This window comes from Phodopus roborovskii, unplaced genomic scaffold, assembly GCF_943737965.1.
Source record: "Phodopus roborovskii unplaced genomic scaffold, PHOROB, whole genome shotgun sequence".
Taxonomy (NCBI): domain Eukaryota; kingdom Metazoa; phylum Chordata; class Mammalia; order Rodentia; family Cricetidae; genus Phodopus; species Phodopus roborovskii.
The window spans coordinates 16,611,567-16,683,655 of record NW_026126517.1 but is presented as its reverse complement, the minus strand read 5'-3'; the positions used below and the strand labels follow the sequence as shown (position 1 = coordinate 16,683,655).

Genomic DNA, 72,089 nt, shown 5'->3' with positions numbered 1-72,089 from the left:
CAAGCTTTAAAAAATCATAATTATCAGCCCAATATTAAGAAAGACATTTTTGCTTTTCCTTTATCTTTATGAAGTTCACAGTTTCTCTGGAAAGGAGAATGGTTCTGCAATTGATCAAGGAGTATAAAAGAAACCTGAACTTCAGTCTCTGATGTGGATTTTTCATTTTTGTTCATAGAGTATCACTGGGAATGCAAGTCAGATTGATGTCTTGCCTACTTTGTATACATTCTTTATTCTAGTATAAATGTCTTCCTAGACCATCTATATCCCATAAGAACTGTCAGATACATTACAGATTGCATACACACATTTTGTTTTATGTTTGTATTAGGAAACAACTCTATCAGTCTATGCAGGGTTGCTAACATTCAGTTAATGTGACTAACAGATACTGATGCTGGAAGAGGCCAATGATTTAATGATAATCCAGTAGATAAATTGTAAAGTTTACTATTAGTTCCCAATTTCAAGTTGTCTATTAGTACAAATATATATTCTTTATTCATGTTACCAATTTAAAAATGGAACTTTTGTCTTGTAGGTATAATTCTGAACTAAGATGAACAAATATAAATTAAACTGGAAAGCGTCTGTAAAGCAAAGGAAACATTCAGCTGGACAAAGTGCCAGCCTATGGAATGGGAAAATATTTTTATCAAGTTTCTATCCAATAGAGATCTAATATCCAAAATATATGAAGAATTAAAAAACAAAAAATAAATTTAAATATGGGGTATAAATCAAAACAAAGAATTCTCAACAGAGTTAAATCAAATGACTAAGAAACACTTTTTAAAATGTTCAATACCCTTAGTCATCAGGGAAATACACATAAAAACTACTTTGAGATTACTATCTTATATCTGTCAGAATGGCTAAGATTGAAAAAAAAAACAAAACCAAAAAAACAAAATAAAACAAAACAAAAAAAAAAACCAAAAAAACAAACAAACAAACAACAACAACAAAAAAAAAACAAGTAACAGTTCAAGCTGTAAAGGATGTGGAGCAAGGAGAACACTCCTCCTTTGCTAGTGGGAGTACAAATTTTATAGCTACTTTGGAAATTAATATGGTGTTTTATCAGAAAATTGAGAATTTATCTACCTCAAGTCTGATTGATATCAGTCTTGGGCATATACCCATAGGCCATTCTGTCTTACCACAAGGACACTTTCTCATCTACATTCACAGTAACTTTATTCATAATAGCCATTAGCTAGAAACAACCTGTATGTCTCTCAACCAAAGAATAGATAATGAAAATGTGGTACATTCCTCTTCCCTTTATTTAGAAAGACTTTCAGAGCTCAGCCTTGTGATTGGTTGTGTATCTCTGAATCTGCATGCATCAGTAACTAGATAGAATATCTCTGAAGACAATTAGGGTAGTAACCAATCTGATTACAGTAGATAGTAAGTTCAGGTACCCTCTCTAGTAGTGCTAGGAGTCTTATCTGGGGTTATCCTTGTAGACTCCTGGGGGTTTCTCTGGTACCAGGTTTTATCCTAACTCCAAGGGAAAAGGGGTAGATGGGAAGCAGAGGTGGGAAAGCGGGTCCTATTTGGAAGATAAGAGGGAGGGGAAAACTAAAATAAAATAAATTAAAGATTAATTATGGTAAACACAATACATAAAATGTGGTATATTTACATAGTGGAGTATCACTTAGAGATTAAAAAAGTGACATCATGAAATTTTCAAACAAAAAATGGATGAAAGTAGAAATAAAAACCAGCCTGACAGAAGAAAAAGTGGCATGTAGCCTTGAATACATTGGCACAGATGACCTTTTCCTAAATATAACACCAGTATCAAAGGCCCTGCGAGCAACGATCAATAAATGAAACTTCCTGAAACTGAGAAGCTGCTGTAGGGCAAAGGATGTGGTAAGTAAGACAAAACAGCAGCCTACAGAATGGAAAAAGCTCTTTACCAACCCCACATCTGACAGAGAGCTGATCTCCAAAATATACAAGAACTCAAGAAACTAGACACCAAAATACCAAATAATGCAATTAAAAATGGGTTACAGATCTAATAAGAGAATTCTCAACAGAAGAAACTTAAATGGCTAACACACACACACACACACACACACACACACATTTACTTATGAGCAGAAATTGGCTCTTAAATAAATGACAATTATGCTACAATCCACAGACTCAGACAGGTTCAGTAATGAGAAGGGTTATAAGTAGAAGCATGAAAGGAAAGTTAAAGGAAAATAAAATAGATTCTACAAGTGGACCAGAGTGGGTAGGGATGGGAGCAGGAGGAAGCAGGTGGAGGGGGAGACATAGATGGAATCTATGGACCTTTCAGGGATACTGTGTAAACCAGGTGAGGTACAGTATTCCTGGAATCCATGAGGATGACCATATTAAGAATACCTAGTAAGGAAGGATAAGGAGTCTAAATTGGCCATCTTTGTAGTCAGGTAGGCATTTGCTGTAGTGGCTTGATTACAGTCCTTTGAGTTTTTGGACAAGTAGGTCCATGAAATCCCTAAATAGCTTAAGCTGATGTTAGGACAGAATATCACTCTCTGAAAGCTGACAGGAATGCTCTGCTAATGAGGACAACACCCACACAGCTCATTTTACATAAAAAGGTCAAATTGGTCCCAGAATAACCAGGAACCAGAAACCCAGAGATTTGTGGCAGAACCAAAATGATTGAAAAAAAAAAACAATTAAATGATTCCTAATAGGATTCTGCTATACACATAGATCAGTGCCTTGTCAGTGGTCATCAGAGAGGCTTCCCCTGAAAGAAGATGAGGCAGAAACTCACAGCCAGGCATTCTCCAATTAGAGAGTCTAAATTAGAGGTATCCATTGGATTCCTAACCTTAGAGACCAGGACCCTGTGGTACAGGGGGAGGAAAGACTATAGAAGTCATAGGGGATGGAGGACACCAAGAAAATATATCCCATTGACAAAAACGAGTCAGTGCTCACATGGGCTTACAAAGAATGAGGCAGCAAGCTAGAGGCCTTCAGATTTCTTTACCTTTATATGTTATGCTTGATGTTTGTTTAGGACTCCTTGTAGTGGGAAACTATATCTCTAACTTCTTTGACTGCTCTTGAGACTCATTTCTTCCTTGCCTAGCCTTGATAAGAGGGCTTTTGCTTTGTTTTATTGTATGATGTTTTGTCCTGTCTGGCTTGTGCTTTTATGAAAAGGAATGGAAGGAGGGTAGTTATAAAGAGATGGAGATGTAGAGGGGATGGGGGAGTCAAGAAGATTTGAAGGAGGGGAAACTGTAGTCTAGATGCATTATATGAGAAGAGAATCTATTTCCAATGAAAATAAAAAGAATGTATTAGGCAAATATATTCCAAATTTTACAAAAATAAATATTTTAATTTGTAGGTAATTAAGTATAAATGTCAACAAGTACGTGGTACTTGCATGCTCATATACTAATAGTATATAATATGAAAAGGAAATTTTATACATACACACACCAATAAGTCCCAACAGAATAGAAAATTTTGTATAAAATGTCTACCAAATTTTGTTGAAAGAAATTGATAAAACACAAATATATAACATGAAAAGAAATTATATGGAAAGACACCCTCATCCTCATTCATAATTTGGAGAACAATATTTTTAAAACACCTATGTCCAAATTAACCCATACATGCTTTTCTGAGTTCAAGAAAAAGTTAAAAGAGATTCACAGAAGGATTTTATTTTTGACTTTAGTAACATTGAACTTATAATATGAATTCCAATGTCTTTGCTTCTCTTCAACTTATGGGAATAGTTTGAAAAATAATGAAATTAATTATTTGTGCATGTTTGAACGTAACACTCACACTTTTGTTTTATGACAGTTGGCTGTCAGGTGTTCAGAATATGACAAAGTCAGTGCTCTTAACCAACAGACACCAGAGACCAACCACACAGCTCTATCAAAATAAATTGTATCATGACATGTCCCATACTTCTTTCAAGCCTGGGGAGATGCTAGGGATAATATGGTTAGGACTTTTCATGTGTCATTCCTTTTGGGAGATAGGAGCTGTGATGATTACAAGTCCACACCCACATGAGTATTCCTACTGGAACTGAAAACCAGGCTACATCATTTCACTTTGTATCCAAACTTCACCACAGTCACTCTAGATAGTAACCAGACATCTGGTTAACCCCCCCCACCAGAAAAATTAGAGCTTTGGAAGTACCATGCACCTTTTTCTTCTGTAGGGAATAGGGAATACCCAGTGGAGAGTAGGATTTTCAACTCTTACCCCTACATTGACCTGAGAGTGTTAACTATGCAGACTGCCAGTCTCAGCCACCATCATTTGCTCACTGGCATTTAGGATCAGAATACGTATTATTTTGTCCTGAAAGACCCATGTAGAGGCTACATAGCAAATAACTTTACAGGTATTCCATGAGCAAATGTGGTATTGAATGTGTGTATGCACATGACATTTATTTCACAGGGGTTGGATTTTATCCTTATTCTCTTTTACTATGTCAAGAATAGTGTATGGTAAGAGTGTAGCTTGTTTGCCCTACCAGACACAATGTGGATGGTTTCATAGCAGGTCTAGATACAGGGACCTCAGGCCTAATTTTCAGATTCCTCACAGAGTGAATGAGTTCATAATTGTGGTTCAATTGCTGTGTTTATGAAGTAGATTTCTGTACTTCCTGCTCCAGCATCTTGATGAATTAGAAATAATTTATTTTTCATTAAACCTGTAGGATATCCAATTCCTAAAGGGAAGGAATATTTGAGTAAAACATCAAACCCCTAAGGAAATAATGACATTTAATGTCCAAGGTGCAATGTAAACCAATTATCTCCCTATTACACTGAGAAACTAATCCCTAGAGGAGTGTGAGTAATCACATACCCTGTTTATAACTGAAAATATGATAATATTAGTGACATATTAAAACTCTTACTTATCAGAGGCAAATGTGCTAAAAATTTCACTCTGGTGCTTGAGACAGCTTTGAGTTACATTAATAAATTATGATTTCTAGTTTGGTGATACTGGCTGAAGATACTAGAAATGTATCTGTGATGTAATCATTGTTCCAGGACCTTCTAAGTAGGTAATCAATGAGGAAACATCATATTTTTTAACTTAATAAATGAGAACTTTTGAATTCAGTTTAAATTATTGTCTTCTTTTGAAACTAAATTCCAGAGATATAAGTCACTACTTTTCATATTATTCACTATTGAGACTCAAGTGAAAATGGTATTAAGAATCTGTTCAGTGTGGGGTGGAGACATTAGGGATCTTCTTCAGAAGGCAGAAGCTTTAAGCAGTACTTTCTCCTAGGACAGAACCTCTATTCTCCATTTATAGCTAGTTTTTATGATAAGGTAATTAGCTATAACATTCTGAAGTAACTTCTAATTCTTTTAGAACCCTATGCTGATCTAAATTAGTGATAGTCTAATCTGTATTAGAAGTCAACATAATTTGTCAAGATACAAAGTTACAATATCATCATTGAGAGAAAGATTCAAGAAAAAGAAAAACCAGAAATGGGGGATGATGATTCTCTTGTGGTTAAGCTCTTTCTTTTCTTATCACTTGTTTTTCAGGAGTCATGTTTTCATAGAAAATTACTGACAGTCTATGTGAGATAGGCTTGATACTATACTTTGTTATTTGTTTGCTGATTATTGAGCAGAAAAAAAAATAAGAGTGAGGGCATGGATGAACATAAATGAAAAGTGTCTTCTGAACACAACATGAGAGTTACACATACAAGCTTAAAATAGTTGTGACAATATGCAGTAGACCTGTACAAAACCAATCCAGAGTAAATCCTAGCATAGAAGGGGGAGTATGCCAAGAAATCCCACCTTTGGCTAAGAGCAGTTTGTAAGTATAAGCTCCTGGGAGATGGAGTCAGTCTTTTCTAAGAAGGTAGTGTCCAGTGGAAGATCACACTTCCAAGAATGTGTGGGAAACAGATTTTAGCTTGATAAAGAATTTTAAACAGCACAAATTTGGGTAGGCAGAGAAGGGGGTATGATTAAAACTGGTATGAAATAATGTTGTCTGTGTGTGAGAGAGAAGAATTTATACAAGAGAATCATCAAAATTAAAGGAATAAATTCTTTTAGTAATAGTGTATGTTTATGAAAGACTGTTGTGGGAGTAACTGCATTTTCCTCTAACATGATTTCTCTTTGGCTTTGCTCACAGATTCCTTTAATGAATAATGGTCCCTGAAAATGGCTCTTTGGTGACTGAATTCATTCTGGTGGGATTAACAAAGGAGCCCAACCTCCAGTGTCCACTCTTCATCCTGTTTCTGGTGATGTATGTGGTCACTGTTTTGGGAAATCTGGGTTTGATCATCTTGATTGGATTGAATTCTCACCTTCACACCCCCATGTACTTTTTCCTCTTTAACTTGTCCTTTGTTGACCTCTGTTATTCTTCAGTGTTCTCACCCAAAATGTTGATGAGCTTTATATCAGAAGAAAACTTTATTTCCTATAGAGGATGCATGACCCAGCTTTTCTTTTTCAGCTTTTTTGGCATTTCTGAGTGTTACGTGCTAACTGCAATGGCCTATGATCGCTATGTGGCCATCTGTAACCCACTCCTGTATAATATTGTCATGTCTCCTAAATTATGTTTGACCCTTATGTTTGGTTCATACATGATGGCATTTTTTGGTGCCATGGCTCACACTCTATGTATGCTGAGACTGACCTTCTGCAATGCAAACATGATAAATCACTATTTCTGTGACATCCTCCCTTTGCTTCAGCTCTCCTGTACCAGCACCTATGTCAATGAAGTAGAAGTTTTTGTTGTTGTGGGCATCAATATCGTTGTGCCCAGCATAACCATCTTTGTTTCTTATGGTTTCATCCTTTCCAGTATTTTCCATATCAGTTCTACTGAAGGTAGGTCCAAGGCCTTCAACACATGCAGTTCCCACATAATTGCTCTTTCTCTATTCTTTGGATCGGGTGCATTTATGTACCTCAAACCATCAGCTGCCATGTCAATGGATGAAGGTAAAATCTCTTCAGTATTTTATACCAATACAGTTCCTCTGCTGAATCCCTTAATATATAGCTTGAGGAACAAAGATGTTAAAGTTGCCTTGATAAAGACAGTGAACAAGAGAAAGTGTTGATCTGAAAGAGTGTTCTTTGCCTGTAAAGGACTTGGAAAGTCAGTTTCATTAGTTCCATTTGTGTGTCCATTATCTTGCCCGTTTTTGTTGTTGTTAGTAAGGTGAAGAAAATTTGAGTCTCCTTTCAATAATTTATTTCTGCTTTTTACAGATAATGACTTTCATTTCTTAACATTGGCATGCTTAATTTATCTCTTTTCTTTTACATATATTAATAATTTCAGTGGCGAAATTTATGCATTTGAAAATACAATTTTTGCCTTTTCTTCCTTTGTAGAAAGATTGATGATCAATAATGACTACATTACACAGTATGTCGAGGAAGTGGGGGGCTCACATGGTAATGCCCTTCAGAAACATTCAGTTACAGTATGTTAATACCCTGGTCATTCCATACCCCCAATGAAGGAGACCCCATTTACAGATCACAAATGAAACAGGACACAGTAGAATTCAAGTTGCTTACTAATGTACATAAACACTATGAAGTAATCATTTTTCTGCAAAGATATTACATATTGCTAGGAAACACAGAATCATGTAGTGAGAATTCAGCTCATACTTCAGGGGTCAGTCCAACAGAGATTGCTCATCCCTTGAAGGACAAACTTTATTTAGCAAGGAAATAAGGATTATTGTCACCAGAGATGCATATCCCAACCTTATCTGCAAGACAATAAGGAATACTGCCTTCTGAATATGTCAACTCTCCCACTTGGAGATTCTTGTGTGAAGAACACTTTTCCTCACATTTTAGCTTGGGGATTCTTCCTGAGGCACTACAGTGTGTTGATTCTTTACTGGGCACATATTCTCTGAATGGTCTGGAAGAGAACTTTTCATTTAGAAGTATAGTTTAGATATATATAGAACATATACTGTGACACTTTTCATAACCAGATATATTTGTCCTAGAAGGACTGTGGACTTGTAACACCATGCCTTGTTATCTTGTTCAGACTACTGCATACAATTAGCTCACTTTCACCTCAGAGCAAGTTCAAACTAAAGCCTTCTGTAAAAAGAAAATTTTATAGCTTGCACAAGGTCAGAGTTACAAATGTCTACCAAAATTACTAAGAAAAGAATGGCAATTCTTCACTTGTCAATCTACTGAGAATACATCTGTGTCTTAAAGTTATCATTGGGTGCTGTGCCCTCTCCTGTCTGGCCATGGTTTTGTTTCTATGGCCTTGAACCCTTGTGTTGCCATGGTAAATGTCTCAGCTTATTACTTCCTCTAGGAATGTGCTTTTAACCAATGAGAAACTTCTTTATCACTTCAGGCTCCTGAAGGAGAAGAGATTTTAGTATAAAAGAAGCCAGAAGCAGAAACAGAGATGTCAGAGGCAGGAAAAGATTATTAAAGTAGAAAGAGGACAATAAAGAACACATGAAATAAAGAGTATGGCCTTCAAATTGTGTGCAAAGGATATATATATATATATATATATATATATATATATATATATATATATAATCTTTTATTCCCTCCCTTGCTCCTGAGAACCATTTCACCTCTGGAAACCTGGGTAAGCACTTGAACAGGTCTCTTAGCCCTTACATGTATTATTGACATTTTGAAATTTAGCATAAAAAAATCTACTCTTCTGTTTGTGTCTTGTCATTTTTAAATCCTTAAGTTAAGCTTCAGGAAAGCATCCAGTTATCCATCTGCAACCAATATTAATCTGCTTGATTTAATATTAACAATTTATTCATGCATATATTAGATATGGAATTTATATAAATATAGGATAATATTGTTTGGTGTTTTATCTTGTTTATAATTTTCATTAAAAAAACATTTTATGGGCATGTATGTGTACTTGTATGAGTTTAGGTACACTGTGGGTATTTATGAGCCCACAGAGACCAGAAGAAGGCACAAGAAGTACAGGGCTAGAGTTACTGAAGGTGACATGAACTTCCATGTGGGTTCACTGAACTGGACCCAGATCTGCAAGATCAGTAAATGTTTTTAACAACTCAACTATGTCTCCTGCCCATATATATATCATATATATATATACTCTTTTAATTCATATATATGTATTTTCTCTGTTATTTTTTAGTTTATACATTTTGTAATCTTTAGTCCACAAGTTTCCCTGTTTCTGACTGTATTATATCGTCCTTTCTTGCCCTATTACATATGAGTCCTATCTTCCTGGAAACACCGTTGTATTGCCTAAGATTTGGGGAGGGTTTCTTTATGGGTTTCCATTAAATTGGTTATTTTTCCTGTTATAACATGTGCCCAACTTATTATTAATTTATATGTGTGTTGTATGTGTGAATAAAGTACAACTGAAATCTAATTCTTTTGAAGAGAATTGAACTTTGCATATTTGTAGAGAGAAATCTTGAGGAAGTGTATTAAATAAAAGAAAATAGACAAAAGGAATGTTCCATTGCCACCCCTCCTCCCACATAAGATAATGAATAAGCAAATGGATAAAAAATTTTATAACTCATTTTAGGTAGGACAGACAATAATAATGGATAGTTAACTGAAAAATCTGATGAATCAACAGAACTATCTTTTTTTTTTTTTTCCCTACATGACCTTGTTGGGATCCCACTATTGCTAGGTCCACAAAGTGAAGGTATTTTCTTAGTCTTCCCTAAAGGATTTTATACTTTGATATTTGAGGGGAAAGTCAATATTGATTTGAAGGAATCTTGTTGGAGTCTAGAGACTTTTAGAAACTGTCATGTTTATTTTATTACATATCTATAGTGTGTCTATCATAATTACCCTCTATCATCAAAGTTTTATTTTTAATAATTAAAAGGAATAGCTTCAATGGTACCAAAAGGATCCATGCAAGGAAGGAAACACACAACAGTCCTATCCCACTATGATACCAGTAAACTACAACAATGACCAGAAGAACATGATAACTTGAATGGTGCAGTAGTGGCGTGAATACTATGGCAATATCCAACAAATCTAATTAGACTCATTACTCACTCAAGAAGATGAAAATCATTCCCAGTGCTAGGAACTTTTCCAACAACTGAGAGCTTGTGAAGTCATAGAGGAGAATTTACAATTGTCATTTTAATGAACCACTATGAATTCTAACTAGATTGTAAATATTTCTCCTTTTGCACATAGATAAGTGCATTTCTTATGTCTAATTAAGGAAACCTCTCTGTGAAACAAAGGGCAACCCTTATAGAAAACTACAAAAAATCAAAATGCAAAGTTAATTCAAGTCCCAACTGATACATCTACAACACACTCCTGAAGGATAAGGGATCATTGCAGTAAAGCAGGTGAAAAAATTTGTAAGAGTCAGAGGAACAGGAAGTTTGTTGTGAGATTGTGTATTCTAGAAATGTCAGAAGCTACACCGATGAAGTTTCACCAACATGGTGTCTAACCATGTTCTTAATGAGAACAATATAAATAGATATGCTAACATAGATTGAGGAAAACCCAGTGAGACTCGAACCCTAGACAACGTATTAAAGGCAACTAAGGAATAATGAGAATAGAGAGGGAGAAATGGTCTTCCCAGAGAAGAGCACAGCAATTGGTATCTACTGTGATAAGATCATTCAGGATAACATGAATATAAGTACCATTATACAGACAGAACAGGTTGTATTTTTATACTTAGCACATATATTCACATACATTTACACATATCTGTGTATCAACAAGTAAAGGAATAGAGATAATCAATTTGAAAAAAGGCAAAAGACAATACATTGGAAGAGGTATAAGAGGGAGGAAATAGAGAGGGAAATGATGTAATTATAACTTTAAAACACTGTATTTAAATAAAAATCAACTTGGTGAGGGAAGGTTTTACTTTATCTTATACTTCCAGATAATAATCTGTTACTGAGAGAAATGAAGGAAGGATCCTGGGGTCAGGATCTGACATAGTAGCCATAGAAGATCACAACTTATGGGCTTTCTCTTCATGTCTACTTCAGATGTATTCTTATATTACCCAGGACCAGCTGCCAAGGTGTGTCACTGCCCAAGATGAACAAAGCCTTCCTACATTAATCATCAGGCCAAAAAATTCCCAACAGACTTGTCCACAGGCCAGTCTAGTGAAGACAATTTTACAGTTGAGGTTTCCTCTTCCCAATGATTTTAGCTTGTGTCAAGTTGGCATAAAACTAGCCACCACAGCAAGTGTGGAATAATGACTTCCATTTACTCAACAGAATGTAGAATTTTATATCTGTTAAAAACAATAGGTCATACCCAGTTAAATCTAGATTGCCTGGTATGTTTTCTCAGTGTGTCATAACCTAGATGAAACATTTATACTTGGAAAACAATCCAAAATATTGAAGTGTTATTTTGTGTCTTTGATTAGGGGTTAATATATGGTTTACTTGATAAAGAGCACTGACCAAGTTGGTATCTTATTAGAGTGTTAAAAATCACTGTTAATAAAACATAAATATAAATAATGTATACTTCCATCTGTGAAAGGCAGTTATCTTAAAGGCACCATGCATCTCCATACCAGCACCTCAAAGCTGTTTCTCTTCTCTGTGAATGTGACTTTACTAACTTCTCCTACCCTTCTCCTGTCTCCTTTCTGATTCTGTTGAAAGCAGTCTCTGCATTGATTTTATAGATTCATTATATAAATGGGACCTTGCCAATTTCCTTTTGACCCACATATACAAAAAGAAAGAAGGAAGACCACAAATGGTCATGGGATAGTCTCTTAATGTTTGGAAATATTGCAGACAATGCCAATGTGAACAGCTGCCATCTGTGCATAAATAGTCTGATCCTATTGCTGCAATACAACTGCCATAGAGTTCAATCAGATATTGCATGCAAAAGTCCACTGCTCAAATGAAGACTAGTATAGATATCAAAATCAATCAGCATGACACTCTCTTTACTCTTTACATTTATTGTGTAGATCAGCTGAACTTATGAATGCATTCAAGCATTTTTGTTAATAATAAACTGATAAAATAGAAAAATTAGAGGATAATTCCTTGACTTTTTAATTTTTTTATTTTACATATTGATCCCAGTTCCCTCTCCCTCCCTCCCTTCCTCTCTTTCTTTTTCCCTCTCCCCCACCCTCACATGCATCCCAACCACCCTCCCCTCCCACCCACCCCCAGTCCACATATAGGTTGATGCCTTCCAGGAGGGGTCATCTAAATCTGTCAAGTCATTTGGAGTAGATAATAGGACGTCTCTCTTGTCTCTAGGTTAAGGGAGTATCTCTCCATGGGGGATATGCCCATGAAGTCCTTTTGTGCACCAGGAATACATTCTGGTTCCACTGTATGAGGATCTTTAGATTGCTCAGACCTTCTAGCTGAGACCCATATTCAGGGGGTCTGAGTCAGTCCCATGCTGGATTCCCAGCTATCAGTCTGGGGCCCCATTAGCTCCTCCTTGTTCAAGTCAGCTCTTTATGTGTTTCTACAACCTGGTCTTGTCCTCCCTCTCTGCATCTGGACTCTAATTTGGCTCAGTGTTTAGTTGTGGGTCTTTGCTTCTGTTTCCATCAGGCACTAGATGAGGGCTCCATGTTGGTGGATAAATTATCTTCTTATCAGGGAATGGCATTTATGGTAGCCTTTCCACTGTTGCTCAAATTGTTAGTTGGGGTCAGTCCTGTAGGTCTCTGGACATTTCTTTAGGTTCAGTTTTCTCTTCAATCCTATAATGGCTCCCTCTTTTATATTCTCTCTCTCTCTCTCTCTCTCTCTCTCTCTCTCTCTCTCTCTCTCTCTCTCTCTCTCTCTCCTATTCCTCCCCCCAGATTCAATCTTCCTAGTCCCACATGCTTTCCTCTCCTCCCCTTCTCTTTCTCCTAGTTCCCTCCCCACTCACTGCCCTCCCACTCCCCATGTGCTCTGGGGGACTTGTCCCTTCCCGCTTCTGTGAGGGACTTTATGTGAATCTCTTAGAATACACCTTGTATCGTAATTACTCTGGTGGTGTGAATTATAGGCTGGAATCCTATATAAGCAAGTACATAGCATGTTCCTCTTTTTGTGACCAAGTTCCTTGACATTTTATCTTAGGATTTTTGCCACTAAATGTTATTGTCAGTACCATTGTTTCCACAAATTATTCTCCATCTTACAATATTTTTAACTTTTTGATTTTATATTTTCTTATTTTATATATCAATCCCAGATCCCTCTCCCTCCCATCCTCCCATGCCTCCCACAATCCCCCATTCCATCCCCCATTCACCTCCAGAGAGGGTAAGGCCTTCCATGAGGGATCATCAGAATCTGTCAAGTCATTTGGGGTAGGACGTAGGCCCTCCTCCGTGTCTTTAAGCTAATGGATTATCCCTCCGTGGCAAATGGGCTCTTGAAAATCTTTCCTGCACTAGGGATTCATCCTGGTTCTATTGTCATGGGTACCGTACACTTTCCAGGCCTCCTAACTGAGACCCATATTCAGGGGTTCTGTGTCAGTCTTATCCTGGTTTCCCAGCTATCAGTCTGGGATCCATGACCTCACCCTTGTTAAGGTCAGCTGTTTCTGTGTGTTTCTCTGGCTGGGTCTTGACTCCTTTGCTCCACTTCTCCCTCACTGCAACTGGATTCCAGAAGTTCAGCTCAGTGTTTAGCTGTGGTTGTCTGCCTCTGCTTCCATCAGCTGCTAGATGAGGGCTCTATGATAGCATATAAGGTAGTCACCAATCTCATTATCAGGGAAGATCATTTAAGGTAGTCTCACCACTATTGTTTATCCTCTCCATTATTGCTCAGATTGTTATTTGGGGTCATCCTTGTAGGCCTCTGGATATTTTCCTAGTGTGATATTTCTTCTTAAACCTATAATGGCTCCATCTATTATGATATGACTTTTCTTGTTCTTCTCTATTCTTCCTCGACTCAGTCTTCCTGCTCCCTCATGTTCTCTTATACATTCCTCTTCTCAGCTTCTCTTTCCCCTAACTCCTCCCCTTCACATGCTTCCAATTTTCTGAGGAGATCTTGTCCCTTTCTCCTTTTATGAGGGACCATGTATATCTCTTTTAGGGTCCTTCTTCTTTCCTAACTTCTCTCGCAGTCTTGATTGATGGCTGGTGATCCTTTGCTCTATGTCTAAAATCCATATATGAGTAAGTACATACCATGTTCCTCTTTCTGTGACTGCGTTACCTTACTCAGGATATTTTTTTTCCCTAGTTCCATGAGTTTGCCTGTGAATTTCAAGATTACATTGTTTTTATTTTTCTGCTGAGTACTACTCCATTGTGTAAATGTACCACATTTTCTTTATTCATTCTTCAATTGAGGGGCATCTAAGTTGCTTCCAAGTTCTGGCTATTACAAATAATGCTGCTCTTGCAGGAATTTTTAATAGTGTGTAAATTCTGTACAGTCCATTCTCTGCCAAGACCATTCTTTCTCAGTTAAAAGCCCTCCAAAAGCATTTCATAACATTTTTATATGAGAACTCAGATTCTTACTTAAGTCAATCACCCACTAACACCATGGACATCTGTTACGAGCATGTTTTCCCGCCTGCCTGGTCCCACAGCAACATCAGCAAAAAATAACACACAGAGACACTGTATTAGATATAATTCTTTTGGCCTGTTACTAGCATTTCTTACTAGCTCTGTCTTAAATATTAACCCATTTCTATTAATCTAAGTATTTCCATGTGGTCTCATCTTACCAGAGAGAGGGCCTGGACATCTGTTCTTTCAAGTCTCTACATGTTGACTCCTCCCTACTACTTCCTCGAATCCTCCTTGTCTCCTAGTACACCTATCTTGCTTTCTTATTGGCCAACAGTGCTTTATTTATTAACCAATAAGAGAAACATATTTACAGAATGACATGTCCCATCATCTCCTCTTTTCTGCCTAAATAAAAAAAAGCATTTTAATCTTAACTTAGTAAAGTATATAACAAAACTGTTATCTAATAAGAACCACAGTTAATAACATTTAGTCCATTAACATTTAGCAAGATTTGATGAAAATATTGCATCATCTATCTTATCTTTGAGAGTCTAAAGTCTTATATGTAACTTATCTTTAATCCTAACTAAGAAAAACTACAACCATAACTGTCTGTCTTCAATTCCATCAAAGACCACAGAAGGATTATATATAAACACTAGAAATGACAGAGACAATTCACTACATGGTCAGTCACCCGAAGTTTTCTGTAATCTTCCATCTTCAGCCTATAAGCCATAGTGCATCTGGCAGACTCCTCAGCAAAGCAGGAAACTTTAAACTGTCTACCTGTATTGACAGTTTGTCAGTCACTTTTCTCTGTGTCCTGTAGACTGTTTGGCAGACACTTCGATGAAGCAGGAATCCTGTAGCAATGTCCATCTTGTATCAGCCGTCACTTTCCTGTGGGCCCTGCATGTCTAGTTTATACAGCATGAAGTCAAACAGTCCAGACAAGAGCAGTATCTTGCCCAAATGGCTAGTCTTTCCATATTGAAAGCAAACTCCATAACACATTTCTTCGATGTCCATCTTCCTTTCTGTTGCAGGTAGTGTTGCCAGGGGCAGTTGTGCCTCACTGTTAAGAAAAACACTAAACTATTTTAAATGCCATATTCTGTTGGACTTTGAAAGGTTTGAAGAATGCCTATTTATCTCAAATACATCTCTGTATATTTAGAAAACCTAACTAACTTAACTATAAGTTTTGACTATTGTAGATAAAAACCTAACTAAAGTTTTGACTATTATAGGTAACAATATGTGCTAAATTATACATTACATTTCTAAATGAGCTATATAAACATGATACCTAAACATAGGAGAAATACACATATCACAAAATTGACCTTAAATTTGTATCAATAAATGAAAACCCATTCCAAAAGAAAGTATTCATTTCTATACCATAATCCCCTTTTTACCTTTAAAGAGATTGGTTGTGATCATTAACCATTTATAACCAACCCCATTTAAATTAAGGCAAACTTTTATAGACAATAATTGTGAATTTGGGTGTCCAAACTGCTTCCTGCTAGTAGGGGGCACTCTCATGGGGATCCTAAGAAGATGTATAAATCAGGCTTTAATGGTTTGCAAGGCAGCCTTGCCCCATGCTTGATCAAACCATGTTAGTCTTGAGGGAATCCCCAGCTTTTCATTTTCTGTGGAAACAAAACTAGAAATCCTTTTCCCCAGTAACCTATCCTTGGACTTAAATTTTGGAGTCAAAATATTTTTAAAATATATAAATAGAATTAATTTAGCAGTATTTCTTTTAGCAGTTGTTATTTTTCTCAGCAGTCAAACAATTTAAAGACAATACAATAGCATACAGTATCCAGACTCTCTTTGTGCTTTCCATCTTTATGTGGCTTTTTATTACTCTAATTCTAATTCTTTTTGCATTTTTTGAGACAGGATTTCTCTGTGAAACTTTTATCTGTCCTGAAATTAACCCTGTATACCAAATTTACTTTGAAATCACAGAGATTGCTTGCCTCTGTCTCCCAAGTGCCTGAATTAAAGGCCTGTGCCCCCACACCCAGCTACTCTCTTTTTATTATTCTTTTTTAAACTAAGTTATCCTGTTTCTTTTTCTCTCCCAAGCCTAAGTATAGTTTAAAACACATTGTAACCCTTTAGAGGTTTTTCTTAATCTGAATCTGTCTTTACTGTAAATCTTTATCTTTTTGTGGCCATGAGTCTTTTATCTGGTAAACAACAACATTGCTAAAATGAAAGCCACAGCTGTATGAGCCATGGTCTATCCAAGATGGCGGGGGTAAATTTACCAACAGAACTGAGAGCTGTGCTCACTGCCTTGGTCTATGCTGCCATCCAGCAGCATGCTGCCAGCTTGGAGATGTGGTCACTGCCATTGTCAGCTCTTATAACACCATTAAGTTGCTAGCAGAGCTCTTTAAAAGCCTTGCGGTTTGTTGCTGCTTATGCTGAGTCAGGAAACCTCCCTTAAGGGAGCTGAGTGAATCTCTATTTGTCTCCAGCAAAACAGAGTCCAGCAGAGAAAAAATGCTATTACCAAGAAGCCTTGATTATATCTGTTCTTTTGTTTCTAAAACCCTCTTAAACTTTTGTTAAATTTTAAGTGGAAGTTCTTATTAGCCATGTTGAAAGTGCCATTTTGTTAAGAGCATGTCCCACAGACATCTTCTTTTCCCACAAAAGGAATATTGTGTCATAAGGAATAATGATGTAACAAAAGCACAATAAATGTAGAGATTCCAAAACAACACACAACAGACGAATCCCAAGGAAGACATGTTGTCTCATATTTCATTTTAGTGAAATAAAACTAAAAATATAGGGGGAAGGGATAGCCATGAAATCAATGACCTCAAGATGTAAACTCTGATTAAGAATCCTTGCATGACTTTGTAAATTGTTAATTTACCTGATCTTCAGTAGTCCATTCACATGATAAAAGTCTTTTTTAAATTGTAAATATGTGGGTTTGTATTTATAAGTTAATGTCACACAGCTCATAGGTGAATGTGTAATACATATTATTTACATACATAATGCAGGTGATTTAAATGTCAGTGTGGAAATACACATACACACACTCACACACATGCATACATATTCAACATAGATATCTAAAAAGCACATTTTGTCACCCAATGTACAAACAAAAACAAGATTCCTCAGTGTAATATTGAGTGACTGTTTTGAGTAGCAAATATGATCGACTGGTTTTGCAAAAATATGATGACAATGAAGCATACAAACCAGATCATTATTTGTTGAATATTCATAATTATGATTAACAAATAAAAATATATGTAATATTGTTCTTAAAGAGATATAAAGAGGATAAATGAACATATTAAAAGAAATAGTCTATTATAAAAATTACAAAGAAGTCAATATCCAATTCCTATCTCTTTATTAATAAATCACAATGAAATAAAGGTGCCACCAAAAATATACATAGACAATCTGTCTGTATTGTATCTATAAGGAGATTAGATTATGACTAGAACATTCTGCTTTCTGCTCAGGGTTCTTTTAAAAGCAACTTTGACATCTTTATTCCTCAAGCTGTAGATTAAAGGGTTCATCATGGGAACCACAATGCTGTAAAATATGGAAGAGAACTTTGCCTCATCCATAGATACAGCTGACGATGGTTTGAGATACATAAATGCACTTGATCCAAAGAACATAGAAACAGCAATTATATGGGAACTGCAGGTGCTGAAAGATTTAGACCTGCCTGCAGTGGACCTTATTTTGAGGATGCTGGAGAGAATGAAGCCATAAGAGGTAAAGATGATGACTGTGGGCACAACGATGTCTTTTCCTGTTACTATAAACAGCTCTATCTCATTGATATATGTGCTTGTACAGGAGAGCTGCAGTAAAGGGAGGAGGTCACAGAAGTAGTGGTTGATGGTGTTTCCATCACAGAAGGACAGTCTTAGGACACAACCTGTGTGGATCATGGCACCAGAAAGTCCCATAAAATATGAACCAAGCATAAGATAGGAACAAGTCTTTGGAGACATGACAACACTATACAAGAGTGGATTACAGATAGCCACATAGCGATCATAGGCCATTGCTGTCAACACATAACATTCAGAAATTGCAAAAAAACCAAAGAAGTAGAACTGGGTCATGCACCCTGTGTAAGAGATAATGTTCTTCTCTAGTATGAAGTTCATCAACATTTTGGGTGTGACCAAAGAAGAGTAACAGAGGTCTATGAAGGACAAGTTAAAGAGAAAAAAGTACATGGGGGTGTGAAGATGAGGATTTAACACAATTAAAATAATCAAGGCCAAATTTCCAAATGCAGTTATCATATATGTTATTAGAAAAATTATGAACAGGGGCATTTGGAGGTCAGACTGGTCTGTTAAGCCCAAGAGAATAAATTCAGTTACTAAAGAACCATTTGTCAGAGCCATTCTTCTTTCAAGAATCTGTAGAAAAACAGAAGAACCACATAGATCTTCCAATAATATCTTCTCTCATAATGCTGAGATACAAGCAGGGGTGTCTGGAAAGAACAAACTGATATCAGGGAAAACATCTCCCATTATCATGAAATGAAATGACAATTGCTTCCCTGTGTAAGAATCCCAGTTACACATAAATGAAAATATTTATAACTATGCAAATTGCTGAATTTGGGGGTCTTTTGTGTTAATGTGATTAATTAACCCCAGAGAAAGGTGAAACAGAATGAACCAGGGTGGAACTACTTATACCCTCTTCTCTTCAGGCTACTCAAAATATTGACAAATATTATAAAAATAAGGTGCTGACCACAGTTGAACTGTGTCAACGTAATATCAAGAACTCTGTTTCAATAAAGAATTGAAAGAAGAAGAGCCTAGGAATGCTTAAGTTACTGTCAGTGTCTCAAAAACCTCGTGAATATAAAGGAATATGAGATCTGTCCATGGAGAAGCAGTTCAGTAAGTAAGACACCACAAATGGAGTGTCTACTGTCTTCTAATGTATTAATTATCTTTCCAGGATTTGTACTTGTATCTTAAAATTGAACAAAAGGGTGAGAGAAGGGTACACCGAGGATCCTCAGATTTGTCTTAAGCTGAAGCCATATTTAATCCTAAAATTTAGCAGACTTGATGAAAAATATCTTCCATATATGTACAATCTAGAAAGGCTGTATACACAGAAACCAAGTAGGACTATGGTGGCTGGTCCCTATGGACTAAGGGTCTGATACATAGGCTAAACGGAAAGGAGATTTGTGCATTATAAACAGTTTCTGGGCATCTAAATTAACCAAAATTAAAGCAATAAAGGATGTTATAGTCTATATTTGTGTTTGCTACAGGATACAACTTAAATGTAAAGTAATGAGTACTTACTTATCATATATGCCAATTTTACTCATTAATAATAACCAATAAAATAGTAAAACTATTATAAAAAGGAAAGCAATATCAGAAATAGATTTTAAAACTTACCTTATATAAGAGAAAAAAAAAAACCTTGATGATACCAAATCATTGTTATTCATCAGTTATTCCTGGAAAGGTAATATTAGCCTCTAAGCCTTTAGTTTATTTGATTTTTGAAAAGGATGCTATAAAAAAAATCCCATTCCAGGACAACTTCTGATCTATTGCACACAATCCATAATGCTGCTATATTACCTACAGAAGTTTCAGAATGAAAATAAGCAATATTCCTTTTATCACACATGCTACTGTGAGACTCCAAAAAAGTCACACAGGTATCATTTCACTTTCTACTGGAAATATTCAAGGTAAAAAGTTTCTTAGTCTCTTTTGAACAAGTAGATCACATATATAAAAGCAGGGAGTAAAGTGATTGCATTTATATGCTAGACCATGAAATACATTTATTTCCTTGGAGATGTAATACTTTAACCATACATGAACTTCTCTTTGGGGATTTCATGTCCTTCTTGAGCCAATATTAAACTCCAATCTTTCAGTATCTTCTTGTCATAAATAAATTTACTGCTTCTTTCTTCATATTTATTTTATATTTTAATGCTAATATTCCAAATCCTATTCCCTAAGGCTTTGTAACTTTCTCAAAAAAATACCAAAATAAATATAATAACACACTTCTTGCATTATCTTCCTAATTTCTTAAAAAATATAATAATTACCTTTGCTTTGCTATTCTTTGGATGGGCCCTAAAACCTTGTAACATTAGACAAGTACTTTACTACTCAGGTACTCAAACACCTTCAAAATCACTATTTATATGTTTTACATTTCCACTATTTTGACTTGAGAATTAATTACTGCTTGTTTATTCCTTTAAATGTTAAAAATTAAAACAGTTTATAAATGCTTTCAGGTTCTGTGTTTGAATCCCCAGCTTATACTGCCTCACTAATAGAACAATTTTGAAAAAGTTATTTTATAAATTTTGCCTCTGGTTCTTATTGTTAACTTATGAAGGATAAACATATAATGACATTTTCTGGATTATCATGTCAAACTAATGAATGAAATATTACCATGAATAAAATAAATAATGAAATTTCTGACATAAATGAACTCTGAATTATGAAAGGCTATGAGCATATTATTTCATCTCAAATTTAAAATATTCTAAATTTAAAGTATATTTAAATCCTGTGCATAAATTATGCTGTTGGTGCTAATAAGAACACTGGACACAGAAATTCTGGATATGTGCAAGCTACAACTGTTCATATCTGTCAGGTACCAGATATGAGATTACTGTGGTCATATGCTTGTAACATTTTTTGTCAGTTGTAGAAAGAACAATAACCAGTACAAAGTCATTTTCATTTGATACATTGATTTATATTTGTCTATTTATAAGTCAGAGAGCACATTTTGTGATCTTTGGGACTCAATTTTATGCTCTAATATAGGTCTCTCACATTTAAACATTGTTCATGGGTTTCATGTAGCCATCTATACTGTCTCTATATGTCAGTACATTTGTTAAAATATATTGAGAAAAAAATCACTTTCTCAGGGAATTGCTTTTACTTTCCTGGTCTTACTATGTTCTTCTAATGTTTTCCTAACTCTCCAAATCCTCTCAAAAGGACTTTTCTACAACATAAGTGATACACTAAATATGTTTTTCAAAAGATCTTGTGTATTTTTCCAAGGATTTATCCATAGTGCTTGAACTAGCTTTATGGGGCCTATTTTCTTTGGAGGAACACCTTGCTCAGCCTGGATGTATGGAGGAGGTCCTTAGTCCTGCCTCCAAACAATGTGACAGACTTCATGGACTCCCCATGGAAAGTCTTACTCTCTCTGAGGAGAAGATATGGGATGGGTGAGTTGGAGTGAAGGGGGGGGTGGTCAGGAGGAGGGGAGAGAGTGGAAACTGGGATTGGTATGTAAAATGAGAAAAGATTATTTTAAAAAATTAGTTAGGAGGACTAGGCAGTCCATGGGGCCTTTTGCAGTGGGTCAGTATTTATCCCTGTCATAGGAATGGACTTTGGGAGCCCATTCCACATAGAGGGATACTCTCTCAGCCTAGACACATGGGGGAGGACCTAGGCCCTGCTCGAAATGATATAACAGATTTTGAAGATTCCCCCATGGAAGGTTTCACCATCCCTGGGCAACAGAAAGGGGATGGGATGGGGGTTGGGGGAGGAACAGGGAAGGAGAGCAGGGAGAGGGAACTGGAATTGACATGTAAAACAAGCTTGTTTCAAATTTAAATTTAAAAAAGGAGATTTTGTGTGTGTGTGTGTGTGTGTGTGTGTGTGTGTGTGTGTGTGTGTGTGTTTGCTTTTGAAATTTGCTTTACTTTCTCAGCTCAAGTAAGGTTTTAAAGTCTTTATATGAGAATGAGAACAAATTTAAGAAATACAGAGTTGATTTAGTTTTATCTGCTTCCTTCTGTACTTTAAACTTTAACTGTCTTGAGTATTAACTAACATAAATCAACATCTAAATATTTCCCAAGAAGAAACTAAGAGTTCCCATTTTTGTCTTAAGTTCAATTTCCCTAAATAATTTTTCTATTTCAATTTATTTTGTCTATTAAGACTGGTATCTACTAATATTGCCACAAAAAAAATCTCTGCATTCTCATAATTCTCTAACATCCTGTTACCTACTGTCCTATTTTGCTTGCTCTTGCTATGATAAAAGACCAGAACAAAATCAACTTGGAGTGGGAGGGAGGATTTATTTCATCTTAGAATTATTGGGGCCTTAATCTATCACTGAAGGAAGTCAGCACAGGGACTAAAGATAGGGACCTTGTTATATGGAGAGATGATAATTATTGTTCTTCTTCAGGCTAACATTCAACCACCTTTTAATACCTCTCAGACCTGACAAGGGTAGCATTGTACAGGATCCCTCATCAATGAACAATCAAAAACATACCACAAAGATTTTCCTAAAGGTCAACCTGATGTGATGTTGTTTCCTCAGTTGATGCTCCCTTTTCTAAAATGTGTCAAGTTGACAAACATTTTCATCACACCTCCATTCATCAATTATAATGTTAAATCAAACATTTTTAAGAAGTAAGTTTTAAAAATAATCAGGTACAAAATTTCACTAAAAATCCACACAAAATCTGATCAACTTGCTATTTAATTTCTATTTAACATTTTACACTCAGATATTTCATATTTCTTGAATGTGTATCTTTGATCTGTTACCTTTAACTGATGCCCCTCCCAATACCTTATCTAAATGCCTCTTAAAACATCATGAGCTCTTATGTTTTTGGTTGTGAGCCTAGGCTTTAAGGGCTGAGCCATCTCTCCAGCCCGATTTCTATTTTTGTTTCCACAGAAAATGAAAAGCTGTGGATTCCTTCCTGACTAATGTGGGTTGATCAAGCCAGACTGCCTGAAACAGAGTACCAGGTAATCCTACATTCAAAACAGCTAGACAAAGCAGCTTTATAGACTATAGCCAGGATTTCTGCATCTTCTTAGAATCCCCCATGACAGCTCCCCTTACCAGCAGGAAGTAGTTTGGAAAGAACAACGCCCAAATTCCTAAATATTGTCTATAAATGTTTGTTTTCATTTAAATGGACTTGGTTATATAAAATAAAGATATAAAAAAATCTTGAGCTCATTTTTTGTTTTTCAAACATTATCTTTAACTTAATTAGCACAATAAACATCATATGCTTTAAAAAAGAGTCAGCAGTTTACTGAATAAATATGATTGCCACAAAAAATGCTGAAGAGAATATATAGGTCATTGGCAAAGAAATCAAGCAAACATTGGAGATAAGTTGTCATATTTCATTTTAGGTGGAAAGTATATTAAAAATGGTGAGCTTGAAATCAAGTGCCTAAAGATTCGTGGACTTTCTTTAAGAATCACATGTCATGTGTCACCCTCTCTGTGGAGTAGCGGGGGGTTGGGATGGGAATGGGGTCAGGGGGCATGGGAGAGAGAGAGGGAGGGAGAAGGAACTGGGATCGATATGTAAAATAAAGACAATTATATATATAAATATATATATATATATAAAGAACCCCATGTCATTATGTAAACAATCACATGATCTTCAATATTATGTTTGTAATAGTGTATTTTAGCAATAAAATGTGTTTGTTCATATGTACAAGGTAAACATTTAAAAAATGGAGTAAAATTCCATGCACCACATGTATGTTTGCAATATAAATCAACAATATAATGGTCAATGCAGAAATATCTATACCTATTAAAGACAAGGATGAAAAGGTAATACATTCATATCCAGTAGTGGATCAAAGAAGAACAAGAGACACAAATAGGATTTCATATTTCATTTCAATTGGCAAATAATGTTCATTTTTTCATATATACATGCAGACAACTTAATATTGTTTTAATCAGTGAGAAAACTGTTCTGTATCAGCTGTGCTGAGGTTTGTAATAACAAACAACAAGAAGGAAGAGCTATTTAATTCTATCCTAGAATAGATAAAATTATAAAAGCATCACTTTTACACACAGTGAATAAACAAAATGTATATAAAAATGATGAAAACAAGATAATTCCTAATTTCAATAAATATGAAATAAATCTGATATTAAAATATTTTAAGCAGAGCATACTAAATGTATAACAATAAAATATTTAAATACAAAAATATATCGAATATATAGCAAACATATAATCTCTTCCTTTTTAAATGATAGGCTTGGAGGGATTCAGTTTCTGATTAATATAGTCTCCTGCTCAAGGTTTTTCTCAGAGCCATTTTAACATCTTTGTTCCTTAAGCTATAAATTAAAGGGTTCATCATGGGAACCACAATTGTATAAAAAATAGAAGAGAATTTTCCCTCATTCAGCGATACAGCTGAGGTAGGTTTGAGATACATGAATGAGCCAGACCCAAAGAACAGACAAACAGCAAGCATATGGGAACTACAGGTGCTGAAGGCTTTGGATCTGCTTTCAGTGGATCTTATATTGAGGATGCTGGACAGAATGAAGCCATAAGAAGTAAAGATGATGATCGTGGGCACAATGATGTCTTTTCCTGTTACAATGAACAGCTCTATCTCATTGACGTAGGTGCTGGTGCAGGAGAGCTGCAGTAAAGGAAGCACATCACAGAAGTAGTGGTTGATGGTGTTTCCATCACAAAAGGTCAGTCTCAAGATGCATCCAGTGTGGATCATGGCACCAGAAAGTCCCATGAAATATGAGCCAAGCATTAGATAGTAACACACCTTAGGAGACAAGGCTACATTATACAAGAGTGGATTGCAGATAGCCACATATCGATCATAGGCCATTGAAGTCAACACATAACACTCAGAAATGACAAAATAACAAAAGAAGTATAGTTGGGTCATACATCCCATGTAAGAGATAACATTCTTTTCTAGCATAAAGTTCATCAACATTTTGGGGGTAATCACAGAAGAATAACACAGGTCAATGCAAGACAAGTTAAACAGGAAAAAGTACATGGGAGTGTGGAGATGAGAATTTAGCACAATTAGAATGATCAAGGTCAAATTTCCCAATGCAGCGATCATGTATATTACCAGAAAGAGGAGAAACAATGGTATTTGGAGGCCAGGTTGGTCTGTTATCCCCAGGAGAATGAACTCAGTTACCAAAGAATCATTTTCAAAAGCCATTTTTCTCTCTGAGAATCTGTGGAGACAGAAAAACAAGTGAAATTTCAGGAAAAGAATTTAAAGACACATCTTCCTCTTTCAATGCCAGTTTCGTCTTTGAATGTTAGAACGCAAACAGCTTTGAAGTCTTGAGACAGCCTTATGTATTACCATGAAAAAGAACAACATTTTCTTCCTTAATTAGTATCTCAAAGGTTAAATACAGTAAAGACCTTCACTAATGCACCTCAGAGCTTAGCCCAGTAAGCTAACATATTAATCTGACTCCTTGAAAATTCAAAGGCAAAAGGCAAATTCAATTCATAAGGACCCAATTGTCCTTCTCTCTTCTAATAATTCCTTTGTTGGCTCTGTCTGTTCTTGATACAGGAAAAAGTTTTAGCAAACTGGTGGTAACCTATATTCAGATTGTCATTTAGAAAACCTAAGATCATAAATAGTATTCCCCATATCAAACAGAAGAAATTGAGCCTGTAATTGGTTATGATACAGCAAGTGTCGCAAAAATTCATAAATCTAGAGAAATTGCAATGTGTTATAGAAATGCTGTATATTGAGTAAAACACTGCAACTTTCATTTATGACTTTGACTGTTCCTATTTGTATATGTAGGACATTTTTCTCTGAATTTCTGTCAAACATTAAAATTGCTCATAATAGAAAAGTACATATTATTTATTGGTGGACTCATTTTGATAAAAAGCCATAATGAAAATACAAAACAAACAAAATCAACTCACTTTAGAAGAAATACTGCATCATCTCCTCTATAAACATTAAACATTTATGTATCCCCAAAATGGACAGAAGAATATTGCTTGCTGGAACTAGTGGGGGGAAAAAAGGTACCATAGAAGAAAGTTCAATTTTGGAAAATAAAAAGGGTTTAGAAATTTAATGTTCAACATATTAACATCAAATAATTGCGATGTAGTAAGAAAATATACTATCAGCTATCTTCTCATGACAGCTTTACTTACACAAACACACAAAGATGTGTCAACATAGAAGGAAGGCATATGTGAATCAGCCTCAATTCTGGATGATCTCACCAAGGATATGTGGTCAAGAGAGTATTACGCATTATGTCCTCTTTTACATATTTTATTTCTCAGAAAATGAGTTCAATACAATTTGAGATTTTAGTGTAAATAGATTTTGAAACTTACCCTATTGAAGTGAGAAATCTCATGGACTCCTTTCATTGGCATATATTCCTACTATTCAAGAAAGACAGTATCAGACTCCGAAGCACTGGTTCCTTTTACTCTAAAACGATACTGCATAAAATTATTTTCTTGGGTTCCCTGGACACCTTTTGAATTGCTGTTTATATTTATAATTATAATCATAAAGAAAAATAAAAAATTAAACTGCTTTCAGTTTAATCATCCTCCAGTCTTAAAGAAACACCAGACATCTGAGATTAATTGCATAAAGAAATTAGTTATAAATAAGGTAGACAGTTTCTTAGCTTCTTTCCAGTAAATACATTGCAGATATAAAAGGGAGATGAGATGATGGCATTTAGATGCTTACCCAAGATGGTCCTTTACTTCCTTGGGGACTCTATTTCATTCAGGCATACCCTTCTCTTTAGGGATTATATATTCTCAATACTTGGGCCAATATTGTACTCACCTTTCAGCTACCTTCTCTTCAGAGAGGCTATTATTTTAGTTATTTCTCAATTTTTAACCATGTCCTTAATGTTAATATTTCATAGCATCTACCCCCAGAATTCCAGAATTCCTTAAATCCAGCTGTAAAGATTTCCCCTTGTATGTCATAGCATGCTTCAGGTATTCTCTCTTTTGTTTGTTTTTCGAGACAGGGTTCTCTGTATTGCTTTGAAGACTTGCCTGGAACTAGTTCTTTAGACCAGGCTGGCCTCAAACTTTCAGTGATCCACCTGCCTCTGCCTCCGGAGTGCTGGGACTAAAGGTGTGCACTATCAATGCCTGGCACTTCAGGTATTCTTACAAGATTTTCTTGCAAATATATTTTTAAATATTTCTCTGCTTGGTTTTGTTTGTTTGATATAGCTCTGTAAGTTTTTGCATGTAAGTTTTGAATCACTGAGCTGATTTCTCTAACCCTCCTTATGTAACTAGCTTTCAGAAGGGAGGGATAGATTAAGACAGATGCTTATAATATCTAGGGTGCATAAGAAACACATCTAGGACACTGAAGGGTTAGTGACTTAAGTCTCAAATGGCCGGTGAAGCTTTGGACAGGAATGCTAAGTTCACTAATGACACCTGGGAGCTGGTAGGATCATTGGAGCTTCTGGCCACGGGAATCTAGCACCTCAGCACTGGTGGGGAACTAGCCTGCAGAAGAAAACTTCCATCACAACTCTGTTCCACTGCATAAAATCCTCAATGCCTCTGTGCCACATGTCAGCAGTCACTAGTCTCACAGAAAGACTTTGGCCCCTAGGTTATTCTAATTAAAGGAAAAATTCTGTTTCTGTATATGTTTGTCTGATTCTTTCATTTCCAACATGCTTCCATGAATCTTGCTCTAACAGTTCCTCTACTTTTTATGTTGTTCTCAGTGTCTGTGTACTTGGATACTTGAAACTGTCATCATCTGAATATTATTTAGGGATTGCATATGGTCACTCAGGTTCTCTCCAAATTTCAGAATGTTGAATAAAATATATTAAAATCATATCAAGTAAAGTGATACAGTACTGATATGCTAACAATCAAGAGGTTAGGGCCAGAAGATTGAGTGTCAGGTCAGCATGGCCAGCCTCAGCATTCTTAGGACATCCTGGACTATACAACGTAACAATAACATAAAAACATCTAAACAGTATTTAAAAAGTAAAATAAATTAAAAATTGAGTCAAATGATACTTAAAATACCAAATTAAAATTCATCAAAGTTGTATTTATTTATTTATTTGCAAAGTATCCAGTTAATAAATATTTTGTACTTTGTAATCTACAGGATGCCATTTCTGTATTATGAAGTATGTGTGTGTGTGCTTAAGGGAACATGAGATATTTTATTAGGAAGCCAAACAATCATCAACCACAAAATTGCCCCACAAAACAATCTATGGATCCATTTTCTCAACTTATGTATTCTTTTCCCAGATAATCTTAGCCTAGGTCAAAGTCACATTCAAATTAACCAACATAAAGGTTGTCCCCATTGAAGTTCTTTTTTAACTAAATTTTCAAACATATATCAGAGATGCAGACATGTCACGAGACCATCTTTACCCTTTAAAATGACTAATCTGCAGGAGTCCTATGACCTCCCATTTTTTATTAACTAAAATAGAAAAAAGGAAGAATAGACATTTAAAAAATTTCTTTAAGCAAAACAAACCAGGAAGTATAAGTAAAATTATATTAAAACCTTAGTGAGTTCATGGCCAACCAGAGGTTACATAGTAAGCTCAAACCAAAAAAAAAAAAAAAAAAAAAAAATTAAACCTCAGATTGACTTAGGAATCTTCAGAACTACATGAGGTTTGTTGATTTATTTATTTATTATTTTAAATCTCAGCCACAGTTCCCCCTCCCTCCTTTCTTCCCAGTCCCCCAGTCCCTGCCCTATAACTTTTCTCTGTTCCTGACCTTCAATCTACTCTTACTGTTCAAGAAATGGCAGGTCTCACATGGATATCAAAACATGGTATATCAAGTTGCAGGAAGACTAAGCACCTCCCCATGTATTAAGGCTGGTTAGATTTATATGTGAGAATTGTTCTTAAGTCATTAAATAGTTGTTTTTATGCTTTTACTGAAATATTTTACTCCCCCAACTCCTTTTTGATCCTCCTCACTTCAGAAACTCAAGTTTTTGATTGTTTTCAAAACAAAAACAAGAAAACCAATAAAATAAAGAATCCCAAAACATATGAAACAAAAATCCCACCAAAAAACACATACGGTTCATTTTGCATAAACTTATCATAACTATATATTAACTACTGAATGGGTAAACAAAATGTGCTAAATCCCTTCTTCAGAATATTATTTAGCCATGGATAAACAATGGATAAATCTTACAAACATATAAACTAAGAGAAAGAAGCCAATTAGGAAGGACAAAATAGTATACAATTTTACTTTATTAATTATCTAGAACAGAGAAGTCCATAGAAATAAGGAGATTCAGATTGCCCTGTAAGATGGAGAAATAAAAGCCATGAGAAGACGAACATAGTTAAATGAAGGAGAAGGACTTGCTGTGCCACTCTTCCAAGCTGCTACCCAGATTCCTCCATAGACTGAGCAGCATCACTGTACATGACAAGTAACTTCTCCCATGAGTGAACTTAAGCTGCCTCACAGGTCCCTTACTGCCACCAAGATGCTGTTATGGAGCACAACCAGCTGAAGCCACCTCACAGACCCCAGTTAATTATTACCAGGAGTAAACTTCTCAAAGAATCAACATGAAGAGATTGATAAACAGAATATCCTGATGGTTTAAAAGCAGGTATGGATATCAAAGTGGATAAGAGTGTGCAGCAGAAGTATAGCCTGGTGATATGAACTTGAGACAGCTGTTGCTGGGTGCAAGCTGCACATGGGAAGCATTCAGAGAAGCGCAGACCATGCTCTGCAACCACATATTACTACACGAGCAATATAGTCACACACTGTGAGAAAGTCAGCTGGTATAACATTCTTTTCCTGCTCACTAGGGACAAAGTTGTAATTTGCTTACAAGCAGGTAGACACTGGCCAGGAAATTCTACACACAGAGCAATCCTTCTCTAGAAGGGCACAACTGATCTAACAGAGAAGTCCACCCTCCCTTTGTGGATACTTATACCAACAACAATCCATGGGTGGAGACTACATACAATTTCTATATGAAGAAATACAGATATATTGTCTTTTGTCTTATGTTATTCATTATTGTCACTTTGAAACTTAGATTTTTTTTCAGTATTTTCCAATAAAACTATTGGTAATTTTGTACTTAGTAAGCTACTGTGTTTTAACTTTTATCTTAGCAGAAATGAATTTGTGACTAACTTTCTACAAAAAAATTACTTTCTTCATTTATGCACCTACAATAGTCTCTCTACTACCTCTCATACTCTCAACCTAAGTACTTTCTCTCTCATAATTAATGCATGCTCTGATCTCCCTGTTTTCATTTTTCCTCATTTCATAACCTCATATCATCACTCATATCTTAGCTAGAAACCATCCCTGACTACACTTTCCTCCAATCAAAGCCAAAAGACCTGAGTCTTACCAAAGACAGAAGTAACGTGTGCAGGCATCCCCTATGTAAAGTCTACCCCAGGACTGTAGCAGTCACATTACAGTATATGCAGCCATTTCTCCTAGTGAAGAGTACCCTGTAAGAATAATCCCACAAAACATAAGAAAATAAACAAAGGGAAAAATTCAAATAGAACACACATCTAACCCATTCTACACAGAAAACATAACAACAACAACAAACCACATTGTTGGGCAGAAGTAAAGCTCACTCAAAAACAACCCCCACCCCCTCAAAAAACAACAGAACAAAAAGAACAACAAAAAACGTTCTGGTCAAGAGAATAGAATCTTAGGAATAGAGTACTTATTTGTCTTAGTTGGAGATCTCACAGTTCAGCCAGATCAGTCATCTGCCAAGAGACCACTGATAAGAAAGAGGTCCAACTTAAGCTATACTAAAGAGTGGGTAGAATAATTAGTCCTTTAATGAGGTACTAGGTTAGTCCTTACCAGATTCTCACTCCTACTGCAGTAGCTTACTGCGTCATAGCCATGCAAATTCACAAGTCTGTCAACTTTTCTACATTATTCAGAAAGTATAACTTCTCATTTTAATCTTTCTTTTTTCTAAGCATGATGTCCCTCAGGTTGTAGCTTTCCTCAAAATTTGGAGCTTCTTTCCATACTCTTTCTTGAGAGCCCTCCCCACTATGTAGCTGCTAGTTTGCCAGGTGTCTGAATTTAAATATGGCTTACACAGTTTGGCTTGCTTTCCTTCTCTTCTCCATTCTTCTCTACCAGGCAGCAGATGATACCTTGGTATCTCTGGATATTTTTTTTAACTCTAAAAATTGTCTCCAAATTTTCTTTTAATTCTGTTCTTAATGTACTTTATGAGACTAAGGATCCAAAGAAGATTCTCAACCTCCCTTGAAACAGCATGAGACACCCACAACACCCCCAATGAGAGAAAACAAAGACACTGAACTAACTACAATGTCAGAAAGAACTCAAGAGACTTACTTTACAAAGAGATCACAACTAAGCAGCTATGTGAAGAAAGAAAATGAGTTTAGGACCTAGATAAAGAAGAAACCGAAAGGCATGAAAAAAAGCTCAGCAAAGAAATCAAGACTCTGAAAAGAAACTAACAGAAACTTAGGGAATGAAATAATAACTCATTCAAATAGAAATCACAGCAGAAAGCACTGTCAACAGATCGATAAAATTCAGAAAGCATTTCAAAATCATCTGGAAAGAAATACCAGCTCCAGATTTCAGGCAATTTTTCCCAGCTGCAGTAGCTAGAAAATGCATCCATCTCTTCAAAAGCGGCTGGGAGTAGAAGTATTTACTTGTTTTCTAAAAAAACAAATAAAGATTACTAGAAACAAAAGAAAAAGAAAAGAAACAAATGTTGCTAATTAGCATTATATTCAGGATGAAACCACATCCAAATTCTAAAACAAAAATGATATCCTATATTCTAATTAATGAAAATATATTACAAAATGTGATATATTGAGTTCATATTAAAAAGTACTGGACTTGCAATCAAGACTAATAGATTGCTGTGGACTTACTATTTAATGAACTTTATTACATTAAGGATTAATAATTTCATTAAACTCTATAATATTCCTCATACATATATATTTATAATTTATCATCAAAATATGATGGTACATCCTTACAATATAATTATGGATAATGTGACAAAGGAATGTTTTGAGTTGTATTTCTTCAGTGGAGAAAGAACTGCATAAAGAAACAGTCATTTTAAAAAGATATAAATGAGCAGAATTGTCTAGTACCATGCTATGTAAAGGCTAAGAAACCTGCTCCAGCTCCACCAATTGAAAGGTGAAATTGGTTTCAGATGGATAACTGGTTGGTTTTTCTGAAGTGCAAATCAAAGATTTAAAAATGAAAGACAATGGATTGCTTGTACTGAATTTCAAAATGTCAAAATATGTGTAAGTTCTATGAGACCTGCTGCAGACTCTGTCTGGGGTTCCAAAGGCGAAATGCTTCTCAAGAGCAAGGGAGAGGGTAAAAGATTTCACACACAATCTGAGCTGCATGCTTTTTATGTGTTCTTTACTGTTGTTTCTAATCTAATAACCCTGTCCTACCTCTGACTTCTCAATGCTTCTGATGCTAGCTTCTTCTATTCCAAAAATTCTTCTTCGGGAGCCTTGAAGTGATAAAGAAATTTCTTTCATTGGTCAAAAGCACATTCCTAGAGCAAATGATAAGGAATTGAGCCATTTACCATGGCAACTCAAAGGTCCAAGGCCATGGGAGCAAAACCATGACCAGACAGGGAGGGCACAGTACCCAGTGACAACTTTAAGACACAGACATATTGTTAGTAGACCAGAAAGGAAGAATCAGCATGCTATTTTTAGTAAACTTTGCAGATATACATGACTCTGACCTTGTGTAAGCTGTAAAGTTTTCTCACAAAAAGACTTTAGTTAAGTTCGAACTTGCTCTGAAGTGAAAGTGAGCTAATTGTGTGTAGTAGTCTGAGCAAGAGAACAAGGCAGGCCACCATTAAGAGTCCACAGTCCTTGTAGGACAAAATATTCAAGGGGGAAAGCTTACACACTCAGAAGGCAGTATTCCTTATCATCTTGCAGATAAGGTTAAGATATGCATCTCTGGTGACAACATTCCTCCTCATTTTGCTAAATGAGGCTTGACCTTTAAGAGATAAGCAAACTCTGACCCCTGAAATGTGAGCTGATCTCTCACTGAATAATTCTGTGGTCTGTAGCAATGATTAGTAACCTTTGTTACTTCTTAACCAGTGGCAGACTATTTTTTTTGTTTTGCAGAGAAAATCCCAGAATAACATGAAAAGGTCTTTAATTAATAAATATTGGTCTTAAATTTTTTAAATGCTGAAAACACAGATGACAGCTATGTGGAAAGTAAGAAAACATGTCGAAATATAGAAAGAAACATATACATTTACCTCACTATGATGAAAATCTAAGATAACAAAGCAGGGACTACACCTTGACTGTCTAGGAATAGTGACTATTATCACAAAGACATTATGGTTTTCATGAAAACTTTATCCTGTTCAGATCTGTGTGGTATGGCTGTGTGTTTGGTTGTTTTGTTTTGTTTCATTTGTGGGGCAACTTCAGGGGATTGGGGAAGATTATGGAGGGAATGGAGGTGAGCAGAATTGGAGTGCATGATGTAAAATCCCTGAAAATTCAATAAAAATTATGTTAAAAATAGTATTATTAAAAATAATATAGCAAATAGAAAGCCTAAGGCTAAATCATATGGAGATTTCAATAGATGTGGAAATATATTAACAAATTCCAAATATCTTCCTAATAAAATACCTGAACAATAGAAAAATACTTATCTCACATCAAAGTAATATAGTCTATGTATAACATAGGCAGTGTCACACTGAATACAGAAAAGTTGGAAGCATTCCCTCTATTGAAAGGAGGAGACCAGGTGTTCACTTTCAACTTTCATTTAATATAATAATTAGGATCTACTGATTAGTAAGGCAAGAGAAAGAAAAGTGAAACATGGCAGGCAGCAGGAAGACACTGAGTCACAAGTCAGGCCCACCCTCCTGGTGAAGCTCTTCCTCCAACAAAGACACACCTACTTCAGCTAGGTCACACGTAATAGTGTCGCTCCCTCTCTGTGAACCTATGGAGCCATTTTCTTACAACATACACAACAACAAAAATGATGAATAGAATTTCATTTAAAAAAAAGTTTCTCCACAGGAAAAAAACATGAATAATTAATAAAGAGATATGTTTACCAGCTCTTCCTTCAACAAAACTCAGTAACTAGAATATATTAAAGAACTCAAACATGTTAATCACCAAAAGAAGTAATATAGTAATCAAAATAATAAGTGTATGAGGTTAATACACACACTTATGCACACACACAATTCGTTATCTAAAACCATCAAAATAGAAATCAAAATACATTGATACACCATTTTATCTAACAATGTGTATAATCAAGAAAATTAAATAATAAATAATACCAAAGATGTGATTAAAAACAACCAGTCGATTCTGCAGCAGGAAATGTAACTATGGATGTAAGTAGAGACAGTACTCAAAGAATAAAAACATACTAACATATAAAGTATTGTTAGATGTGTAAGGAGTCTTGTTTAGCCTACAATATAGTTATAGATACACTCATGATTATTATAGCACTGTTCACAATAACACATTCTGAAATTAGCATAGGAATCTATCCATTGAGTTTCAGCTGTAACTCAGTACATTAGCTCCTGAAATTGTCCTTGATTTCTTCCCAGAATAAAAATAGGTCCACATTTTCAATCATTGTCCAATCTGCTGTTAGATGACATCATTTAAAGATAAAAATTCTACCAAAACTTTATAAAGAGAAGTATAATCCCTAAAGCTCTCTCTCTCTCTCCACATATATATATGTATATATATATATATATGTATGTGTATATATGTGTATGTGTATATGTGTATGTATATATATATAATATATATGCATTCTTCATAAAATTAACTGGTTAATATTTATTAAATATTTACTAAATATAAGATCACTGACACTGTCATAAGAAAGTCAAATGAATATTTTTTATAGTTTCAATATAAGTTGTATTTAATAGCCAATTAATAAAAACACCTGGATCATGAAGCATTTGAATTACAAAGGGACACAGTAATAACCAAAAAAGGGTGATAATTAATCTTATTCACACTTTATTACACAGATAATTTAGAGTCATTTTGCCTCAAAATCCATGGACAATGCAGTATTGCTTTTTTTCTTACTTTACATACCAAATCCAGTTCCCTCTCCCTCCCTCCCTTCCTCCTCCCTTCCTTCCTCCCTCCCATCCTCCCTCCCACTCTCCCTCCCTCCCTCCCATCTTCCCTCCCTCCCCCTCTCCTCCCTCCCTCCCACCCTCCTGCCCTCCCTTTCTCCTACCCTTCCAACCTCCCATTCCATCCCATCCCTACTCCACAGATATGGTAATGCCTTCCAGGAGGGGTCATCAAAATCTGTCAAGTCATTTGGTGTAGAGTCTAAACCCTCCCTCTGCAGGATTACTTTGTATATCCATTGACAGATCATTGGTTGTTTTGGCCATATATCCCATAGTGACAATAAAAAGAGGCTTAATTAATTACTTTTATTTTTAATTAAAATGATGAAAGAAGATCCTGCCAATGGTATAAAATCAATGAAAATTTGTACCAAAATCACCTGGAAGAACAAAAATATACCAATATTTTACCAATGATTAGATTTAAAAAAAAAAAACAGATAAAAAGGTGGTTTTGATTAAAACCATCGAAATACTCATTGACAAAACTATAGTGACAAGTATTTTAATTTGGCTAAAGCCTCATCCTGCTAAATGTTTTTCCCAAGGCAACTTTAACATCCTTCTTTCTCCAGCTATAAATTAAGGGGTTCATCATGGGAAACACAATGGCAAAAAAGACAGAAGATATTTTTCCCTGATCCATAGATATAACTGAGGAGGGTTGAAGATACATAAATGCACATGATCCAAAGAACAGAGAAACAAGAATGTGGAAGCTGCAGGTTCTGAAGGCTTTAGATCTTCCCTCAGTGGATCTCATTTGAAGGATGTTAGAGAGGATGAAGCCATAAGAGGTAAAGATGATGACACTGGGCACAATAATATGTTTCTCACCTACATTAGGAATCTCTATTTCAGTAGTATAAGTGATAATACAAGAGAGCTGAAGCACAGGGGAACGATCATGGAAATAGTGGTTAATGGTGTTCCTGTCATAGAAAGTCAGCTTTAGGATGCATCCATTATGGATCATGGCACCTTAAAGTCTCACTGAGCATAAGATAGGAAAGTACCTTATGGGACAAAGCAACATTATAAAAGAGTGGATCGCAGATAGCAGCATAGAGATCATAAGCCATTCTTATCAGCAGGTAACATTCAGAAATCCTCAAAAAGCAAAGCAAGTAGAGCTGGGTCATGCATCCTATGTAAGAGATAACATTCTTCTTCAGTAAAAAGCTCATCAGCATTTTGGGTGTAATCACTGAAAAGTAACAGTTGTCTACAAGGTACACATTAAAGAGGAAACACTACATGGGGGTTAAAATAATCAAAGACAAATTACACTGCCAATGTAGTGGTTGGTTACATATATTAGCAGAAAGAGTAACAACAGGGGTAACTGGGGATGAGGGTCATTTGTTAATCCAATAGAATGAATTCAGTCACCAAAGAACTATTCTCCAAACCCTTCTTTAAGGTAATCTGTAAACACAGGAATATTGTGACATTATAAGACCACAAAAAGGTCCTGTCATAGTTCACATTTGTGAACTACATGATGGGAATGCCTATATATCTGAATTCACAGAAAATATTATTCATGCTATCATGATATAGAGTGGTATTTCCCCATATTAGAATATACAAAGTTAAATAGAATAAATTAATCTCCAACAATCTAAATAATAGTGATCATCTCTGTCACTCTCTAACATGAATTCTCAGATACACAAATGATAGTAGGTAGGACAAGTATATAATTCACAGCCATCATCTCATTATTTTGTCATTGCTCCAGTCCTAGGTGGATACCTGGAGAAGCTTGTTGCAACCTGGAGTTAATCTCATCCAGATATAACTGTGGTGGCATCAGAATCACCTACATTGTTTCAAATGTAAAATTTACTTTAGAGTCTGGGAATAATTAGAATCCCATGCTTGCTACAAGAAAACATATTAACCTATAAAGGTTTGGGAGATGGCCTTAGAGGTGAAACTTCCTGACTATGACATTGTAAGACTTATGTCTCCTGAAATTTTCAACACCCCATACTCCAGGTTACTCTTGGGAATTTCATTGTTTCTTAGAATAGTATAATATGAAACGAAAGGGTACTTATCAGATCCTTGGACTTCAATATCAAGCTTCTTCACAAGCCTAATGTCCAAGACACTAAATGGAAACACTGTATCATCTCTCCAGTATGTGCAATATAACCACTTACAGTCAAGAAGAAATATTGCAGTATTCATAGCTGGGGCCCATGGGATTAGAAATCAATCACTGCCTGCTGAATTGGAAAATTATTCAAATGAGAAACACAATAAAGTCTGGAGAGACATTTTCAACAAGTTAAAATAATTAAGAATGGTATATTCAATTTTCTACAAATAAAATAACATTTTAAATTATATTATCATTATCTGTATGTATATGCATTCAAAACTCAAAAAGCAAACATTTATAAGGGAAAATATATGTATAAATAATCCCCATTTTAGAGAAAATAATAATTAATAAATATTTCAAAGCAACTGTAACATGTACCTACCTTTATTGAAAAGGACCTTGTAAGCATCAATGCAGGCAGTTATCTGCACAGAGTTGAGAATGAAAACTTGGTTCAGATTCACTTTGTCAACCTGGATCAGACTTGGTCATTTTGTTGTCAGCATACTTAAAACACAGTACAATTTGGGAAAAAGCTTCAAGCACCAATCATTCCCTTTCATCAGTTCCAGCCAATAATCATCCCATACCAGGTACACAACAAAGCTTAAAATGTGACTACTTAGAAAAAAAAAATACTTTGACTCCAAAATTTAAGTTCAAGGACAAGTTACTGGGGGAAAGGATTTCTATTTTTGTTTCCACAGAAAATGAAAAGATGTGGATTCCTTCCAGACTAATGTGGTTTGATCAAGCCAGACTGCCTGAAACAGAGTACCAGGTGATCCTACATTCAAAACAGCTGGACAAAGCAGCAGAATACAGCCAGGATTTCTGAATCTTCTTAGAATCCCCCATGATAGCGCCCCTTACCAGCAGGAAGTAGTTTGGAAAGAACGAGGCCCAAATTCCCAAATATTGTCTATAAATGTTTGTTTTCATTTAAATGGACTTGGTTATATAAAATAAATAAAAAGAAAGAAAGAAAGAAAGAAAGAAAGAAAGAAAGAAAGAAAGAAAGAAAGAAAGGAAGGAAGAAAGAAAGGAACTCCTTTAAAAAGTACATGTGACCATGAGGCTGGTTTTATGGCTAAAGGTCCTAGTGTATGACCTAATGAATTGTGTGATCAATATGCCCTAGATAGGGGTCAGCCAGCTATAAAGTATGTATGACATCCTTCCTAATGATGGGTTCTGTTAACTGAAATGTAGGGAGGGAAGAGTCTGGGATGAACATTCTGGGGTACTTTACGAACTCTGCCTCTATAGCAAAAGGTGGATGAATTCTGCCTCCACAGATAACCAAAATGTCACTAGTTCAATAACAGTATCCAACCCCAGTCTACTGGTCAGAAAATAGATATTTTACCTCCTCCACATAGGAGACGCCACTAGGGGTTTAATATTCCTGGTTTTCTTAGTAATTTATTGTACAAGAACTTCTGTGCCCTCAAAACTATATAATTTATAGAAGTAGGAGCTATGTCAATAAAGATGTTTCAAGAAGATGAGGGCACCAGTACAAAGAAAAGGTTTTATTTCATGCCTTTACCCTTGTTGTGTTACAGGGATCTGTAAGTCTCTGATGATAACATACCTTTGTTTCTAAGAGGACACATCACAAAATTAATTTTTAATTTACTTTTTGTATTTTACACATCAATCCCAGTTCCCTCTAGATCACTCCATCCATCATTCTCTTCTATACTACCATACCCCCTGACCACCTTCCCATCACACACCCCCCCACTCCACATGTAGAGTGAAGCCTTCCTGGAGGGGTCATCTAAATCTGTCAAGTCATTTGGAATAGGAACTAGGCCCTGCTTCCTGCTTCTAAGTTAAGGGAGTATCCCTCTATGGGGTAGACTCCCATTTTCCTGAGGAATCCCCATTCTGATATCAAAATGGCTATACAAGTTTACACTCCCATCAGCAGAAGACGAGTTTTTCTATTACTCCACATTCTCTCCAGCATAAGTTGTCAGTGGTGTTCCTAATTTTAGCCATTCTGGCAGGAGTAAGATGGTACCTCAAAAGTTGTTGTGATTTGCATTTCCCTGATAGCTAAGGATGTTGAGCACTTTCTTACATGTCTTTCATCCATTTTTATTTCCTTTATTGAGAATTCTCCCTTCAGCTCTGCAACCCATTTTTCAATAGGGTTATTTGGTGTTTTGGTGACTACTTTCTTGAGTTCTTTGTATATTTTGGAGATCAGCTCTCTGTCTGATGTAGGATTGGTGAAGATCTTTTCCCAGTCTGTGGGCTGTCATTTGGTCTTGTCCTCTGTATCCTTTGCCTCAAGCTTTTCAGTTTGAGGAGGTCCCAGTTATTATTTGTAGATCTCAGTGTCTGTGCTATTGGAGTTATGTTCAGGAAGTGATATAATTTACCAATTTGTTCAAGGCTAACTCCCACTTTCTCTTCTAAGAGGTTCAGTGTGGTTGGATTTATTTTGAGGCCATTTATCCATTTGGGCTTGAGTTTTGTGCATGTATTCTACACACTGTCATCCAGTTGTGCCAGCACCATTTGTTGAATATGCTTTCCTCCTTCCATTGTATACTTTTAGCTGTTTTGTCAAAAATCAAGTGTTCATAGGTGTATGGATTAATATTAGGATTTTCAATTGGATTCCATTGGTCTACCTGTCTGGCAGGCATGGACTCAGGATGGTCTTGTGGGGGTAGGCAGATCTCTGGCTGGATCCCAGAGCTCCAGCAGAGGACCTGTGGTGGGGGTCAGAGACCAGGTAAGTGGGGACAACATAGGGTGGTCCTGTGTGTATAGGCTGGTCTAGTGTTCTCAGAGCAGTTCCAGGAAATTCCCTGAAGATGGAGGGATGTTAGATCCACCCTCTGTCCAGTGCTTAACCAGAGCAGTGGGACAGTGGGCTAGGTAGGGCACAGAGTGTGGGGAGGGCAGGCTTTTTAAGGTGTGTGTGTGTGTGTGTGTGTGTGTGTGTGTGTGTGTGTGTGTGTGTGTGTATCAGAGCATCAGGAGTACTCTAGCTGGGGACTGGACACAGGAGGGAGCTAGATTCAGGGACAATCCAGGGAGTTCCCAGGGAAGAATGTGGGGGGCGGGGATTCAACCTGAACTGGTTCCAGACTCACCTCCAGCATAGGTCTGGAAATGGGGGATCAAAGATCTATCAGGCAGGGCCTCAGGAAGGTCCTGCAGGGATAGGCAAATCTCTGACTGGGACCTGGAGCTCCAGCAGAGGACCAGCAGTGGGGGGGGGCAGAGATCATGCAGGAGGGGACTCCAATCTATATGATACTCTATCTCATCTAACTCACAACTGCTTTCATCAAGAAAAGTAAATAACAAACTATAGCAAGCTGTTATCAAAATAAAACATTTGAACTACTGCAAGACATATGACAAAGGAAATTAGAAGACATAATACTCAAAAAAAAAAAAAAGTGTAAATGACAGCCACATTCCTGGATGTTAGATTCTTAAGGAAATCGTCCCTAGCATATAACAGAGAGAGACAAACCAAAGATTGTTCCAGCACTATTCACAAGAATAAATTTTGGAATTAGCATAGGATCGCATCAAAAATGAAGGGCTAAAATGCAAAATAAATATATGATAGAGAATAATTTAGCTAAAAGAAGACAGAAATTAATTTCCATACAGGAAAATGCATGTGACTAAATATTGTTATGCCAGTAGACATAAGCAAGAAACAACAACAAAAAAAGATACTGCATGTAGCATGTGTGGGGTAAAAAAGACACCAAATAAGGGGGGTGTACCAAAAAATAATAAGGGGGATGGTTATAAGGAAATTTAAAGGGAGCTACTGTTAAGAAACATACTAGACATGAGTTCATTCAAATGTTACAATGAAACAGATAGTACAGTTAGTGTACTTTAATCATAACATTTAAAGATAATAAATTCACTTAAACATCTAAAATTAAAGGTTTAAGATCAGAAGTAAATTTTAATAGAAAGTGACTGTTTTGGCATGTAACTGCAAAACAAATATATATATGCTGACTTTTGAGGTTCTTCAAACAAAGTAATTCTTACATTTAATTCACTGATAGTAACTAAAGAAATAATGAAATCTACATCAGACAGCAATACTCTGCAGTGTCTAAAAACATTTGTTTCCTTAGGGAAGCACAACCTTAGTCAATACAAAAAACAGCATTAGCAAGACAAACAATATGTAGAGGAAGGATTTTCCCAAGTAAACTCAGCTCTTCTAGGTGAGCAGAACATTTTTAATAAAACCACAAGAAACTGTGCCCTGAAGAAATGGTTAAAAGCACTTGATGCTCCCGCAGAAAAGAGGGGTTCAATTCCTAGCACCTACATGATGCCTCACCACTATCTGGAACTCTTTCTCTGTCCACTGAAGACAACACATGGAAGTTATTGTTCTTTTGATAAAACTCCTGCCTATGAAACACAAATAGGAAACTCAGAGCCCATGTGGAGATTATTGGTAGAGGGAAGAGAAAGGGAGGGGGACAAAGAGATAGAGACAGAGAGTGGATGAGAAAGATAGGAGAGGGAAAAAGAGGGGTGTGCTTTCTTTTTTATTTTTTCTGTATGTGTATTTTTTATTTTTTATTTTACATGTCTATCCCAGTTCCCTCTCCCTCCCTCCCTCTTACTCACTCTGCCCCCTCCATGCACCCTGACATCCCTCCTCTCCCATGCCCCCACCCCAATTCTACATGTAGGGCAATGCCATCCTGGTGTGGTCATGTAAATCTCTCAAGTCATTTGAAGTGGGGACTAGGCCTTCTCTCCAGTCTCTAGGTTGAGGCAGTATCCTTCCATGGGGGATGTGCCCACAAGGTCCTTTTGTGCACCAGGAATACATCCTGGTTCCACTGTTTGAGGTCCCTTAGACTGCTCAGTCCTGGCTGAGACCCATATTCAGGGGGGCCTGAGTCAGTCCCATGCTGGATTCCCAGCTATCAGTCTGGGGGGCCCATTAGCTCCTCCTTGTTCATCTCAGCTGTCTCTATGTGTTTCTCTTGTCCTCTCCCTCTGTATCTGGATTGTAGTTCAACTCAGTGTTTAGGTATGGGTGTTTGCTTCTGTTTCCAACAGGTAATAGATGAGGGCTCCATGATGGTGAATAAGTTAGTTGTTGATCTCAATATCCGAGAAGGGCACTTATGGTAGCCTTTCCACAGTTGCTCAAATTGTTATTTGACAGTAGTCTTGTAGGTCTCTAGACCTTTCTTTAGGTTCAGTTTTCTCTTCAAACCAATAATGACTCCCTCTTTTATGTTCATTCTCTCTCTCTCTCTCTCTCTCTCTCTCTCTCTCTCTCTCTCTCTCTCCTCTCTTCTATTCCTACCCTGACTCAATCTTCCTAGTCGCATATGCTATCCTCTCCTCCCCTTCTCTTTCTCCTACTTCTCTTCATTCACTGCCCCCCCACTTCCCATGTGTTCTGGGGGACTTGTCCCTCCCTGCTTCTGTGAGGGCCTTTATATGAATCTCTTAGAATACACCTTGTATCCTAGTTCCTCTGGTGATGTAAATTATAGGCTGGTGATCCTTTGCTCTAGGTCTAAAACCCATATATGAGCGAGTACATACCATGTTCTTTGGGAAACTTGCACATGCTTAACTGAGTCCATTGTGCAGTCAGGTAATCCCTTTGAGCAGTCAGGTAAATCGTGATATAGAGATGGCATTATCATGAGCAACCCACCCATCGTCAGGGGGCGGGGGTCAGCAGACTGCTGGGATCCAACAGAAGTGATAACACCTGCATGCAGACAAAATGCTCAAAAACATAAAAAATAAACAAGTATAATTTCTTAAAGTGGCAAGCACTTAAAGTCGAATGGACTGGCATCTAGGCTTTGGCTATACAAACAATGCTGCTATGAACATGGTTGAGCACATGTCTTTGTTGCATGGATGTGGATCATTTGGATATATGCCTAAGAGGAGTATTGCCAGGTCCTGTGGTAAATTAATTTCCATTTTTCTGAGGAACTGCCATACTGATCTACAAAATGGCTGTACAAGTTCCTACTCCCACTAGCAGTGGAGGAGTGTTCCCCTTTCTCCACATCCTCTCCAGCATAAGTTTTCATTGGTGTTTCTAATTATAACCGAGACCTACAAAACTGACTCCAATTAACAATTTGGGCAACAATGGAAAGGTTATCATAAATGCAAAAAATCAGCAACTACAGACGCAAGCATAACCAACAGAATTCAAGAGACGTAAGAGAGAATCTCGGGCGCTGAAGATAAACTAGAGGAAATACATTCATCGACCAAAGAAAATCATAAATACAACAAATCCTTAACACAAAACATCCAGGAAATGTGGGACACCATGAAAAGGCCAAGCCTAAGAATAATAGGCATAAAGAAAAGTGAGGAAGCTCAGCTCAAATGGGCCAAAAACATATTCAACAAAATCATCAAGGAAAACTTTCCCAATCAAAGGAAGAACATGTCCATGAAAATACAAGAAGCATACCGAACACCAAATAGGCTGGACCAAAGAAAACAGACCCGTCAATATACAATAATAATCGAAAGACCTAGCACACACAATAAAGAAAGAATATTAAGAGCAGCAAAGGAAAAAGGACAGGTAACATATAAAGGCAGACTTATCAAAATTACACCTGACTTCTCCATGGAAACCCTCAAGGCCAGAAGGTACTGGATAGATGTTCTACAATACTAAGAACCACGGATGCCAGCCCAGGCTACTATACCCAGCAAAACTCTCAATCACTATAGATGGAGAAAACAATGTATTTAGTGACAAAATCAGATTTTCCCAATATGTATCTACAAATCAAGCCCCACAGAAAGTATTGGAAGGAAAACTTCAACCCAAGGAATGTAACTATGCCCACAAAAATATAGGCAATAGATAATCCAACTACACCAAAAACCAAGGGTAAAGCAGAACAAATATATTCACAATACCACTGCCAAAAACAAATCTAAAACAAACAAGCATCAACAATCAATGGTCCTTACTCAACCTCAACATTAATGGTCTTAACCCACCTATAAAAAGACACAGGCTAACAGAATGGATACTAAGACAGAACCCATCCATCTGCTGCATATAAGAAACACATTTAAGCTTCAAAGATAGTCTTTACCTCAGGGTATAGGGTAGGGAAAAGATCTTCCAATCAAATGGAACCAAGAAGCAAGCAGGTGTGGCTATCCTAATTTCTAACAAGTTAGGCTTCAAACCAAAATTAACCAAAAGAGATGAAGAAGGTCATTTTGTATTCATCGCAGGAGAAATCCATCAACACAAAGTCTTAGTTCTGAATATCTATGCCCCAAATACAAAGGCACCCACACTTTAAAAGAAACGCTAATAATGTGCAAAGCTCACATAAAACCTCACACACTTATAGTGGGAGATTTCAACACACCACTCTCAACACTAGACAGGACCAACAATCACAAACTCAACAAAGAAACAAAAGAAGTTATGTCTCAACTGGGGTTAACAGACATATATAGAATATTCCATCCAAAGACAAAAGACTACACCTTCCTTTCTTCTACATAGGAACCTTCCCTAAAATCAACCACATACTAGGTGACATAACAAAACTCAACAGATAAAAGAGAATTGGAATAGTACCCTGTATCTCATCAGACCACCATGCTTTAAATTTGGAATTCGCCAACAACACAAAAAGCAGAAAACCAGCAAACTCATGGAAACTGAACAATGTGAAATTGCACCACACCTGGGTCAAAGAAGAAATGAAGAAAGAAATTAAGGAATTTCTAATATTCAATGAGAATGAGGATACAACATACCTGAACTAGTAGCAGTGCTACTAGGGAAGTTCATTGCACTAAGTGCCCATATGAAGAGGAGGAGTACACACCAGGAAATAATCAATGTGAGGGCTGAAATCAACAAAAATAGACACCAGGGAAACAATACAAAAAAAAAAAAATCAATGCAACAAAGAGTTGTTTTTTTGAAAATATAAACAAGATAGACAAACCTTTATCCAAACTAACTAAAAAAGCCGAGAGAGAACATGCAAATTGACAAAATCAGAAATGAAAAGGGGAACATAATAAGGGACGCAGGGGAAATACAGACAATTTTCATGTAATACTTTGAAAATCTGTATTCCACAAATATTGAAAATTCAAAGGAAATGAACAAATTTCTGGATAACTATCACTTACCAAAATTAAATCAAGGACAGACAAACAACATAAATAGACCTATAACCCATAATGAAATAGATGCAGTCATCAAAAGCCTTCCAATCAAAAAAAAAAAAAAAAAAAAAAAAAAGCACAGGGCCAGATGGCTTCAGTGCAGAATTCTACCAAACATTCAAGGAAGAACTGTTACCACTACTCCTCAAATTGTTCCACAAAATAGAAACAGAAGGTTCATTGCCAAATTCTTTATACGAAGACAAAATAACCTTGGTACCTAAGCCTCACAAAGACACAACTAAGACAGAAAACTACAGACCAATATCCCTGATGAACATCGATGCAAAAATACTCAATAAAATACTGGCAAACCGAATTTAAGAATACATCAGAGAAATCATCCACCATGACCAAGTAGGCTTCATCCCGGGATTGCAAGGATCATTTACGTATGAAAATCTATCAACGTGATCCACCTTATACACAAACTAAAAAAGTAAAACCATATGATCATCTCCCTAGATGCTGAAAAACGCCTTTGACAAACTTAAACACCAATACCATTTCATGATAAAGGTATTGGAGAGATCACAGATAACAGGAACATACCTAAACATAATAAGAGCAATATACAGCAAACCTACTGCCAACATTAAACTGAATGGAGAGAAATTTAAGGTGATTCCTCTAAAATCAGGAACAAGACAAGGCTGCCCTCTTTCTCCATATCTCTTTAATATCGTACTAGAAGTTATAGCTAAAGGTATAAGACACCAAAAAAGAGATCAAGGGGATCCAAATTAAAAAGGAAGAAGTCAAACTGTCACTATTTGCAGATGATATGATAGTTTATGTAAACAACCCAATAAACTCTACCAGGTTACTCCTACAGCTGATAAACACCTTCAGCAAACTAGCAGGATACAAGATAAACTCAAAAAAAAAAAAATCAGTAGCCCTACTTTTTTCAGACAACAAAGAGGCAGAGATAGAAACCAGAGAAACATCACCCTTTACAATAGCCACACACAACACAAAGTATCTTGGAGTGATGCTTACCTAACAAGTGAAAGACCTATATAATAAAAATTTTGTGGCTCTAAAGAAAGAAATTAAAGAAGATACCAGAAAATGGAAAGATCTCCCATGATCTTGGATAGGTAGGATAAACATAGTAAAAATGGCAATCTTGCCAAAAGCAATCTACAGATTGAAAGCAATCCCCATTAAAATCTCAGCACAATTCTTCACTGACCTTGAAAGGATAATAATCAACTTTATAGGGAAAAACAAAAGGCCCAGGATAGCTAAAACAACCCTATACAATAAAAGAACTTCAGGAGGTGTAAGGAGTAAGATTTTACCCCCGTCGATCGGGCTTGTGCCGCTGCTGCCCCGCCAGCCCCAATTAACACACAGAGACTCTGTATTTGATATAATTCTGTTGGCCAGGTACTAGTTTCTTATGGCTAGCTCCGTCTCAATTATTAACCCATTTCTATGTATTTCCACGTGGTCTCACCAGGGAGAGGCGGCTGGTCGTTCTACCTTCTGCAGACTCTCCATCTTGATCCTCCTTACTACTTCCTCTTTCCTCATTGTCTCCTAGTCCCTCCTATCTTCCTTTCCTATTGGCCAACAGTGCTGTATTCATTAACCAGTATGAGAAGCATATATGCAAAATGGCATCTCCCATCAAGAAGGCATCACCATTCCTGACTTTAAGCACTACTACAGAGCTACAGTTCTGAAAACAGCCTGGTATTGGTACAAAAATAGACAGGTACCAATGGAATTGAGTTGAAAATCCTGATATTAACTCACACACCTATGAACACCTGATTTTTGACAAAACAGCTAAAAGAATACAATGGGGCGAGGACTGCATCTTCAACAAATGGTGGTGGCACAATTGGATGATTGTGTGTAGAAGACTGCAGATAGACCCATTTCTGTCGCCATGCACAAAACTCAAGCCCAAATATATCAAAGACCTCAACATAAAATCAGCCACACTGAACCTCTTAAAAGAGAAAATAGGAGGTACCCTTGACCAAATTGGCATAGGAGACCACTTTCTGAACATAACTCCAGGGGCACAGACACTGAGAGCAACAATTAATAAATGGCTCCTCTTCAAACTTGGAAGCTTCTGTTAGGCAAAGGACACAGTCGACAAGACCAAACAGCAGCCCACAGACTGGGAAAAGTTGTTCACCAATCCTATATCCGACAAAGGGCTGATCTCCAAAATATACAAAGAACTCAAGAAACTAGTCAAGAAAACACCAAATAACCCTATTAAAAAATGGGGTATAGACCTGAGGAAAGATTTCTCAATAGAGGAAATCAAAAAGGCTGAAAGACACTTAAGAAAATGCTCCCCATCCCTAGCTATCAGGGAAATACAAATCAAAACAACTTTGAGATACCATCTTACCCCTGCCAGAATGGCTAAAATTAGAAACACCAATGATGACTTATGCTTGAGAGGATGTGGAGAAAGGGAAACACTCCTCCACTGCTGGTGGGAGTGCAAACTCATACAGCCATTTTGGAGATCAGTATGGCGGGAATTGCTTTACCACAGAACCCAGCAATCCTCCTCTTAGGCATATACCCAAATGATCAACATCCATGCAACAAAGACATCTGTTCAACTATGTTCATAGCAGCACTATTTGTAATAGCAAGAACCTGGAAGCAACCTAGATGCCCCTTAATTGAAGAATGGATAATGAAGATGTGGCACATCTACACAATGTAATACTACTCAGCAGGAAAAAAAATAATGGAATCTTGAAATTCACAGGCAATGGATGGCACTTGAAGAAACCATCCTGAATGAGGTAATCCCATCACAAGAAGAGGAACATGGAAAATACTCACTCATATATGGATTTTAGACCTAGAGCAAAGTATCACCAGACTACATTTCACACCACCAGAGGAACTAGGATACAAGGTGTATTCTAAGATATTCACATAATGTCGCTCACAGAAGGGGGAAGGGACTAGTCCCCCCAGAGCACATGGGAAGTGCTAGGTAGAGAATGGAGAGAGAAGTAGGAGAAAGTGAGGGGGAGGAGAGGAAAACACATGTGTCTAGGGAGATTGAGTCAGGGTAGGAATAGAAGACGAGAGAGAGAGAGAGAGAGAAGAGAGAGAGAGAGAGAGAGAGAGAGAACATAAAAGAAGTAGCCAATATTTGTTTGAAGAGAATACTGAACATAAAGATGCATCTAGAGACCTAAAAGCCTGCAGTCACATAACAATTTGAGCATCCCTGGAAAGGCTCACATTAATGCCCTTCCCAGATAATAAGATCAACAACTAACTTTTGCTTGGAACCCTCATCTAATACCTGTTGGAAACTAACCACACACCCATATCTAAACACTGTGTTTAACTAGTACCTAGATGCAGACGAAGAGGACAAGTCCAGGTTGCAGAAACACATAAAGACAGCTGACCTGAACAAGGAGGAGCTAACAGGCCCCCAGACTGATAGCTGGGAATCCAGCATAGGACTGACTCAGGCCCCCCTGAATATGGGTCTCAGCCAGAAGGACCGAGCAGTCTAAGGGGCCTCAGACAGTGGAACCAGGATGTATCCCTGGTACACAAAAGGACATTGGGAACACATCCCCCATGGAAGCATATTGCCTTAACCTAGAGACAGGAGAGATGTCCTAGTCCCTTTATCAAATGATCTGTCAGATCTACATGTCCCCACCTGGATGACATTGCCCTACATGTGGAATTGGGGTTGGGGGATGGGAGGGGAGGGTGGTCAGAATTCATGTGAGGGGGCAGAGATGGTAAAAGGGCAGGAGGAAGGGAAGGAGGGAAGGAGAGAGAACTGGGATCAACATGTAAAATAATAAATAAAAAAAAATGGAAGACCTTTTTTCCTGATCCATAGACACAGCTGAGGAGGGTTGAAGATACAAAATGCACCTGAATCAAAGAATAGAGAAACAGCAAGAATGTGAGAACTGCAGGTGCTGAAGGCTTTAAATCTTACCTCAGTGGATCTCATGTGAAGGGTGTTAGAGAGGAAGAAGCAATGAGAGGTAAAGATGATGACACTAGGCACAATGATCTCTATCCCACCTGCAATAATAATCTCAATCTTGTTTGCATAAGTGTTGGTACAGGAGGGCTGCAACAAAGGGATCAGATCACAGAAATAGTGTTTGATAGAAGGTCAGTGTAAGTATCCATCCAGTATGGATCATGGCACAAGAAAATTCCATTATGTATGATGAACCAAGCATAAGATAGGAGCACACCTGGGTGGACATAGCAACATTATACAAGAGTGGACTGGAGATAGCCCCATATGATCATAGGACATTGATGTCAGGTCACAGCATCACTGACAGCAAAAACACAAATGAAATATAGCTGGGTAATGCATCCCATGTAGGAGATAACATTCTTCCTTACGATGAATTTCATTAGCATTTTGGGTGTAATTACAGATGAATCATAGAGATCAATGAAAGACAAGTTTAAGAGGAAAAAATAAATGGGGGTATGGAGGAGCGATTCAGTGCAATTAACGTTATCAAGGCCATGTTCCCAAGTACTGTGGTTGTATATATTAGCAGAAAAAGTAAGAACAAAGGTAATTGTAGATCAGGGTCATTGTCAGTCCCTGTAAAATGAATTCAGTCACCAAAGTACTGTTTTCCAGACCCATCTTCTTTAAGATAATCTGTAACACACAAAAAATATCATAACATTATTAGAATCCCCCCAAAGTCACTCACAGCTTCTATCACATTTGTGAAGTACATGATGGAAATGTGCTGCAGGTACCTATTTGAATACACAGAATTTACTGTTTATGCTATCATGATGTAGAATATCTTCCCACACTAGTACATTAAAGACTAAATAGAGTAAAGTCAGTTATCCACAGTCTGAAATGTCATGTACATTATTGTCATTTGCTAGCAAGACTTCACAGACATTATATAATAGGGGAAAGGACAAGAAAAGGTTTCTCATTCCTGATCTCATTTTGTTGCTTCAGTCTAGGGCAGATACATGGAATACCTATGACGATGTAGACTTATCCCATCCAGATACAACTGTGGTGGCCTGAGGACCACTAACATTGTTTCTAATATAAACTTTAGATTTAGCCAGAGTTTAGGAATGAGTAAACCCATTCTTGCTTCAAGAAAACATATCAATCTAGACTGATTTGAAAGATGGCCCTCAATAAGTAATTTCACTTTCATGCTCTGAAGCTCTCAATATCCCATGATGTTTTTTCCAGAATATTCAACTCGGAATTTCATTTTATTCTTAGATTTGCATGAAATATAATTAAATGAGATTCTTGTACTTCAATGTGAAGCTAATTCACAAGTCAAATGACACTAAATGGAAACAGTGTATCACCTCTGTTATGTGTGCAATATAAAACATACATTCATCAACAAAAGGTAGAGTATTCATGGCGGGGGCCTATGGGATTAAAAATAAAGAGCTGCTGGCTAAGTTGCGAAATGATACAAATGAGGGACATAGTTAAGTCAGGAGAGATAATTTCAAGAAATTAAAGTAGTTAAGAATTGTATATGCTTTGATTTTTCTAACATTTAAAAAAAAAAGTATCACTACCTGTGTGATGTAGGAAGAAGACATCTGAATACACTCCGTTTTGGAGATGGAGAACTTTACAACTAACAACTGGGTCAAAAATAGTTAATTCTTATTTGTCATTGTAAATATTGTATCTAACGATGTTAAAGAGAAAACAAAAAGACAGCATAAAGAACTTTCAACCTACCTTATCACAAAAGGAAGGGTATATTTTATTCCTTCACTCTTGTTGTTTTATAGGGCTCTATACATCTCCGAGGATTTTAGACCTTTGATCCTAAGAGGACTCAGTACAAATAGCCATTAACTTGTCATAATGTAACAAATATTCTTTAATCATTTGCTTTGCTATCTTCTTTTTATGCACTTATCACCAGATAAAATGGCAGGAATTTTGCATAGTTCACTTGGCTATGAATAAAGTATACACTTTTAAAATCTCTTCTCAGGGCACAGACACAAGGTATAAAAAAAAAAAAAAAACACAAAGTGATGATGTTTACATGCTGGACCATGTAAAGATGGAAAGCCCAGAGAAATTTTAGATACTATAATGGTATTCTGTTTTCTTTATATTATTTGACTGCTGAGGAAATAGCAACAACTATTAAAAACAAATGCTGATAGACTAATCCAATTTATATATTTCAAAAATTCTTTGACTTCAAAAGTTAAGTCTAAGGACAAGTTACTGGGGAAAAGGATTTCTATTTTTGTTTCCACAGAAAATGAAAAGCTGTGGATTCCTTCCAGGCTAACATGGTTTGATCAAGCCAGACCCCCTGAAACAGTGTCCCAGGTGATCCAACATTCAAAACAGCTGGGTCAAGGCACCCTTGCAGACCACTATAGGCAGGATTTCTGTGTGTTTTTAGGAACCTCATGACAGCACTCCCTACCAGCAGGAAGCAGTTTGGAAAGAATGATGCCCAGGTTCCCAAATAATTGTTTGTAAATGGTTGTTTTCATTTATGTGGGGTTGGTTATAAATAGTTAATGACCACAACCAATCTCTTTATGGTAAAAAGGGGATTATGGTATATATATGAATTCTTTGTTTTGGAATGGATTTTCATTTATTGATACAAATTTAAGGTCAATTTTGTGACATGTATATTTCTCATTTTGTTTAGGTATTGTGTTTATATATCTCATTTAGAAATATAATGTATAATTTAGTACAGATTATAGTTACCTATGATAGTCAAAACTTAGAATTAAGTTAGTTAGGTTTTCAAGATATATTTGAGATAGTCATTCTTCAAACCTTTCAAAGACCTGTAGAATATGGCATTTAAAATTCTTTAGGGTTTTTCTTGACAGTGAGGCACAACTGCTCCTGGCAACACCACCTGCGTCAGAAAGGAAGATGGACATTAAAGAAACTCGTTATGGAGTTTACCCCCAATATGGCAAAACAAGCCACTTGGGCAAGATATTGCTCTTGTCTGTACTGTTTGACTTCATGCTGTAAACTGGACATTCAGGACCCATAGGAAAGTGACTGCTGATACAAGATAGACATTGCTACAGGATTCCTGCTTCATCGAAGAGTCTGCCAGACAGTCTATAGGACACAGAGAAAAGTGATGCAACAAACTGCCAATACAGGTGGACGGTTTAAAGTTTCTTGCTTTGCTGAGGAGTCTGCCAGATGCACTATGGCCTATAGGCTGAAGATGGAACATTACAGAATAATTTCAGGTGACACACTGGGTAGTAAGATGTTTCTATCATTTCATATCATCTTTCAGTGGTCATTGATGGAGTTGAAGACAGATAGTTATGGTTACAGTTTTCCTTAGTTAGGATTAAAGAGAAGTAACATAAAGATAAGTAAAATAGACTCACAAAAATAGGTTATACAATATAATATTTTCTTTTTTAAAGTATTTATTTATTTTTTTATTTTATTTTACATATTGATCCCAGTTCCCTCTCCCTCCTTCCCTCTTTCCTTCTCTCCCACCCTCACATGCACCCCGACCACCCTCCCCTTCCATCCCCGCAATCCACATGTAGGGTGATGCCCTCCAGTAGGGGTCATCTAAATCTGTCATGTCATTTGGAGTAGGAACTAGGACTTTTCTTCTGTCTCTAGGGTAAGGGAGTATCCCTCCATGGGGGATGTGCCCCCAAAGTCCTTTTGTGTACCAGGAATATATCCTGGTTCCATTGTATGAGGTCCCTTAGGCTGCTCATGCCCCACCAAGAGCCTGCCCTCCCCCTCCCCTGTGTCCTATCCTGCCCACTGTCCCACCTCTTTGGTGGAGCACCAGGAAAGAGGGCAGAGCCAAGAATCCTGCCACCTTTGAGGAACTTCCTGGAGCTGTTCTGAGCACACTAGACCTGCCTATCCAAGAGGGACCTCCTGAAATCCCCACCTGCCTGATCTCTGACCCCTACCACCAGTCCTCTACTGGAGTTCCAGGGCCCCTCCCAGAGATCCGCCTATCCCCTGGGGCCATCCTGAGTCCCTGTAGGTTGTATCCTTGACCCCCATCTCCTGACCTCTGCTAAAGAGGCCTCAGCTGGAGAGTGGTAGGACCTGGATAGATCTGCCTATCTGCCAGGGAACATCCTGAGTCTCAGCCTGCAGGATCCTTGACCCCCATTGCCAGGCCTCTGCTAGAAGTGAGTCTGGAACCAATTCGGGTTGAACCCCCCCACACACACACACCCTTCCCTGGGAACTCCCTGGATTGGCTCCAGATCTCACTGCCCCTATGTCTGTATCCAGAGAGAGTGTTCCTGGTGTTCTGATATACACCCACCCACCAAGAGCCTGCCCTCCCCCTACCCTGTGCCCTACCCTGCCCACTGTCTCATGGCTCTGGTTGAGCACTGGAACAGAGGGTGGAGCCAACAATCCTATCCCTTCCAGGCTATCCTGAGTCCCCCCATTGCAGGACCCCTGCCTAAGGAGAGACCTCCTAGGGAGCTTGGACCACCCAGAGCTATAACAATGAACTTCTGACCCACCTAATCCCATAGGGGGGTTTACTAGAGTGAGAGAGAGAGAGAGAGAGAGAGAGAGAGAGAGAGAGAGAGAGACCCCACTTGAACCTACTGGGAGAAGCAATGGGAAGAGGCAATACAAGAAAACGCCTAACAATAGAAAGACAAGTATGACACACCAAAATCTAAGGACTCTACACCAACTAGACCTGAACACCCCAAAGCAGATGAAGCAGAAGAGAACAACTTAAAAAATATTGTTGTAATATTTTCTTTAAATCTTGCTAAATGTTAATGGACTAAATTGTTAACTGTGGTTCTTATTTGATAACTGTTTTGTTAAATATTTTTGCTATGTTAAGATTAAAACCATTCCTTTTATTTTATAAAGAAAAGAGGAGAAAATGGGAGATGTCATTGTGTAATGTAAATTCTCTGTTGGCCAATAGGAAAACAAGATATGTGGGACAAGGAGACAAGGAGGATGCTGGAAATAGTATGGAGTATATTCCACTTGTAGGTCAAGGAGAGCACAACTCCGAGCCCTCTCTCTGGTAAGATGAGACCAAGTACAAATACTTACATTAATAGAAATGGGTTAATATTCAAGATAGAGCTAGCTGATAAGATAGAGCTAGCTGGCCAACATTCTATCTAATAATAGCGTCTCTGTGTGTTATTTGGGGCTGGTGCTGCACTGGCACCAGGCTGGCAGGAATCCTGTTTGTAACAGGAAAATACTCAACTTTATATGGGAAAACAAAAGACCCAAGATAGTCAAAACAACCCTGCACAATAAAGGAACTTCCAGAGGCATCACCATCCCTGACCAAGCTCTATTTTAGAGCTATAGTCCTGAAATCCGCTTGGTATTGGCACAAAAATAGACAGGTAGACTAATGGAATCCGATTGAAAATCCTGATATTAACCCATAAACACATATTAACCTATAAACACAATTTTTGACAAAACAGCTAAAAGTATACAATGGAAGGAGGAAAGCATTTTCAACAAATGGTGCTGGTACAACTGGATGATGGTATGTAGAAGATTGCAGATAGACCCATGTCTATCACCATATACAAAACTCAAGTCCAAATGGACCAACATCCAGCCAACTGAACCTCTTAGAAGAGAAAGTGGAAGGTACCCTTGAACAAATTGGTACAAGAACCTGCTTCCTGAACATAACACCAGTAGCACAGACACTGAGATTGACAATTAGTAAATGGGACCTCCTCAAACTGAGAAGCTTCTCTAAGGCAAAGGACACAGTTGACAAAACCAAATGGCAGCCCAAAGACTGGGAAAAATCTTCAAAAACCCCACATCTGACAGAGGGCTGATCTCCAAAATATTTAAAGAACTTAAGAAACTAGTCACTAAAATACCATATAAATAACTTTTTTTAAATCTGTATTTTAGAAAAAAATATCCCAAGTGAGGTAACCTAGATCCAGAAAGGCAAACAAGGTATGTAGAAGAGCTAGCTAACAAGAAGGGCCACAAGAAAGACATACATGGATCACTAGGAAGGGAAAGTAGACAAGATTTCCTGGGTAAATCTGGAACATGGAAGAAGGGGGAGGGCAGAAGGGGAGGAGATGGGGATGAAAGAAGAGGAAATGAAGGAGAACATGAGGGATTGTGATGGTCAAATTGGGGAAGGATAGATGGAGATCAAGGAAAGACATATTATCTTGATAGAGGGAACCATTATGGCTTTACTGAGAAACCTGACACTAGGGAAATACCCAGGAATCTATAAGGATGATAAAGACTCTAATTGATATTGGAAAGGTTGCCTGAACTAGCCTTCCCCTGTAATCAGATTGGTGACTTTCTTAATTGTCATCATAAAACCCAGTAACTAATGGAAGCAGATGTAGAGATCCACATCTAAGTACTGGGCCAAAATCTAGAAGCCAGTCGAGGAGAGGGAGGATCAATAAAATGAGCAATGGGGTCACGGCTGTGATGGGGAAATCCACAGAAACAGTTGACCCTAGTTAGTGGTAGCTCACTGACTCTGGGCTGACAGCTGGGCAATCTGCATGGAACCAAACTAGGCCCTCTGGATGTGAGTGACTGTTGTGTGGCTTGGGCACTTTATGAGAATAGTGGCACTAGACTAGAATTTATCCCTGGTCCATGAACTGGACCCTTTGGAAAGATACCTTGCTTACCCTTGATACAGGGGAGAGTGCCTTGGTTCTGCCTCAAAATTATATGACAGATTTTGTTGACTCTCCATGAAAGGACTCACTCTCTCTGAGGAGCTGGTGAGAGTTGGGTGGAGGGAAGGAGAGTTGGGTTGGGGAAGCTGAGGAGAGCAGAGAGTGGGAGTGGAGAGGCAGGGAGAACTGCGATTGAAATATAAAATAAAAAAGATTATTTTAAATTAGAAAACTATTTTAAAAAGTTAAATGTTCTCAGATTATATCATCTTGTATAAACAACCTTTCAAACATCTCTGTAAAACTTGTAGATATGATAACTACTTTCAATGATGTAGCTACATAACAATTTATCATCCCAAAATAAATTTCTCTCTATATACAAATAAGGAACTTACTTAACAATAAAGAAATTAGGAAAAATTGCCATTCATATCAACTTCAGAAATGCCTAGTAACAAACCTAAGTGAAGACCTAAGGACCCCACAATTGATACTTTAAAACTTTGAATTAAATATTAGAGAATGGGAAAACTAATGATCATGTATTAGAAGAATTACTACTATCAAAATGGCTGTGTTTCCAATACGGATATGCAGATTAAATGTATGTATCATAAATTCTCAATAATAGCATTCACAGAAATAGAAAAGTCCTAAAACTATTATTTAAATATAAAAGATTCTAAATATCCAGTGAAAGTTCTAAAAAAGATAGAGCAATGCTGATGTCATGGCACACTACAGATCAACAGGAACAAAATCACCAAGGTACTGCAGATGATTTGACCAATGAAATAGAATAGGTGATTTATCTCTAGGCATATGACTATTGACAATAACGTCAAAACACATTGCAGAAAACATGTCCTCTTTAACACAATGTGTCGGGAAAGTTGCATATTTATATGAGGAAGAGTACATCTTGATGAGTTTCTGATACTTTATACGAAAATCAATTTAATATGGATTCAGATATTAATGCAAGTTCCAAAACTTTGTTGTTGATAGAGTAGCAGATAGAGAAAGTATACATGTAGTAAGGACTCTGAAAAGGTTTCTGAGAACTTTAGAATCAAAGATAAAGTGGTAAGACTGCATGAAATTAAGCTTTCTACCACAGCAAATAAAACAATCAGAAGAGTGAAGAAACAGGCTGCAGAATGGGAGAAATCTCTGCCAACTCTTTTTCTTACAGGGCATTGATATTTATACTATGTAAAACTGCAAAACAATAAATGTCAATACATAATTATTCAGTCAATAAATGGATAAATGAATTAAACATCCAATTTTCAATAATATAATACAGGGTGTGTGTGTGTATGTGTGTGTGTGTGTGTGTGTGAGAGAAACTGCTCAGCATTCTTAGCCACCATGGAAACACAACTCAAAACTATATTGAGATGCATTCTTATATCAGTCAGAGTGTCTATTTACCAAAAACACCAAATATTAGCAAATCTTGTGGAGGATGGGAGATAAGTAAAACATTTATTTATCATGGCTGGTTATACAAATTACTACAGCCATGATGAAAGTCACTACAAAACAATATAAAACATAGCTATTAAATGTCCCAGCTACATCACTCCAGCCTTACAGATTTTATAGCCTTAGTTCCCTGGTCCTAAATCAGAAAAGGAACACAGCATAATGCAAATGATAGTTTATAACACAGTCATGTTGGGCATTCTCAAGGGATAAGAGTGGGCATTGATCAACATGACTGTTGTATAGCAGAGTACTGACACATAAGAATGTAAAACAGTCAGAGACTGCTGTAATGGTTTGTATTTTAGGCAGTGTTTCTTCAAAACCTTCTAAAGCAGACAAGGGCATTTCCCTATCCAGGTGGTTGACAAGATACTTGAATTAAATTTTATGTGATAGGACAATGATATGCCCGTTTTCCATCAGAAAGTTTCTTGCTAGACAAAAATTATATGACCTTATGGACAGTTAAAATATCAGGTACCACTCCTAGGCCATAAATATAACTCGAGTTTCAGTCAGATGACAAGTCACCAGAGTCCTGCAGTTTAAATTCTTAATTATAAAAGATGCTGATTAGAAGGGAAAGCTATGTCTACAAAGACCTCCAAGCCCGTTGTTACCTAACTGGGGACATAACATTCTTTTGTATATCCTCAGAAGAATCAAAGGCAATACCCCACTGAGCACTTTGTACATCCGTGTTTATTATAGTACTAGATACAAGATTCAACAAATGAAACATGCCCACATGCCACCCATCAGTGATGAATGAATGCAGAAGATGTGGTATTTATAAGCTCAATGGAGCTAATTAACTTATAACAAAGAACTCTATGTTAGCTATCGGAACATACATAGAACTGGAAACACTCTGGTTAAATTAAGTAAACAAGACTCAGATTATCATCTAGGCCTAGATATGTATATCATATGAAACTGAAAGAAATGGTTTATGAGAGAGAAAGAAAACTAATGGTTTGGGGCATAGGAGGAGTGGAACATAAGGGAAAATAAACACAAATAGCATCTTTCTCCTTATTTGTATAATCTAATATTAAATATGTATGTAACCATATATGGATATATGAAAATTCCATGACATCAAAGATGATGGACGACTTTATTGGGTAAAATGCTAATTAGAAGGAGGAGAATGCAATGATATGCTAATGGAAATTAAATGGCTTAAGCCATTATTTTGTTTGCTACATAAATAATACAAATAAAAGTATGATTATGAATAAAGGATACACTTGAAAACTCACTAAACAGATTACTTTCATATTAGTGATCAACTATAAGCATAACCATAGCTGTCTTAAGTAGTTAATTAAAATGTCTTTCTTTGGGAGGAAGTTAATGCTTAGTTAAGTATCTTCCATAAAAGAAACTTTAGCCATAGATAATATTGTTGGTAATTCTATCAAATATTCATTGTTTACATAAAAATCTACAGTTGATATAAAATGCAATCATCACAGCTGATAGCTCCCTGACAGAAAATATTATAGACACAGTACTCATAAGGGCTAGGACTCCACTTTTACCAATAGAGCAGGTAATATATAACAGTTATACTGCAAATAAAGGAATTAGTAACATCCTTCTAATTAATTACAGTTAATTAATTAATTGATCAATTTTACATCCTGCCTACAGTTTCCTATTCCTCATAACCTCCCAGGCTCTCCCCATCTGTTCCCACCACGCAATCCACTCCCCCTTTGTCTCTGTTTAGGAAAGACATATCTCCCACAAGTATCAACAGAACATAGCAAATCACTTTCAGTAAGGCAAAGTCCTTCCCCACATGTTAAGTCTGGGCAATGTATCTCAGAATGAGGAGTAGGGTCCCAAAAGCCAGTAAAAGAGTAGAGAAAGTCTCAGATCCTGCTGTTAGGAGTCTCACATGAGGACCAAGCTACACAACTCTACATATATGTAACTCTCACAATAGCAGGTATGACACAAAAATGTAAAAAATCCTCAATAAAGCTATTATGTAATATATAATTATGCCATATTATATATATATATATGAATATATATACATATATATATTAACAATTTGCTGTTCTAACATCATTCCATAGACTAAATAATCAGAAATAATCATGAAGACAGCAAATGCTAGTTCTTAGTGCTACACCATCCACAGTCAAGCTATTTGAATGTGGTCAGGGTCTTACTGTAGCATTTGCTACAGTAATGGCTTCCCACAGCCATTTAACACCAAAGAAGCACATGGACACTCTATTAGTTATAAACCTGTTGGCGGATGACTAGGGCTTCTTATCAGCTGGCTCTGTCTTAATTATTAACCCATTTCTATTATTCGAAGTATTTCTTCATGGTTTTACCTTAGCAGTGAAGGGTCCAGACTTCTAACTCCTTTGGTTGTTCATGTGGTGACTATTCTGATGGGTCATCTCTGCCTACTTTTCCCATAATTTTCTTGTCTCCTACTCCTGCCTATCTTACTTCCTTGTTCACCAAACAGTGTTTTATTCATTACCCAATAAGTCAAACATATGTATAGAAGGACAACCCCATTCATGCAGCAGCATCTAAAATCAGAAGAAGACACGGAGCCTGAGGGGCAGTCATGACACAGGATGAGAATGAGCAGTGGAGGGAATCCTTTTTTTTTTTAATCAGGAATCCACTTTCATAAAAAGGAATCCAGTTATTCAAGAACTTCGCTAGTGAAACCAGTACAGCAGGTTTCATGAACTGATCATTTCTTAAAAGCACTCACCTAGAATTTTAAATTGGCAATTACTTATCAAAATATCTGTGAGGGGAGGGATTTAAACCTCAGTAAAGCCAATGTCATTTGCTCTTGCCATCAAGGAGTATTTGAAAATGAAAACATTTCAATGCTGTTATCATACAAGAGCACCCAAAACCCAAACCTCAGGGATACCTCAAAAAGATATGTGAGTCAGATTTTGTTATCTATATAAAATTGTTTCAAGACATCATCTTTAGAGCTTATTTATTTATATATCTTAGGAGTGTGAGTTTGTGTGTGCATGTACACACACACACACACACACACACACACACACACACACACACACAGAGTCCACCATCAAGTTTATTTCCTTTGGTACCATTCACCTTGCTTCCAGATAGTATCTCTTTTTAACTAGAAGCTCCATGATTACAATAAGCTTAATGGCTAGTGAGCTTAAGGACCTGCCCATCTCTGACTGTCCAGTGCTGGCATCAGAAATGCCTTCCATCACACTTAGCTTTTTCAGGGGATAAGGAGTTTAATCAAGTTCTCAGACTTGCAACTGTGTTATCTCTTCAACCTCATCTTCAGTTTAAAGTGACTAAGCAATAAAATATTTGTAGCCAATTTCTTCCAGTGAATAGAGAAAATGGATTTTGAAATTTGAGTAAATGGAAATACTTAAAAGAGCAAAAAGGAAGGAAATATAAGTACCTTAAAATTCATTCTGAAAGTTCTACTGACCTTCCATCTTTGCATTCTGTGCCTAGTATTACTTTGAAATTTTGTGTTTAAAAAAAATCCAATGTTATTAGAAAAAATGGATTCCTTCACTTCAGTGCTGGAGTCATTCAAAGGGATCTTCTCTGTGTTGTTAATAGCCTTATTTGAAGGAGATAATGTACTTGGCTCATGTCAATAATCATTAGCCAAGTCATAGAAAGGATGTGCTGCCATGAATTCTACTCCTTGAGTAGGCTTCAGAACCATCTTTAATAAAGCACAAATAGAGAGCCTCTGGTCCTTAGTGTTACCAAGGAGAGATTGATGCCCCTGAGCTTTATTTTGCAAAGCCCTTATTTGATAGCTTTCAAAGGCACATTGCATAGCACAAATAGTCTAGTGTGATCACAGTTCTTCCAAGTTTTATAGCCTGTCATGGAAGAGGTCAAGTTGTTGATTACAGAATAAGTTTTATGGAGTATTTCAGCTGTCACAGTGAAGTTCACACAGTATTCAAGATACATTAATTTGGTTTCATTATAAAGGCGGTGCCGTAACCCACTTGGATGGATATAGTAAAAAGCTGGACAATAACAATGGATGTTGAAAATGGGGAGAAAGTAAAAGACATTACTCTGGAAACCTGTTTTATGCAATGATGTTATGAAACAATCTAATAATATAAAAACAAGTGTTTACATAGCAACTGAGAAATGTACTTTTAAATATGTACTAGTAAGCACTGAAAATGGTGTCCACATAATGCATTTGTCTCTACATACATATTACACAGATATTCATAAGAGAAATATTCACAAGAAATAAGAGGCAAATTTTTCTAAAATGCACATCAATTAATTAATTAGTGAACAAGATGTGTCTTAAGTACTCATCTATTTAATTTAACAAAGAATAGCATCCTGACTTATTCTATAATGGATGAACCCTTAGGATATATTTGTTATATTAAAGATGCTAATCCACTGCATATTGGTGTCACATTCTTTTAGACCCAGCACTTGAGAGGAAAAGTCAAGCAGATCTCTGTGAATTCAAGGCCAACCTGGTCTAAAAAGGTAGTTCCAGGACAGGCTCCAAAGCAAGGCAGAGAAACCCTGTCTCGGAAAAAAAAAAAAAAAAAAAAGTTGATAATCAGAAAAGTGAACATATGTCATTTCACTTAATAAATTTTTCATAACAATACAAATCTATAAAATTTTTCTGGGGGTAGGTAGGAATTGGAATAAAATAAATAAAATTGCTCCAAATAGATCTAACATTTACTTTACTTTTGAATGGTGTTTATACTTGGGAGGAATACTTAAAAGATGCTTTATGTGTTGATGTGAGGCTGACTCTGTGGAAAATAATACATGTCAGAGAGTATAAACCAGGTTCAAAGCTAGTATCTGGGAAGATCACAGGCCCAGGGCAGAACTCATTACTGATATTTTGCTAAATGAACAGATCACCTGAAATCTACATGTATATTTTATGCCCCCAGAATAGTGTTACTCTTAGCCTTTATCAGAACAGAGGATGGATGGTTAATGTATATGCTGTAGTAGAGTGTGGCATAGGGAAGTCATAGGGAAAGAAAGAGAGTTTTCTAGCTAGGGAGGGTTGAGAAAGTAAAATACAGGACACTTAAAATCGCTTCTACTTTTGACTTGGATAACCTTTTACCAGATGGTAACTGGTAATTGTCATATATCACTAATACTAACTAATAATATTAATATTAGAATAATATAGAATAATAGAATAATAATAGAAAAAATATTAAATCAATTCAGGATATGACCAGAACATTTTCATTCTTTGTTTACTGGGAAGATATTTTTTCACTGTAATTTGAAACTTTCTGACTAATGCAGAAACATCTGCTTTCTCGTACACTGGCAAAGATGAATCCTATGACTTCCTGTTTAACTCTCAGCTATGTAGTCTTCAATATGATTATGTCTCTCATATAGTAGTGGCAGTAGCAGTAGTAATAGTTTTATGAAAAATGATAACCTGCTTTGTATGTAGTCACCCATACTTTTAGACTCTAAATATAAATGATAATAATGATTATGGAAATAGTTAAGCTGGTAAAATCCTTGCCTTGGAAGTAAAGGAACCATAATTATATTCCCAGACCAATATGTAAATTCTGGGTATAGTGGCATTGCATCCATAACTAGCACTAGGAATGTAGAGACAGGAAGATTCCTAAAGTGCCTTTGGATACCTAGTCTGTCATTATTTGTATCCTAAAGAACAATGAGAGAACTTGTCTCAAACAAGGTGAGTGGACACACACTCACACACACAATCACAAACACACACACACACAAACACACACAAACACACGCACTCACACACACTCACACAAAAGCAACTAAAACAACTAAAGTAGAAACAACTAAATATTTTTAGTTTGTCTTTAAAATGTAAACACAAGATTGCTGACAAAAAGAAGTTTCAGTGCACTGTGTCGCAACTGTGATGTGGGCTATATTTAATAGTCAATGTTGAAAGAAGGGATTATGAAGGACTGTCATATCAAAATGACATATGGTCATTCAAGAAAGGAAAAAAACCAGCAGAATCAGACTATTTGACTCACAACTGAAAAAATAAATAATGGCAAATAAGAACCACACTACCCAAAGTTATGTTGACATTTGTAATTCATGTAATCCTTTTTAGTACTTGTTAGAACAATTAATACTTTTGAGAATAAAGTCTAGTAACAATGAAAGGGGGAAAGATTTTCAAGTGCTGTTGTTCTCAAATTACTAAAATGGTGAAGGACAAAGAAAACCTACCAAAAATAAAACAGGTTACAAATTCCCCTCTCTGTGATAGAGCAAATGCAATGAGAAATGCAGGAAAATGTATTAACCAATAAACACTAACTCTTGGTGATATGCCTGCAGGTATAAAGATGCCACACTGTGATCAAAACTTTCTTTTTTTTAGAGTCTTTTTCAGAGCAATTTTAACATCTTTGTTCCTAAGGCTGTAGATTAATGGGTTCATCATGGGTACCACAATGTTATAAAAGACAGAAGATATTTTTCCCTGATCCATAGACCCAGCTGAGGAAGGTTTTAGATACATAAATGCACATGATCCAAAAAATAAAGAGACAGCAATTATATGGGAACTGCAAGTGCTGAAGGCTTTGGATCTGCTTTCAGTAGAACTAATTTTGAGGATGCTGGAGAGGATGAAGCCATAAGAGGTAAAGATGATGACTGTGGGCACAATAATGTCCTTTCCTGCTACAATGAACAGCTCTATCTCATTGACATAAATGCTTGTGCAGGAGAGCTGCAGCAATGGAAGGAGGTCACAGAAGTAGTGGTTGATGGTGTTTCCATCACAGAAGGTCAGTCTCAGGACGCATCCAGTGTGGATCATGGCACCAGAAAACCCCATCAAATATGAACCAAGCATGAGATAAGAACACACCTTAGGAGACATAGCAACATTATACAAGAGTGGATTGCAAATGGCCGCATAGCGATCATAGGCCATTGCTGTTAGTACATAACATTCAGAAATGACAAAAAAACAAAAGAAATAAAATTGGGTCATACATCCCTCATAAGAAATAACATTCTTCTTTAGTGTGAAGTTCATCAGCATTTTGGGTGTTATAACTGAACAATAGCAAAGGTCTATGCAGGACAAATTAAATAGGAAAAAGTACATGGGGGTGTGAAGGTGAGAATTAAGCACAATTAGCATAATCAAAGCCAAATTTCCTATTGTTGTTATCATGTACATCACCAAAAAGAGGAGGAACAAGGGTATTTGAAGGTCAGGCTCGTCTGTTAACCCCACCAAGATGAATTCAGTGACCAGGGAAGCATTTTCCAAAGCCATTCTTCTGTAAGGAAATCTATAGGAACAAATACAACAACAATGATGACATCAGGTAACATAAAAGAACATACCACCAAAGTCTCTACCATATAAGTGAAGTATCTAGTAAATATGTCTGAAATTCATCAATTTGAAACAAATGAGCCCCTTCATGGTACCTCATTACTCAATGTCATCATAGTCACAGTATCAGACTTTCAACACTAAGTACATTAAAGACCATCAACAACAGTACATGCAAATTGACTCCACTAGTGTTGTACCTAATATGACTACTAGAAAAACTAAAGGAGAAGAGAGGAACAGGTTGTGTCAAGACAAATTGCCCCTTCTCTTTTTACTATTGTGCTCCTGACTAAGCTTCTGCCTTAGGCTAGAAGAGGCTACAGCAGCTTGGTACTGACAGTCATCTAAATTAGACCCTTGTGAAATTGGAAATATAAACAACAGAACCTAAGTCTAGGAATAGCTAACATAGTGGACTCTGTGCCCTTTCCTGTGGTTTAAAGAGGACTGGCAGTTGTTAGTGACTTCTTGGACAAGGGAAAAAAATAAAAACAATGGTTTATTGAGTATGCTTCAAAATGTAGAAAGTCTACACAAGCAATACCTAGAGAACTACCTATTGCATCAAGACTGAGTTAAAAGGATCACATTAAAAGTGCTTTTAAAGTGTGGCTGAGTTTCTCTCTCTCTCTCTCTCTCTCTCTCTCTCGTTCTCTCTCTCTGTCTCTCTCCTGTTTGTTTACATGCCCAATTTAGTGAATATGTGCATGCATGCATTTTCCAAGCATCCAATTTATACCAAAATAAAGAGGAAAGGCCAAATGGAAAGTTAACAGTTTTGGGAGGTTAACGTGAACCATATTGCAAGTAGTAATCCCCAGTTGGATTATCTCTGACAAGTAAATAGGGACCATGCTTATAAGAGCCATCCAAGGCCGGGTGTTGGTGATACATGCCTTTAATCTCCGCACTCAGGAGGCCAGCTCTACAGAACTAGTTCCAGGACACGCTCCAAAGAAATACAGAAAAACCCTGTCTCAAAAAACAAACAAACAAAAAACAAAACAAAAAAACAAACAAAAAAGAGCCATCAAAATAAGGACTCTTGTGATCTTGAGGTCAGGTACTGTGACTAGCCTGTAGTTCCTGGAAGTCAGCAGCAGCATTCCTGATGTTAAGTGTTTGGGTTCGCAAACCTTCATTTTAAAAACTTCCCTAGAGGAACTATCTTTATTTTCTCATCTTTTATTGATGGCTCCCTCTCCAGTTTAGATACAGCCTTCTCACAACAAAAAACATAAATTCAGAAGTGAGATGTATTTGTTGAAGTAAAACTTGTTTATTGTGGCACCACATGCAATTTCTGTTTTAATCAACTCCACAAACATATTCTGTCAAGTTTTCAGAAAATTTCCCAGTGAATTTTATGACTGCACATATTGGGAAAGAAAGGGAGATCTTGGATGCTGGGCTTCAGCTCAACATAAAGCCTTTCTGCAAACTTAATAAGATCAAAACTTAAGTTAAAAAAACCCTTCATGACCTCCCTGATATGTTCAATCTAAAATAGTTATAGCCATGAAAACAGGAAATAGAATGTTGTTTAATAGAGAAAATGGGAGAAGAAAAATCAGTTTTTTTTTGTTTTTGTTTTTGTTTTTTGTTTGTTTGTTTTTTAATGGGTAGAGGAATCTCAAATGTCACTGTATAAATTGCTGAAAAAGAGAAGAAGAGTTACAGATCCAAGACCTTGATTTTAAACATACAGGGACTCTATAATAAAAAGAAATCCATTCAACATGTTAACAGAAATGGCAACCTGAATTTGTTAAGAGGCTATATCTCAAGATCATTTTCTCATTACATTTATACACACTAAAACCAAGTAAAAGTATGTCTGTACAAGAAAGCCATGTTTGAAGTAGCTTCATTGTTGGGAATTTCTCAAACAATACATGGGTCAAAACAAATGACTTATATTATCATTTTAGGGTTTAGGCATAGCTCAGTGACAGTGTCAATAATAAAGTAAAATATCAACATATAATTCAAGACTTACTCACTTTAGTTGAGAAAACTTTCTTGCTTTTTTGCCAGTTTTATTTGCCCTGAAATCCCAAAGAGGACTTAAATTTCCTTGGTACCAAGGTGATGAAGCACAAAATTAAAAGCCCATACTCTCTTGATCATAATTCATAGAGCTAATCCCTGACACTCTGAAGAAACACAAGGAAGCAAATAGGTTTTCTTTTTATCACACTGTCCACTGGGTAAGATACCAGAACATTTGACAAAATTTATTACTATTCACAACTTGTCTATGGGTAAGGAAGGGGCTTTTCTTTCTTCCACAGAGGCCAGATATAAAGGAGAAATAAGGTTACTTCATTTACATGCTAGGCAATGGTGTGTGTCTAGATCTTTAGGGACCATTTCTCTACTCAAGTATACCTTCTTCTTTAGGGATTGTGCTTCCTTCTTGTTTGAATCAATAATAAGTCCCATCTGCCAGTCATCTTTCATCTCTTAAGGGAAATTTCCCGCTTTTGTTATTTTCCTATCAGTTTCAACATTTTTTCATGGTAATGTTCCAGAGAGTCTACTTCCATTATCATTATTTTTTTTTCAGGAAGTCACATTTTGGAAATTATTTTTCTCATGGTCTTGTTTTGTTTATGAAGATCTGAATCAAACTTATTAAAGGTTTATATTAAGTAAATTCTAAGTAAAGCCACCAAATCTCCCTTATGTTTTTTAAGATGGAAACTACTTTTCTATGTCATTCTGTATGCCCAAACTTTCTTATTGTGTTACAAACATGTTCCTTATTATTAGTAGCAAAAAGTGAGCCCCGGCTTCCAGTCTAATTCTCAGCTCTGACAATTACTTGTGTGTGTGTGTGTGTGTGTACACATTTGAGTATTGTTTAAATGTATGATGTATGCACATGTGTAACACGGGAGGGTGCCAAAGGTCCTACTTTATCACTCTCTTCTTAGGTCTTTGGAAATGTTATCTTATTAAGCCTGGAGGTGGTATCCAGCCAGCACCATCCAGCATTCCTTCTGTCTCCACACATACAGCTCTTATTTTATAAGCATAAATATGGCAAATCCTGGATTTATTTTATTATTGGTGCTGAACTGCACACTTAGACCTTATGCTTGTACAACAAATACTAAATGAAAAATCTCTCCATCCCCAGCTCTAATTTAATAACATTATAATTTTTTCAATGTTCCTCTCTATAAAGAAAATCAATTAAGTTCTCTTAAAGTCAATAACAAAAAGTTATCAATTATATCATCTCTAGCACTTTTATTAAGTCTTAAATATAAAACTTCATTATTTAAAATAATTTCTTCCCCAAATTTCCTTAAGTAAAAAGAACTCATCAAAACATATGTATTTTTCTAATGTAACAAAAAGTTTTATTTATATTTTAATTTGTTGGTTGAAAACTTAACAAGAACATTTAACATGGATATTCCCTTTTATGATAAAATTTATAATAGTATAAGAGAACCCCTAATCTGAAGAATTAGAAATAATGGAAATGTTATTTGAAAATTTGTAAATATTGTCCATTGTATACGAAAAGTCTTTTTATCCAAAATAGAAAAGCAACTGGTGAAAGAAATAAAATTTTGAGATGAAAATCAGTGTTGCCAGAGGCCAACATCTAATCACAATGTACAAAGCAACAACGGCTTATATTAAATTTCACAACACTTAAATACAAAGTTACAGTAAAAACACTAAACTAGTGGATAATTTTGTAGCAGAAAGATTTCTATTGTTTTTTGATTACTAATCTCCTGTGCAAGTATCTTTTGGTCAGTTCCAAAGGGAAAAAAAGTATGAAACCTCCTATTCTAGAAAAGAAATATAATAATTTGGGTTTAACCACAAAATTTCTTTCAAATTACTTGATTTACTCATTTGTTGAACATTTGGATGTTTAAATTTCCCCAGCTGAAATAGCAAGTTTTAGTGTCTATAGATCTTTACAGAATTAGCAAATTAGAGGTCAGAAAACTTTATTTGTCCCCAGATACACTGACCTGCAGAAATTAATTTTTCTTTATGATCAATAGTTCAAATGTAGCCTACATAGGGAAATCTAGATATTTCAATATATCTAAGGTCTTTTAATGTGGAGATTTGAATAATAGGGTGTTTTAATTTTCATTATCATTTAATTTCAATCATCATTCCCTTTTTCTTAGTTAATTAATTTGGATTGTGTGGTGTTATGTGAACAATAGTACATGTATTGAACTCAAAGCACACTTTGAGAATCATCTTTATTTTTTACTTCTATCATGTGGCTACTAGGAATTGAACAGAGGTCATCAGGCTTGGCAACAAGAGCCTTTACCTGATGAGTCATATCATCTGACCACTATTTTATATTTTTGATTCCACCTAAACGTAGCCATTCCCTTTTCACATTCCAGCATCATTAGCACATGCCTGTTATGGACTCAAAGCTTTGAAAGTGGATGATAATACAGTGCCTCACATAGATACGTATTTACATTGAAATATATCTTCTAAACCCTGTTAGAGAGAGAACTCATATTTTGGCTTTGTGTCTGTTAGAGCATGGAGGAACATTGTTAGGCTCCTTTCTTTCCTATACTGCCATTCTTAAATATAAAACACATGAAAACATTTCAAATTCATATTTTTATTGCTTTTGTACAAAACCAGACTTTTTTGGACTGATCACCTCTAAAATAGCTTAAATCACTACAGAAGTAGCCACTAAGTTATTTTCTGGCTGAAATCAATTCAACATTTACCTTGGGAAATGTTTTAATCATAAAAACAAAGACAGTCAGCTTTCAAAATAGAATTGTTCTTTTCCTTCACATTTACTGACACAAAATTAATAAATATTAAGTGCATTTAAAAGCAACAAGAGAGCACCCTTTAACTTAAGAATTTTTATTACAATAACTGTGACACTTTAATTATAAACCTTGGTCACATTAGTATAACTTCCCAGATTATAAATATAAAAGATAAATATAATGTGATTTTTTGGCACAATGATGAATCTAAAAAAATATAACAAGAAAGCTACATGTTTATAACAGAAAAATGGATTGTATTCAATGGCCTTTGCGGTGCTTTCTCTGTATTGGGAATATTCACTTTGAAGTTCGGTGAAGGAAATTAATGATATAATTATTTTCATTTCTGTGTTTGGTGTAATATAATAAAAGCATCACCCCATTCATTAGAAAAATATCACCTTAGCATTTCCTTGATAGTTTAATGAATCATTTATCATTCCAAAAATATCAATAATGATAATAAAAATGCACTGGATTAATTCTTCCTTTACAATATAAAACATATGCACTAAATAGTAAAGAGAAAGGAATTGCTATTATTACCAAATCTGAAATCAAATTGAGACTATATGTACTAATTACATAATAAAATAAGAAAACATATTTCATCTACTATTTTAATAAACAAAAAGATAAGCTTTCCCATAGCTACAGACAAGGAGAGATGCAGTTTCTATCATAATTTCCACCTGCTCAGGGTTTTTCTGAGGGCACCTTTAACATCTTTGTTCCTCAAGCTGTAGATTAAAGGATTCATCATGGGAACAACATTAGTATAAAAGACAGAAGAGATTTTTCCTTCATTCATAGACCCAGCTGAGGAGGGTTTAAGATACATAAATGCACCTGACCCAAAGAACAAAGAAACAGCAATTATGTGAGAACTGCAGGTGCTGAAGGCTTTGGACCTGCCCTCAGCAGAGTTGATGTGGAAGATGCTAGAGAGAATGAAACCATAAGAGATAAAGATGGTGATACTGGGCACAATGATGTTGATGCCCACTACAATGAAAACCTCCAGTTCATTGACATAAGTGCTGGTGCAGGAGAGCTGCATCACAGGGAGGATGTCACAGAAGTAATGGTTGATGGTGTTTGCATCACAGAAAGTCAGTCTCAGCATGCACCCTGTGTGAGCCATGGCACCAGAAAATGCCATCAAGTATGATCCAAGCAATAGGTAGCAACATATTTTAGGGGACATAGCAATATTATATAATAGTGGATTGCAGATGGCCACATAGCGATCATAGGCCATACACATTAACACATAACACTCAGAAATAACAAAAAATGAGTAAAAATAGAGTTGGGTCATGCACCCTATGTAAGAAATAATATTCTTATTTAATATGAAGTTTAACAGCATTTTGGGTGTAAACACTGAAGAGTAACAGACATCTATCAAAGACAAATTAAAGAGAAAAAAGTACATGGGGGTATGAAGATGTGAATTCAGTCCAATTAGAATTATCAAACTCAAATTCCCCATCATAGTCACCATATACATTACAAGAAACAGG

The 72,089-nt window shown here is 36.4% G+C and overlaps 5 protein-coding genes and 2 pseudogenes across 5 annotated transcripts in view; 1 reads left to right on the top strand and 6 right to left on the bottom strand.

The window, feature by feature from the left end:
* Nucleotides 1-6,220: 6,220 nt before the first annotated feature.
* On the top strand, nucleotides 6,221-7,159 carry LOC127231564 (olfactory receptor 8B3). Its single transcript, XM_051197170.1, has one exon. It carries the CDS (start codon nucleotides 6,227-6,229, stop codon nucleotides 7,157-7,159), a length of 933 nt encoding a protein of 310 aa, XP_051053127.1. The 5' UTR covers nucleotides 6,221-6,226.
* Nucleotides 7,160-18,095: 10,936 nt separating this feature from the next.
* LOC127231251 (olfactory receptor 145) lies at nucleotides 18,096-19,058 on the bottom strand. Its single transcript, XM_051196741.1, has one exon. It carries the CDS (start codon nucleotides 19,041-19,043, stop codon nucleotides 18,096-18,098), a length of 948 nt encoding a protein of 315 aa, XP_051052698.1. The 5' UTR covers nucleotides 19,044-19,058.
* A 5,718-nt stretch (nucleotides 19,059-24,776) lies between these two features.
* Nucleotides 24,777-25,715, bottom strand: LOC127231252 (olfactory receptor 145). Its single transcript, XM_051196742.1, has one exon. It carries the CDS (start codon nucleotides 25,707-25,709, stop codon nucleotides 24,777-24,779), a length of 933 nt encoding a protein of 310 aa, XP_051052699.1. The 5' UTR covers nucleotides 25,710-25,715.
* A 10,603-nt stretch (nucleotides 25,716-36,318) lies between these two features.
* On the bottom strand, nucleotides 36,319-41,048 carry LOC127231370 (olfactory receptor 8B3-like; annotated as a pseudogene).
* Nucleotides 41,049-49,991: 8,943 nt separating this feature from the next.
* On the bottom strand, nucleotides 49,992-50,803 carry LOC127231477 (olfactory receptor 8B8-like; annotated as a pseudogene).
* Nucleotides 50,804-64,762: 13,959 nt separating this feature from the next.
* Nucleotides 64,763-65,698, bottom strand: LOC127231565 (olfactory receptor 145). The gene has a single exon (XM_051197171.1). The coding sequence runs from the start codon at nucleotides 65,693-65,695 to the stop codon at nucleotides 64,763-64,765; it is 933 nt and encodes a 310-aa protein (XP_051053128.1). The 5' UTR covers nucleotides 65,696-65,698.
* Nucleotides 65,699-71,242: 5,544 nt separating this feature from the next.
* LOC127231571 (olfactory receptor 145) overlaps nucleotides 71,243-72,089 on the bottom strand; it is a 933-nt gene continuing 86 nt past the window's right edge. Inside the window, exon 1 of the mRNA XM_051197176.1 lies at nucleotides 71,243-72,089. This exon is cut by the window's right edge and continues 86 nt beyond it. Coding sequence (XP_051053133.1) covers nucleotides 71,243-72,089 — 847 coding nt within the window.

Excerpts from the sequence above, each read along its gene's own strand:
- LOC127231564 (XM_051197170.1), top strand. The coding sequence starts at position 6,227 with ATGGTCCCTGAAAATGGCTCTTTGGTGACTGAATTCATTCTGGTGGGA.
- LOC127231251 (XM_051196741.1), bottom strand. The coding sequence starts at position 19,043 with ATGGCTCTGACAAATGGTTCTTTAGTAACTGAATTTATTCTCTTGGGC.
- LOC127231252 (XM_051196742.1), bottom strand. The coding sequence starts at position 25,709 with ATGGCTTTTGAAAATGATTCTTTGGTAACTGAGTTCATTCTCCTGGGG.
- LOC127231565 (XM_051197171.1), bottom strand. The coding sequence starts at position 65,695 with ATGGCTTTGGAAAATGCTTCCCTGGTCACTGAATTCATCTTGGTGGGG.